Source organism: Dama dama, chromosome 16, assembly GCF_033118175.1.
Source record: "Dama dama isolate Ldn47 chromosome 16, ASM3311817v1, whole genome shotgun sequence".
NCBI classification, from domain to species: domain Eukaryota; kingdom Metazoa; phylum Chordata; class Mammalia; order Artiodactyla; family Cervidae; genus Dama; species Dama dama.
The window spans coordinates 21,435,801-21,506,996 of record NC_083696.1 but is presented as its reverse complement, the minus strand read 5'-3'; the positions used below and the strand labels follow the sequence as shown (position 1 = coordinate 21,506,996).

The following is a 71,196-nucleotide window of genomic DNA, read 5'->3' as shown; positions in this document are numbered from 1 at the left end:
TTAGAAATGATCTTCACAGCTGTGTGTCCATGAAGGATGTAATCTGTTTGAAAAAGTTTAGCATCAGAGGGTCCACCTCGGGCAGAAGGAACCACCTTATGGGTACGATAGTTCCCACTCCTTCACCAGGGAACAGCTACATCAGCTCCAAGCAGCTGTACTTCCCCACCCCCCACACAGCCCCATAAGACCCCACAAGACTCCCCCTCAGCCCCACAAGATCCCACAACCACCCCAAAAAGACCCCAAGTGACCGCACAACAACCCAGCAACACTCCACACCATGCTATCCCACATAATGCCCAAAATCCACCACCACCTCTTTAACACTTGACCCTCTCACTTCATTTCTTGTCCCTAAGTTTGAGAATACTGCACTTGCAGGGGATGGTGAGTGTCAAGCTCTGTGCAGGGAGGAGAGAGATGGACAGGAAGTGCAGGAGTGGGAAAACCCTGAGAATTTGCAGGGGAGCAGAGGGAGCTCTATACATGTGTGGACATGGATTTTTGGAGAAATACTTTAAAATGGGAGACACTCAAGTGTTATTACAGGAAAGTGTGCATCAAAGCAGAAATGAGGTGACCAATGGTTCAATGCCACAAAAGGACGCATCCAAAGCTCAAAGGATCTGGATCTCTGCTCTGGGTCAAGCCCTACCCTTGTATTAATTGGTCCCCATAACTGCTCTCATCCCCATTTCTTCAAGAGTGGAGGCCAAGCCCAAAAATCCCTTTAAAGGCACAGTCCTGGAATCCAAGGAAGTTTGGGCAGTAAACCGCTGCCCTTTTTCCTCCTCTGAAACAGGCTCTGAGGATGTTTATAACCAATACAGTGGCTAAGCCACATGTGCTATTGGGCACTTGAATGTGGCAAGTCCAAGCTGAGGTGTGCTATGACTATAAAACACACCCTGAATTGTGGGGTTGTTTTGTTTGCTTGTTTATTTATTTATTCTTTTTTTGCCCCATGGTGTGGCATGCAGGATCTTCATTTCCCAACCAGAGACTGAACCCATGCTTTCTGCAGTGGAAACTTGGAGTCTTAACTACCGGACTTCCAGGGAAGCCCCGGCACACTGCATTTTGGACACTTAGCGCAAAACACACGATGTGAAACAGCTCTGTCCAAGAAAAAAATACTCAATAGCCAATCTAAGAAATAAGTGGAAAATTTTATTCAAACCAATCTGAGGATTACAACCCAGGAAGACAGTCTCTCAGAAAGCACTGAGGACTGTTCCACCCATTAGAGCTTAAAGATCCATTAGAGGTCAAAGCACAGTTATATAAGCTTTTGAGACAAAGGGTTATACGTAAGGGAAACATATTGATAGTTTACATGATCTAACAAGGCAAGTAGTGAGTCATCGTGACTCCTTACAGAATTGAAAAAGGAATGTTATCTCCTAAGGAGTTACCTTGCTGGCAGTGACAGAAAATTGGTGGGGTTTTTAGTTAGTTAGTTATTTTGTTGGTGAGCAGGCATTCATGTGTCTTCTAGAGCTTCTAAGGAGGTCTAGTCTGTGTACAGTGCAGATGCACAAGGCATACGAAGGGGAGGGAAGAGTGACTCAAACAGCAGATAAAATTTTAGGTTCAATTTTTCTTGTCCTGCCTTAAAATAATTTTGTTTCATCAGCTCAGTGATTTTTATATGCATTGCACAGTCAAAACAACATTTTTGACATACTGGGCAAAATAAAATGTATTAGTAAAATCAATGTCACCCATTTCTTCTTACCTTTTTAATGTGGTTATTATAAAATTTAAAATCACCTATGTGGCTCACATTATATTAAGAGTCTGTGTCCTTAATTGCTATGCAGTCCCTCTGCACCTATGAGGTGCCAGATAATGGGCAAAATCCTAAAGATAATTTATGAACAAGACAAATAGTATTCCTCTGTGGCTTCAAGAAGCTTCCACTTTCCTCATGGGAGAAGGCCAAAGCTTCAGATTCCTTTAGAGCAGAGGCCCCCAACCCCTGGGATCTAATGCCTGAGGTGGAGCTGATGTGATAACAATAGAAATTAAGGGCACAATAAATGTAATGCACTTGAATCATCTGGAAACCATCCCCAACCCCCTTCCCCAACCCCCTTTCCCCACCCCCCCCACGCCACCCCCTTCACCCCCACACTTGTCTATGGAAAAACTGTCTTCCACAAAACCAGTTGTGCCAAAAAACACTGTAGACTACTGAGTTAGAGAATAACAGGGAAAAAAAATTTTTTTTTAATTTAAGGAAGTTTATCTTTACCTCCAAAGACATTTGACAAGTTGATCTATCCCAGATTATGTTTATTTATTATCAATTGAAGTGTATCAGACACTCATCACTCATAAATTAATGTTTTCCTATAAGAAATGGCAGACTTTGTAACATAGTTCTGAATACTTGTTGATTTTTGAGGTTAGTATTTCAAGAATCATGCCAAATTTTTTTTTTTTTTTTTTGAAGCATAACAGCAATAGATGGAAATAGAGAAAGAAAGAGAAAAAAAAAGATTGACTGTGAGAGGGAAATGAAGATTGAGGGTGATTAAAATGGAGTCAAAAAGAGTCTGTTCATGAATGTCTTCACGATTCAGACCCTCAGGACCACACTTGTCTAAAATGAATTCCATGGGACTCCCCTGGTGGTCCATTGGCTAAGATTCCAAGTTTTCAATGCAGGGGACCTGAGTTTGATCCTTGGTCAGGGAACTAGATCCCACATGCCACAACTAAGAGTTCACGTGCTTCAACTAAAGACCCTGAATGCCACAACTAAGACCCAGCCCAGCCAAATAAATATCTTTAAAATAATAATAACTAAAAACTATAAAGTGAACTCCATCAACTTTTATTTTGTCTCTCTCCCCCTCTCCCCCACCCCCCTGATCTCCCTGTCCTTTTAATCCCTGTGACATTAGTGTTAGTTGCTTCATCATGTCTGACTCTTTGTGACCCCATAGACTGTAGCCCATCAGGCTTCTCTGTCCATGGGATTCTCCAGGCAAGAATACTGGAGTGGGTGGCCATTTCCTTCTTCAGGGGATCTTCCCAACCCAGGGATCCAGCGGAAGCTCCTACACTGCAGGCGGATTCTTTACCCTCTGAGCCACCAGGGAAGGTCAGATAGATTTTGTTGTGAATCTGGCTCCTCCCTTCCCTAGCTCCCTGAAATGGAAAGACTTAGAAAAATTCTCTAAACTTCCTTTTTCTTATGTGAACAACAGAAGTAACTAAATTTGCTGCCTCACTGGGTTTTCATATAAAGTGCCTCTCAGTAGGTTCTGGCATGTGTTACATGCTTATTAAACATTAGCTATTTTATTTTCTTCAAAAATATAAGGACCAATGAATTAATGCTCTTATTTGATGCCTGAAATTTCCCTGATTCAGAGCTCACAGGGAAGAAAGAGCAGCCTGAGCAAAGGATTATGAATGATATCCTGAGGCACTCCAGGGGCTTTTAGCCATGTTGGTTCTAGGCTAAGCAAAGGATTCAGGTGTTCCTTAATTTAACTCATTGAAAATGACTACAGGGCACTTAGCTGTGCTAGGGCTAATTAAGGGAAAAGACAGCACAGGATGGAGCTGATTTGTAGCACAAAGAACCACAAAGAAATCTGAGATTAAAAGATTTAGTAGAAAAAAAAAAAAAAGATTTAGTAGATTTGGGCGAAGGTGCTGCTATGCCTTCCAGTGGGGCTGGCGGGACCGCTGCAGGCTCTGCGAACGAAGAAGCTACCGAAATTCCAGACGAAGTGGCTTTGGGGCATCCACCACTTCAGCACCAATAAGAATGACTTCCAGAGCAACTTGATCTTCCATTTGGGACTTTGCTGCCGGAATTTGGCTGGCCAAGAATTTGAGTTACATTGACCAAATAGCATCTCAGCCTGGGGTGTAACCATAAAGACACATGGAACCCCTGTTCTGTACTCCAAAACCAGAGCCTTCAATCTGTGACCATCACAAGACTTGCCCTGATGGCAGCTGACATTTTACTCAGATGGGTACTTTTCCTTCCCTGCCTGATTTACTTTTCTTGGTTGAGTCCACTCAGGACACCCTTTGCAGGTCAGCAGGCAGGCTCAGCTAAAGTGTTGTTCTCTGTTCTGTAAAGTTCTATACAGCAAGGATTTGATCCCTGGGTTGGGAAGATCTCCTGGAGGAGGGCACAGCAACCCACTCCAGTATTCTTGCCTGGAGAATCCCATGGACAGAGGAGCCTGGCAGGCTATAGTCCATAGTGTTGCAAAGAGTTGGACACAGCTGAAGCAACTTAGCACACATACATAGTTCCTAAGTTTTGTCAGGGGATGATCTTTGTTCTTGTCCTGAGGAATAATTTAATTAACAAAGACTGTACACAAAGACCCCCCCCCCCCAAAAAAAAAAAGATTTAGAAGATTTGGAGTCAAATTCATGCTCCAGTACTTATTATATGCAACATTCTGGGTCCCTAAATACCTTATGATTTAACTTCTCTGAATCTAGGTATCTTCACATATAATTCTCACGACACCGCTGGTGAAACCCACTATGCTTGTAATGACTTAATAATGATGAACATTTATTGAGGACTTAATGACTTATTACACTCTCATTAAACCATTGGAGCAACCCTCTTCAGTGGGTACTAGCAATATCTCATTGGAAGAGAAAAACACTCAGCAATTGTTGCAGTCTTCAGCTGATGAGGAGCACTTTGAGAAATCCACTGCAACCACTTTGGTTTTATCCCCTGCGCTAGGCCTCTACATGTTAATATTCCAAGAGCAACTGCAGCTTCCCTAAGTTGGAGCCTTGGTCCATGGCCCTCTCTCTAGAAGTGCACACCATGGGCACTCATAGAGCTTTATTGACTTATTGCTTGATGATGCTAAGAGTGGTGGGAAGGACTTCCCTATTGGTCCAATGTTAAGAATCTGCCTGCCAATGCAGGGGACACAGGTTTGATCCCTGGTTTGGGAAGATTCCACGTGCCTTGGGGCAGCTGAGCCCATGTGCCACAACGGCTGAAGCCTAAGAGCTCTAGAGCCCATGCTCCACAAGAAGAGAAGCCCCTGCTCATTGAAAGCCTGTACACAGCAACAAAGACCCAGTACAGCCAAAAATAAATAAATTAAAAAGTGGTAGAGAGCCACTGATTCGCTTTAGTACTTGAGAAAATACTGAATTTTCTGAGATAGGCAGCTATGGAGGGGAACTGGAAGATTCCCAGTAGTATCTTAAAGTATTAGCTGCTATGTGTTTCATCCTCAAAAGGCCGTGTATGAGAGCAGCCACCTCGTTCAGCTGAGGGAACTCAGCAGGCTCTGGAGTAGACATTTCTCCTCTTCACAAAGAGGAATTTATAGAGTGCACTCGAGTCATCTGGCTCAGTTTCTCAGTCTTGTCTGACTCTGCGACCCCATGGACTGCAGCCCACCAGCCTCCTCTGTCCATGGGATTTCCCAGGCAAGAATACTAAAGTGGGTTGCCATTTCCTCTTCCAGGGGATTTTCATGACCTAGGGATCGAACATGCAATTCCTGCATTGTCAGGCAGATTCTTTACCACTGAGTCATCTTGAGACCTTGTTAAAAATACAGAGTCTGATTCAGTAGGTCTAGGGTGCTGCTGGGCATCTACGTCGCAGCAAGCTCCCAGGGGTAGACAGTGCTGTTGGCTTGCAAACCACATTTTGAGTAACCAGTCAAGAGTTTATACTGTTTCTCATGTGTTTCCCCAACCCTATCCAAGCCAAGGGGCTCAAAAATTGTCTCAGAAAGTGAGTACACAGAATAGCCTAAGCTCCCAACGAAGCTCCCTATGATGAAAAGAGACTTTCCATTTCCTGAGAAAGAGATCCCTGTTAAATTCTGAAAGCCAAAGAAAAAGAGACTCCAGAAAGCAGCAGGAGAGGAGTCGCTCACTACTTACAAGAGATCTTCATGTGCGTTCACGCTGTCGATTCAGTCATGCCCAACTCTTTGCAACCCTATAGACTGTAGCCCGCCAGACTCCTCTGTCCATGGGACTAAGTGCTAATTTCTCCCTAGAAACCAGGGCGGCCAGAAGGTGGTGGGGTGACACTGAAAGTGCTGAAAATAAAAACTGTCGACCAAGAATTCTACATCTGGCATAACTATACTTCACAAATGAAGGAGGAATTAGATCTGCCCCACAAAAAATTCTAAAAGGAGTTCTTTGGGCTGAAATTAAAGGACTCTTGAGAGTAACTGGAATCGACATGGCACCAGTAAAGATAACTACATAAGTAATGACAACATAAATATATATGCTCTGTGTAATTCTATTTTTCCCATTTGATTTAAAAGACAAGTGCATAAAGCAATAATTATAAATCTGTATTGATGGTCACACTGTGTATAAAGATTGATTTGTATAATAGTAACAACATAAAGGAGAGGGGAAGGAACACAGATATATAGGAACAAAGTTTTTCCATGTGACTGAAATTTAGTGTTAATTAAAATTATTGATTGTTGGGAATTCCCTGGCAGTCCAATGGTTAGGACTCCACACTTTCATTGCTGAGGGCACAGGTTCAATCCCTGGTTGGGGAACTAAGATCCTGCAAGTCACATGCAAGGCAAAACAAAAACAAAATGTTAGATTGTTTTAAGTTAAGATGCTAATTTTACCACCCAGAGAAACATTAAGAAAAAAAAATGTTTCTAAACATCATAAACAAAATGACAAGAGAATTGAAACAGAACACACTAGAAAACAGCTACTTAATACAAAAGAAGCTGATAATAGAGGAATAGAGAAATGAAAAAGACATGGAAAATAAATATGAATTGGTAGATGTAAATCCTACTTCAGAAGTCATTACAACAAATGCTAATGAATTAGACATTCCAATCAAAAGAGAGAGATTAACAGAATGGATTTTCCCAAAAATCCATGATTTCCCATGATCCAGTTATAAGCTGTATACAAGGGACTCTCTTTAGAAAGTTAAAAGATGAGAAAAGATACAGAATGCAAATAGTAACCAAAAGAGTCGAGTGGTTACATTATACTGGTATGAGTCAACATAGACTTTAAGACAAAAACTGTTACTGGAAACAAAAGACACTTTGTAGAGGTATTTAAGGAAATAATTAGGACAATCCAATAAGAAAAATGATTATACACACATATTCACTTAACAATAGAGTCCTAAAATACAGTGAAACGAAACCAGACTTGACTGAAAGGAGAAAAACATAATTCAACAATAAAAGTTGAAGACATCACGTCCCACTTTCGATAATAGAACAACTAGGCAAAAGAAAAGCCAGGAAATAAAAGACTAGAACAACACTTAAACACAATTAAATCCAACAGACATCTGTAGAAAGCATGTGGTCTCTTCCTGCACCACAGACTGAACCCGTGTCCCGGGCACTGCAAGGCAGGTTCTTCACCACTGGACCACCAGGGAAGTCCCTGTGATTACTGTTTTAATGATTTTTTTAGAGAAAATTTTAAAATTTTAGAACAGTTTTAGATTTACAGAAAAATCGCAACAATAATACAGCTTGCACATACTTCACAACCCAGTTTCTTCTATTAACATTTTGTATTAGTTATGGCACATCTACAATAATTAATAAATGAATGTTGACACATTATTATTGACTGAAGTCCATACTTTATTCAGATTTCCTTAGTTTCTACCAAATATGTTTTTTCTGTCCTAGTATTCTAAGATATCAAGTTCTATTTCGTTGTCATGTCTCTTTAGGCTCCTCCTGGTAATCGGCTTCCCTTGTGGCTCAGCTGGTAAAGAATCAGCCTGCAATACAGGAGACCTGGGTTCGATCCCTGGGTTGGGAGCTCCTTCAGCTCCCACTCCAGTATTCTGCCCTGAGAGAATTCCATTGGCTGTACAGTTCATGGGGTCACAAAGAATTGGACACAACTGAGTGATTTTCACTTCGCTATGGCAGTTTCTCAGACTTTCCTTGTTCTTGATGACCTTGCCAGTTTTGAGGAGTGTTGTTCACCTATTTTGTAGGATGGTCCACGTTCGGGATTTGCGTGACATTTCCTCATGATTTGATAGAGATTATGGGATTTGGGAAGGAAGACAACAGAGGTAAAGTGCCATTCTCTCCACATACCAGTAGTACCTATGATCAGCATGGCTTATCACTAGTAATGACCTTATCTCCTGACTGAGGTGGAGTCTTGTCAGATTTCTTCCCTGTAGAGTATTTTTCATTTGATTTCACTTGATTTTCACTTCAGATAAGATGGATGAATGGCATCACCAATGCAATGAACATGAACTTGGGCAAACTTCGGGAGACAGTGAGGGACAAGGAGGCCTGGCATGCTGCAATCCATGGGGTCACAAAGAACTGAACACAACTGGGCCACTGAACAACAACAATATAGTCTTTTTATTAACTTTTCATAGTGTCCTCTTTGACAGTATGACACGACATACAGCCAGCAGTTAAAAAGTGGGGAGCTATTCATGTACTGGAAAGACAACAACTTACAGAAATGAAAATATGTAACAGAGAGAGGGAGAGGGGAAGGGAGAGAAAACTCCAAATATATTACAGGGACTCAGCCACATAATATATCACTAGAGTTTAATTCCCTTTAATAGTAGGGTCAGAAAAGAGACTTACAAATTGATTGATAGCCTAGATCCTGCAAAACCTGCTGTTCTGAGGGGAAGAGGCATCTGTAAATTTGAATAAAACTCATGGAAAGAATTAATGCAAAATTTTCTGAAGCCACAGGAAAACATCAAAAGAAGCATTCAGTTCAGTTGCTCAGCTGTGTCCGACTCTTTGCGACCCCATGAACTGCAGCATGCCAGGCCTCCCTGGCCATCACCAGCTCTCGGAATTCACCCAAACCCATGTCCATTGAGTCGGCGATGCCATCCAACCATCTCATCCTCTGTCGTCCCCTTCTCCTCCTGCCCTCAATCTTTCCCAGCATCAGGGTCTTTTCAAACGAGTCAGTTCTTCACATGAGGTGGCCAAAGTATTGGAGCTTCAGCTTCAACATCAGTCCTACCAATGAACACCCAGGATTGATCTCCTTTAGGATGGACTGGTTGGATCTCCTTGCAGTCCAGGGGACTCTCAAGAGTCTTCTCCAATACCACAGTTCAAAAGCATCAATTCAGTTTTCTTTATCGTCCAACTCTCATATCCATACATGACCACTGGAAAAACCATAGCTTTGACCAAACAGACATTTGTTAACAAAGGAATGTCTCTCCTTTTAATATGCTGTCTAGGCTGGTCATAACTTTCCTTCCAAGGAGTGTCTTTTAATTTCATGGCTGCAATCACCATCTGCAGTGATTTTGGAGCCCAGAAAAATAAAGTCAGCCACTGTTTCCACTGTTTCCCCATCTATTCGCCATGAAGTGATGGGACCAGATGCCATGATCTTAGTTTTCTGAATGTTGAGCTTTAAGCCAACTTTTTCACTCTCCTCTTTCACTTTCATCAAGAGGCTCTTTAGTTTAGTTCTTCTTCACTCTCTGCCATAAGGGTGGTGTTATCTGCATATCTGAGGTTATTGATATTTCTCCTGGCAATCTTGATCCCAGCTTGTGCTTCATCCAGCCCAGCGTTTCTCATGATGTACTCTGCATATAAGTTAAATAAGCAGGGTGACAGTATACAGCCTTGACTTACTCCTCTTATTTGGAACCAGTCTGTGGTTCCATGTCCAGTTCTAACTGTTGCTTCTTGACCTGCATACAGGTTTCTCAAGAGGCAGGTCAGGTGGTCTGGTACTCCCATCTCTTTCAGAATTTTCCACAGTTTATTGTGATCCACACAGTCAAAGGCTTTGGCATAGTCAATAAAGCAGAAATAGATGTTTTTCTGGAATTAATAACCCTAATATTAGGGTGACTAATATTGTGACTGTGTGGATGACAACAAACTGTGGGAAATTCTTAAAGAGATAGGAATACCAGACCACCTTAACTGCCTCCTGAGAAATCTGTATGCAGGTCAAGAACAGTTAGTACTGGACATGGAACAACAGACTGGTTCCAAATAGGAAAAGGAGTATGTCAAGGCTGTATATTGTCACCCTACTTATTTAACTTCTATGCAGAGTACATCATGAGAAATGCTGGGCTGGATGAAGCACAAGCTGGGATCAAGATTGTCAGGAGAAATACCAATAACCTCAGATATGCAGATAACACCACCCTTATGGCAGAAAGTGAAGAAGAACTAAAAAGCTTCTTGATGAAAGTGAAAGAAGAGAGTGGAAAGGCTGGCTTAAAATTCAGCATTCAAAAAACTAAGATCAGGGCATCTGGTCCTATCACTTCATGGCAAATAGATGGAGAAACAATGGAAACAGTGAGAAACTTTCTTTTCTTGTGCTCCAAAATCACTGCAGATGGTGACTGCAGCCATGAAATTAAAAGACGCTTGCTCCTTGGGAGAAAAGTTATGACCAACCTAGACACCATATTAAAAATCAGAGACATTACTTTGCCAACAAAGGTTCGTCTAGCCAAAGCTATGGTTTTCCAGTAGTCACGTATGGGTGTGAGAGTTAAACCACAAAGAAAGCTGAGTGCCGAAGAATTGATGCTTTTGAACTGTGGTGTTGGAGAAGACTCTTGAGAGTCCCTTGGACTGCAAGGAGATCCAACCAGTCAATTCTAAAGGAAATCAGTCCTGAATATTCACTGGAAGGACTGATGTTGACGTTGAAGCTCCAATACTTTGGCCACCCGATTCGAAGAACCGACTCATTGGAAAAGACCCTGATGCTGGGAAAGACTGAAGGCAGGAGGAGAAGGGGATGACAGAGGGTGAGATGGTTGGGTGGAATTACCGACTCAATGGACACGAGCTTGAGCAAGCTCCGGGAGTTGGTGACGGATGGGGAAGCCTGGTGTGCTGCAGGCCATGGGGTAGAAAAGAGCCGGACACAACTGAGCAACTGAACTGAACTGAACTGAACTGAAGGAAGGTATACCAAATTGTACAGAAATAAGGAATAGAGTGACTCTATTGATAGAGTGAATCTATTGATTATTTTATAATAGAATTTAAACATGAATGAATTTAAATTTCATGATAAAATTTTATAATTATTGCAATTGTTTATATATGTTGTTTAAGGTCATTGTAAATGTGTGGTTGCCATATAAGTTACTTGAGAGAATTTAACTGGAATCGTTACTGATGTTTACATGTTTAAGAAAATGAACTTTCATAGTCCAACTCTTTGCTACCCCATGGACTATAGCCCGCCAGGCTCCTCTGCCCATGGGATTCTCCAGGCAAGAATGCTGGAGTGGGTTGCTATTCCTTTTTCCAGGGGATCTTTCCAACCCAAGGATCAAACCCAGGTGTCCTGTATTGCAGGTAGAGTCTTAACCATCTGAGTCACCAGGGAAGCCCAAGGTATTTGAGAGAAATTAATCACAATCATTTCTGATGTTTACAAGGTTAAGAAAATGAACTTTCATAGTTTTATCTTTTAGATAATTTAATAAGTTGAAAATTAAATTACCAAAAAAAAAACACAAATAGTGGGGGGTTATGCTGCATCTCCTGAGAGCAGAGTACTTACATAAGTTATCTGGAATTCTTTTGAACAGGATATTTTCTATTACCCTTTATCTATTTATCATTTATTTATTAATAGTGATTCATGGATATTTATTTTATACTTTTGGTTATAACCCAATACTACATCCTTGTTTTCCTGGTCAAATTGTTTCAGCTTTGGAAATTGGAAGCTCTTTCTGTTGGCTCATGTGCACCTTATTTTTTCTTTTTTTTTTTTTAGCAGTTTCTTGTTTTCTGTTTTAAATATTATTTGTGAATACATTGAGAAACACTTCAAAGAACACTATACTTTTTTTGTTTTTAAATATCAAGCATAATTTCTTGAAAAAACCCCAGTGGGAGGATAATCTATTATCCTCACCAAAAAGTAACCCTTTTTCTTACACATTTATGTATTTATTTGTTTATTTTTGGCTGCTCTGGGTCTTCATTTCTGCGAGGGCTTTTCTCTAGCTTTGGCGAACTGGAGCTACTTTCTGTTGCAGTGCACAGGCTTCTCTCATTGTGAAGCATGGGCTCTAGGGCACTTGGGCTTCAGAAGTTGCAGCATGCAGGCTCAGAAGTTGTGGCTCACAGGCTTAATTGCTCCTCTTCACGTGGAATCTTCCTGGCTAGGGATCAAACCTAAGTCCCCTGCATTGGCCAGCGGACTCTTAGCCACTTCACCAACAAGTCAAGTCCAAATATTAGGCCTTTCTATTCCTCTTTTTTGCTCCTGACACTCCATGTTTCCTTCTGTTACCATTCCCCTTCTCCTTTCAAAAACTTCCTTTAGCAATTCTTTTATTAAGTTCACTACGAGCACATTCACTCAGTTTTCCTTCATTTGAGGATGGCTTCATTTCATTTTCATTCCTGAAGTATATTCTCACTGGATATAGAATTCTGTTAACATTTCCTTTCTCTTAGCACTTGAAAAATGTGCTATTTCCTTCTGGCCTCTATGGCTTCTAATGAGAAATCACAAAAATTAGAGACATTCTGCCCCAGGAGGCAGTGTATCATTTTTCTATGACTGCTGGCCGCATTCAAGAGTTGTTTTTTGGTTTTTTCTTCTAGTTTTCAGTAATTTGACTTATGATGTTTTGGGGCATGATGATATTTTGGGGCCTACTGTTTTTGGGATTGACTCAACTTCTTCAAACTGTAGGTTATACCTTTCCCAAATTTGTGAAGCTTTTAATCATTATCTATTCAAATATTTTTTTCAGCCCTGCCCTCTTCCACCTCTCCTAAATTTTAGATCTACTCTTAATGTCTTACCAGCCTTTCAGATTATATTTATTTAAAAATTCTTTTTTTTTATTTAAAAAGGCTTAATTGTGGAAAAGAACATATAAAATTTACCATTTAAACAACTTACCACCTGAACAATTTCTAACTGTACAGTTCAGTAGTGTGAAGCATATTTACAGTACTGTGAAACCAATATCCAGAAGTTTTCATATGGGAAAACAAACTCTATAACCAGCAAACAACAGAACCCCATTTCTTCCTCCACCCATGCCCCAGCAACCATCAGTCTACCTTCTGTTGATATGAATTTGATTTCTCTACATACTTCATATAAGTGGAATCATAAAGTATTTTTGTTTTTGTGACCAGCTTATTTCACTTAGCATAATGTCCTCAAGGTCCACTCACATCGTACCATGTGGCAGAATTTTCTTCCTTTTTAAGAATGAATAGTATTCTAGGACTTCCTTGGTGGTCCAGTGGTTAGGACTCTGTTTTTCCAAAGCTAGGGGCACGGGTTCCATCCTTGGTCAGGGAACTAAGATCCCACATACCACGCCGATCAGTTAAAAAAAAGAAGAGTACTCGGCCTTAGCGCCATCTTTTGAGAAACCTCTACGCCATGAGAGCGAAGTGGAGGAAGAAGCGAATGCGCAGGCTGAAGCGCAAAAGAAGAAAGATGAGGCAGAGGTCCAAGTAAACTTGTACACCCATGGAAGCCACAGAAGCAGAAACAAGGGAAGCCAGAGGCCAGGGACGCTGGTACAAATTGTGGACTGCATGCCTACTATCTAGAACTTCTCAATGGATCTGGAACATCTATGGCCATTCTGATCGCCTTGACCACCTTTGAGACCTACCTTGCTCGTATCAAAGCCGTCCCTTTTGATCCTTTGCCCTGGACCTGTGATAACTATGGACTAGATCTCTTCTCAGTTGTGGCTGAATGTAACGTGTACAATAAATCATCTCTTTTGCTGTCTTAGCTGAAGAAAAAAAAAAAAAGAAGAGTAGTATTCCATTGTATGTATATATTATATTTTGTTTATCCATTTATCTCTCTATGGACACTTGGGTTGCTTACTCCTCTTGCCTACTGTGAACAGTGCTACTATGAATATGGAAGTGCAAATATTTCTTTAAGGTCTTGCTATTAATTCTTTTGATATATATTCAGAAGTAGAATTGCTGGATCACATAGTAATCCTATTTTTAATTTTTGAGGAACTGCCATACTGTTGTCCATAGCAGCTGCACCATTTCACACTATTTTGTGTCTAGTTTCTCTGAGCATTGTGCTTGAGACTCATCCACGTTGTTGCCAATAATAAGGCTTTGTTTATTCTCATTACTATGTAGCACTCCATTAGGTGAAAAATCCTGCCATTATTTATTCTACTATAGACTTTGGGGTTGTTTCCAGGTTTGAGCTATTTAAAAGAGTGCTGTTATCAACATTCTTCTGTGTTTCTGGTGTTAAAGAAAATATGTGCGTGAGCGGTAAGTCACTTCAGTCATGTCTGACTCTGTCTGTGCCATCCTATGAACTGTAGCCTGCCAGGCTCCTCTGTCCATGAGACTCTCCAGGCAAGAATACTGGAATGAGTTGCCATGCCCTCCTCAAAAAAAAAAAAAAAAAAAAAAAAATATATATATATATATATATATATGTATACACATTTCTGCCAAGTTAAATTCCTAGGAGTGGAATGATATTCTGGTGACTATTATATTATGGTTTTGATCTAAAATTTCCTGATGAGTAGTGGAATTAGCACAGAACTTTTCAAATGTTTATGGGCCATTTGTGCATCTCCTCTTGTGAAGTGTCTATCCTATATTTTGCCCATTTTTCTGAAAGTTTGCTTCTTATGACTTTGCAAGGGTTCTTAATAAGTTCTGGATATGAATTCTTTGTCAGATACATGTGTTACAATATCGTCTCCTCTTTGTGGCTTTGTTCTTCACTCTCTAAATGTAGTTTCTTATGATAAACTGATGTTCTTACTATTGACAAAGTTCAACTTTTCATTTTTATTTGTCTTTTAACATTTTCTGTAACCTCATTTAGAAAATCCTTATCTAATCCAAAGTCATTAAAATATCATGTTTTCTTCTAAGAGCTTCATTGTTTATCTTTTATATTTAGGTCTGCAGTCCATCTGGAATCAATTTTTGTATACAATTTGAGATCTGTGTCAATAGACATTTCTTCCTCATATGACATTCCAAATGACCCAGTACCATTTTTTGAAGATCATCCTTTCCCATTTCACTGCTGTATTTACCCACACCATCTGCAATAGCAGTAAAGCATTCCATTCTAAGGCACTCTCATAACTTATTCACCATTCTTCCATGAGATATTTGACTTATTTTCTGGCCTCTGCCATCATCAAACAGGGTGACTATCACTGTACGGACATCAAGGCCTTCTTCTGAAATTATTAAAGCAGAATACAATTTCTTTTTTTTTTTTCAGAGTACAATTTCTGAGCCAGAAAAATATTTATTTTTTTGAAGAATTAATAAATTATACGGTTCACATTTCAAAAAATCCAAATAGGCCCAGTGAAAAGACAGCCTCCTATCTTGTCCCCAATCCTTCTGGTCCCTTCAGCAGGTAAGCACAATCATGAAATCTTGAGTATTTCCCAGACACCTTGTAATACATGAACAAGCATTATTTATAATCTTTTCTTTTCTTTTTACACAGCTAGTGGCACTCTATATACTTTGTTCTTCGTCTTGTCCTTTTGACTTAACAATACCTCTTAGAAATCTTCCCATTACTGTACATAGAAAAGCATCCTGGTTCATTTTTAAGGTAGCGTAATTGATGCGTGTACCACAATTTAGCCAGTCTCCTATCGATGGACATCTATGCTGTTTCTAAGTTTTTGCAATTCATCTGCGATTCAATGACTGACTTTTCATGTGTCATTTCACATGTGTGCAATGTATCTGTTGGCGGAGGTTCTAGAAGTGGGTCAAAGAGGATATGCAGCTGTGATGTGATTATCATTATTTTAGTTGTGATTGGATTATTTTACGGTTTACCTCATCGTGTATGAGATTAAACACTTCTTCAGAAGTTTTAAAAAGCTACTTGCTTTTGTCAACATCCTTTGACGGCATGCACTTCTTAAAAATCCCTCAGTCTGCAAATTCCTCCAGTGTTTCCTCATTAGAAGTCCTCAAACATTGTCTTTCTGTGTCAGAGTTTGCACTTTTTAAAAGCTGTCTTTAAATGCTGCCACTTGACGCTCCCTCCACAACGCAGACCGGAACCCGTCTCGCTTCAATCATCACTGGCTCTGGAGCTTAAAGGCGAAAAATGGCACCTATGTGTTTTCCTAGGTGGAAGCTGGCACCTCTCGGTAAGGGGGCGGAGGGATCCAGGCCTTCTTGGGGAGGAGCCCGCCCCTCCCTGTAACTTTTCGGCCACGCCCTCGGCGCCGCAGCCACGCCCCCGGGTGGACGGCCCCGCCCCTCCCCGCACGGTGCTCGCCTCCTCCCGGAAGAGCGGCTCCACCCTCCCGCCAGTTTAGCGCCTTCCCACAGCCCTCGGGCTGCGTGGCCCCGCCCCGTTGCGTAACCTGGCTCCACTGGTCACGTGGTACTCGGCAGAGCCGAGAGGGATCAGCGGTGACCATCGCTCCCGCCCGCACGGTCTGCGCACGGATGACTTCCGCTGAGTGAAGCGCAGTGAGGCGCGATGGCGAGGTCCTAGGGAAAGGCACTGCGAGGCCCGGACACCATCCCTAGTTGCCCTCGGCCTCCTGACCCGGGCGCTAGTTTCCGCGCCGTTGCTAGGCAGCCGCGTCTGGGGCGGGAGCCGGGGGCGGGCTAACGCGGAAGGGTCCGGTGCCAGGGAACGGGCTGTGACTGCGAAGGGTCAGGGTGCAGGGCAGAGGGCCATGGAGCAGTACTGCATCTTGGGGCGCATAGGGGAGGGTGCGCACGGCATCGTCTTCAAAGCCAAGCACGTGGAGGTGAGCATCCAGCCCTTCCTCCTTCGGTTGCATTGAGATCTCCCCGCCTTCCTGACCCATGCTTGGGCCATAGCTTCTGCCTCCCGGTAGTTCGTCCTGGCGTGCGCCCGCCTCTTTTGCCCGCGGAGATGAGGGCTTCCAAGTTGCGGCCAGGTACCAACCGTGCTTTCAGCGAGTTCCCCTAGGACCCTGGCGTGGATATCTCTTGAGCTGTTTGCCCAACTCTGCGCCGGTTGGCCCTCATTTCCCTCCAGCACGGGTTGGGAGGCGCGTTCCACCCCCACGAGGACCTCAACCCTAGGCGTCGCACCCGTTTTCCCAGCCGGGACGGGCTGACAGTGTCTGCGTTCTGTCCCAAACAGACTGGAGAGATCGTTGCCCTCAAGAAGGTGGCCCTGCGGCGGCTGGAGGATGGCATCCCCAACCAGGTCCTGCGGGAGATCAAGGCCCTGCAGGAGATCGAAGACAGTCAGTATGTGAGTGGGGCTGGTGTTCTGAGGGGCTGTCCCGCCCTCCCTGCTCACTCCCACTCTGAGGGCCTGCGGTCACTGTGTTGCCTTATTTGCATCCTCACCCCTCAACTCACTGCCTTTCTTGTCCACATTCATTCACCCAGTTATTTCATTCCTCACTCATTCCCTCTTGTTCACCCATTTATTTCTTGCCTACTTGTTTATTCATTGACTGACTTATCCTTTTTCTCAAAGCATATAGTGATTTCTAATAATAACGATTACTGCCACCTGTTGAGCTCCTGTTACGTTCTGCAGGCTGGGTTAACTGCTTTATGTACACGATCCTTCTGAGTTTTCTCCTCCATCCTGCAAGGCGGGTTTCAGGCTCTCTGTCTCTCAGGCCAGGGCCTGCTCATGGGCACTCAGCTGGCTCAGCCTGTCTGTGGAGGCTTTGGCCTGATTGCAGAATCAGAGTTTTAACATTAGGGTCTCCCATAGGCTCTGCCCTTTGCTGGGCATTGGGGACACAGAAAGCGGCCCCTAACCTGCTCTTGAGAACTGAAGTGTGGCAGGGGAGACAGACAAAGGCTACAGGGTCCACTTGGCGTGATTTGTATGTGACAGGCATGAGAGGGGCTGTGGGCACATGGGGAGAGATACCACACGCCCAAGCTCATTATGTGGTTTTCTCTCTTGTCCATGTCCTGAGTAGAGAATGTACTTAATTTCCTGGGGAGTGACAAGGCTAGGCCCACCCTCCCAAGAGTAGGCAATACTCTGACTTGCTTCTTATTCTCTAGAGATGTCCATGATATTTTGGTGAAAAAAGCATGTTTTAGAACTGCATGTGTCATCCTGGTTTTTTATAAGAATATTTCGTGTGTATATATATATATATATATATATATATATATATAGATACAGATATAGGCTTCCCCGGTGGCTAAGATGGTAAAGAATCTGCCTGCGATACCTGCGACCCAGGTTTGATCCCTGGGTTGGGAAGATCCGCTGGAGAAGGGCATGGCAACCCACTCCAGTATTCTTGCCTGGAGAATCCCATGGACAGAGGAGCCTGGTGGGCTACAGTCCATGGGTTCACAAAGAGTCAGACATGACTGAGCGACTAACACACACAACACACACTCACACATATGAATATGTGTCTGTGTATACCATGTCTCTTGTAAAGTCTGGTGGGATAGACTCCTACTGTTGACTATAGGTGGTAGGATTTTACTTTTGCTGGGGTTTTTTTGTTGTAATTTTGTGTATTATCTGAATCTATATGTTTGTCCCAATTTGTAAAATGACTGTCTGCTACCATCAAAATCAGAAAAACAGCGCTACGGCCATTCTTGTTTCTTGAGGACAGTAAAAGGGCTTGCAAACAGCTTGTGTGAACTGGTTGGAGGGCCCATGGGAAGTTGGTGATACAGTCCTATGTCCTGTGTAGCAGGCCTGAAGGGTCTATCTTTAAAACACTCCAGATATTCCCCTGGCCCAGGCCATCCTCACCTCTCATCAGAACAACTGCAACAGCTCCCCCTTCCCTCCTCCACCTTCCCTGCCGCTACTCCCACTCCACAGTCAAAAAAATGTAGATGAATCCACTCCCCAGCTTGAAAAGCTCCAGCGGCTTCTCTTTACTCTGAAAGAACTATCTCTATCTGCTCTGGCTCATATCAGCCTCATCATTCATTCAGAAAAATTTCTTACATGTCTCTCCGAAAAACAACACTGTCGAGACTCCAGGAGTATAGAACAGAGCAGCCTCCTTCCTATTCTTGCCTTGGGCCCTTGTGTTTGCTGTCCCCCTGCCCACAGCTCCTTCCCAGATCCCTGTATAACAGACCTCGCCCCATCTGTCCTCTTCTGTTTTCATCAGAATACCCTATAGGTTTGTTTGTTTCTCAGTCATTTGTCCCCCAAGCTCCTTAAAGCCCTTGAGAACCCACGGCCCTCCCTCCGGCTCATTGCTGTGTAGCCAGCCCTGTGACCTTGTGGGCCCTCAGTTTATATGGCATGTCTCCTGCTGTCCCAGTGCTGGGAGCTGTGATCAATTGTGTGTATGTGTGTTTCCAGATGATTTTCCAGTTTGTGGGCTGGGTGGGGGATCAGACACTGCCCTATGTTGGCCTTTCTTAGACCTCCTTTCCCCTGAGAGTTCGCTAGAGCTAAATCACTTCAGTCGTGTCTGACTCTTTGCGACCTCATGGACTGTCACCCACCAGGCTTCTTGTCCATGGAATTCTCCAGGCCAGAATATTGAAGTGGGCTGCCATGTCCTCCTCTAGGGGATCTTCCCAACTCAGGGATCAAACCCACATCTCTTTCATCTCTCGCATTGGCAGGCGAGTTCTTTACCACTAGGTGCCACCTGAATGTTTACCACGGGATTCCAGCAGGGACTTGCCTTCTTCTGGGAGAAGGGAGCAAGAGAGCACCCAGCTCCCTGATCCTGAGCTCAGGTCTCTTGTCACCTTCTCTGCCTGCCTGGTCCTCTGTTGGCGCAGGGGCTGAGGGTCCAAGAGAGTCTGAGCCATGTGAGTCTGGAGGCTGACGGGGTACCCCATTGCAGGTTGTGCAGCTGAAGGCTGTGTTCCCACATGGCGCCGGCTTCGTGCTGGCCTTCGAGTTCATGCTGTCCGATCTGGCTGAGGTGGTGCGCCACACCCAGAGGCCACTGGCCCAGGCGCAGGTCAAGAGCTACTTACAGATGCTGCTCAAGGGCGTCGCCTTCTGCCATGCCAACAACATTGTGCATCGGGTCAGTGCCACTGTGGGCTGGGGTGGGCCTGTGGATGGCTGGGCTGGGAGTAGGCCAGCCCTTGATAAAGGGCATGGTTTGGGAGGGTACAGAAGGGGCAGGGCCTAGGGACAAGTGATTGGGGTTGTGGCCCTGGAGGAGACCTGGTCCTGGGCTCACCCGGGTACCCAGCCTGCCAAGCCCTCCTGTCCGGAGGTCCACTGGGGGCTCTAGAGGGACTGATGCTTCTTTTGGTGCCCTCAGGACCTGAAACCAGCCAACCTGCTTATCAGTGCCTCAGGCCAGCTCAAGATAGCGGACTTTGGCCTGGCCCGGGTCTTTTCCTCAGACGGCAACCGCCTCTACACGCACCAGGTGGCTACCAGGTAGGGAGGACCAGATTCTGGGCGGGATATGGCAAAGGATAGGTTCCCAACCTTCCTACTGGGGAAGAGGTGATTTTGGACAGAGATGTTCTGTCCAAACAAGTGCTACTGGGGCTGGTGTGGGGGTCAGGGTGGCCTTCCAGGGCAGCTTTCTGACAGACCAGTGACCTACCTGTGACCCCCTGCCCTCCTCTTATAGGTGGTATCGAGCTCCTGAGCTCCTGTATGGTGCCCGCCAGTACGATCAGGGTGTCGACCTCTGGTGAGACTCCTGTGGGCTAGACAAGGGGGGATGTGGGTAGCTGAGTCACCCGGTCTCTAAGCCTTTTGGGGGTTTTCCCTCCTGTGAGCTCTAGGTTGCCTTGGGAATGTCTCCTCTGGTTAGAGTATCTCTGAGGAGTTTGGAATCAGTGATCCTCCCCATGACAGTTTTGGGCTGGGAGGGGTCAAGTGGGATTGGAGTGATTGTCCCTGTAGGAAGCTTCTGGTCTGAGGCTGGGAAGGCGGTCCGAGGCATGAGGCATCAGCCTGTATGCAGGGGGTAACGTCCCAGGATGTAATGTCCCTGAGTTATGCAAAGGCTTGGGTCCCTGGATATGAAGGCCCTGAACCTTTATTTGGAGTCGGATGCATGGCAACTCACTCTAGTATTCTTGCTTGGAGAATTCCATGAACATAGGAGCCTTGTGGGCTACAGGCCTTAGGATCACAGAGTCGGACATGACTGACTTACCTGGTAGCTCAGTTGGTAAAGAATCTACCTGCAATGCAGGAGACCCTGGTTTGATTCCTGGGTCAGGAAGATCCGCTGGAGAAGAGATAGGCTACCCATTCCAGAATTCTTGGGCTTCCCTGGTGACTTAGATGGTAAAGAATCCCCATGCAGTGTGGCAGACCTGGGTTCGATCCCTGGGTTGGGAAGATCCCCTGGAGAAGGAAAGGCTACCCACTCCAGTATTCTTGCCTGGAGAATTCCATGGACAGAGGAGCCTGGCAGGCTCCTGGCAGGCTACAATCCTTGGAGTCACAAAGAATCAGACACGACTGAGTGACTTTGACTTCACAAGAGTTTGAGGTCTGGGGGCTGTTTTGGAGGTCTGCCCCAGAATGGGAGGGGGTGTCTGTGTGTCCCAGAGTATGAGATTCTGAGAAGTTCCCTGAGCTATTGGTTTGATGTGTTTCAGAGTTGAAGCCTGAGACCTATTTAGAGAAGGGGCTGTGCTCTGTATTCTAGGCTGAAGCTTTGGACTGTGTGAAGCTGGAGATCTGTAGGCTACTTTATGGGTGTCTTTTCCGCAGGGGGAGGTGTGGGTGCTGGAGTGGGGAAACCTGTGTCCCTGGTGTGCGATCTCTGAGATTTTGGCTTCTGTACCTGCAGGGCCGTGGGCTGCATCCTGGGGGAGCTGTTGAACGGGTCCCCCCTTTTCCCAGGAGAGAATGACATCGAACAGCTTTGCTGTGTGCTTCGAATCTTGGGCACCCCCAGTCCTCAAGTCTGGCCGGTTTGCAGGGGCATTTGGTAGCCTTTGGAGGGGTGGGGTTGGGTGTTCTCTCTTCCCCCAGCAGCTCGTAACTCCCCCACCCTGCATCTTTTGTCTTCTGTCTCATGGCCCCACACCTCCTAGACACTCCCAGACCTTGGTCCTGGCCCAGCATGGGATCTCCTCCATCCCTGATCTGGTGGAGGGGGGAGGACCAGGGCCCAGCCCCTACTCCTTCCTGCTAATCCCCAGCACACACACAGCCCTTACCAAGCTGGGCATGGAGCAGGGCCTGAGATGTGCACATGTTCACTCACATCGTGCTGTGAGTGCATGATGTCATGAGTGATGCAGTGCGAGCAGGGGCAGGTGGATGGGGGATCTGTGAGTGAGTGGCAGCAGGTGGGTGACAGGAAGCAAGAACTGACTCCTGGGGGGGCTGGCGGGGTGGGCGCCAGCCCTGATGAGCCCCCTTCTCCTCCAGGAGATCACTGAGCTGCCCGACTACAACAAGATCTCCTTCAAGGAGCAGGCGCCCGTGCCCCTGGAGGAGGTGCTGCCCGATGCCTCTCCCCAGGCCTTGGACCTGCTAGGGCGGTTCCTCCTCTACCCACCACAACAGCGCATCTCTGCCTCCCAGGTAGGGAGACACCCATTGCCCTGACCCTCCTTGTTTGGGCCCCTGTGACCCAGCAGGTTGAGGTCCTCGAAACCTGTGATGGGCTGGGAACAGCACACCCGGAGACAGGGGAGAGACAGCGTGGAGAAGGTGTGCCTCTCCTGAGCAGACCCTGGAGAGGCAGCAGATGGCTAGGAGTGGGCATATTAAAAGGGCATGCCCACCTCGCTGAAGAGTGCATCTTGCTTCTTCATCCCTTTATTCCTTCAAGAAGAATTTACTGGCATCTAGCATGTGCCCAGCATCATCTTGGGTCCTGATCCCGAGTGAACAGACGTGACTTGTTCCTCTGCGCTCTCCACCCTGTGGGGGGGCAGGGCAGCCGGTCTGTGGGCATCAAGGGGAGGGATGTTGGGACTGACACTGGGGTCGTGCAAGTCTTCTGGAGAAAGGCAGGGGGGTCTATTATCCCAAGAGAAATGATGAACAGAGGCCTGGAGAGGAGGACCCAGAAGGGGTAGGCTGTGGCTGCAGGCGAGGGAGGCGGGGAGAACCATGGGCTGATGGCTTCTGGTGTCAGGCCTCTGTCATGTGTAGCTGTCCATCTGACCTCATGGCAGCCTCACCTCTCTGCCCTTGGAACAAGCAGTGTGTGTTTACATACACCCTCTGCGAGTTCCAATGTCAGCAAGGCCTTTAGGATGTACTGAAGCCAACCGAGGCTTCCCAGGTAGCACCAGTGATAAAGAATCTGCCTGCCAATGCAGGAGACATGAAAAAAAAGACGCGGGTTCGATCCCTGGGTCAGGAAGATCCTCTGGAGAAGAAAATAGTACCTCATTCCCATATTCTTGCCTGGGAAATCTTAAGGACAGAGGAGCCTGGTGGGCAAAGAGTTGGACACGACTGAAGTGACTTAGCACGCATGCACAAAGCCAACCGACCACTTCTCAGCCCCTTGCTGCTGCCTCCCGTCTAAGCGCCCCCTGCCTCCCCGCAAGTGCCCAATTGCCTCACAGAGTCTGCTTCTCCTCCTGCCCATTCAGTCTCTCCTCCACTCAGCAGAGAGAGGGGCCTTGTCCAGGCAGGCTCTCACATCTTCCCCTGCAGGGCTCTCTCCTCAGCAGAGAAGTCCAGGTCCTAGTGGCCCACAGGCATCACACACGTGGGGCCGTCACATCTGTGACCCTGCAGGTCCCTTCCCCTTGCTCACTCCCTGGGACCCCAGGCCTCCTTCAGGTCCTAAGGTCGGTGCACGTCTGTCCCAGAGCTTCACTCATTGAACTTTCAGATCTCTGCTCAACTGCATCAGATGATTGGTGCAGTGGGAAAGAGAAAGTCAGAGCATGGACAAGGAAAACCAGTGTGGCTGCAAGCCTGAAGAACAGGAGGGTAGGCCCCGATCTGATGCACTGTTCATCTTTATCTTGTTTATCGCCCCCTGTGCTGTGCTGTGCTTAGTCGTTCAGTCGTGTCCAACCCCTGACTTTATGGAAGACTTGAAGGCAGAGCTCTTTGTTCTGTTCACTGCTACATCTCCTGTCTTTGGAGCAGTGCTGAAACAGTGAACACTCAGAGCTGTTGGGATCATCTTGAATGGAGAATGCATGAATGAGAAAATTTCTTCCGGGCAGTATTCACATCCCCCACTGCCCCCCCAGAGGGAAGTGAGCTGAACCTGGAAGGCTGCAGTGACCGGTTTCCTTTTGCTGTCTCTTGCTCGCTCCCCTCAGGCCCTCCTGCATCACTACTTCTTCACAACTCCCCTGCCTGTCCACCCCTCGGAGCTGCCGATCCCCCAGCGTCCAGGGGGACCTGCCCCCAAGGCCCACCCAGGACCTCCCCACATCCATGACTTCCACGTGGACCGGCCTCTCGAGGAGTCACTGTTGAACCCGGAGCTGATTCGGCCTTTCATCCCAGAGGGCTGAGATGCAGGGCCAGGCCCGGTTGGCTTGTCCCCCGCGCCCCACTTCCCACCCCTCCCAAGGACAACCCAAGCCACTGATTCCTCTGCTCAAGCCTGATTTCAACCACAGTGGCCCTGGTCCCGGCCAGACAATGAGGCCATCCAGCCCCAGCAGAGGGCGCCCTCAACCTGTGCTGTCGGCCTCCCACCTGTGTGCTGCTGAGGGATCCATCAGAAGGGGGCAGAGTTCCACTACCATGCCTGCCATCATCAGGGATTCCACTGGTCAGGGATTGTCCCAGTAGAACCATCTAAGGGAGCACTGAGTTTAAGATGTCCTCATGGAAACCCAAGTGAGAAGGAAAGTTTGGTTTGATTTTGTTCTCAGACGTTAAACACTAGTTCAATTTTGAGATTTATTATAAAAACCCTGAGTAGTTCTATGTGATATACGCCCCTCTTCCATAGAAGAGAGAAGAAGTTCATATAGAGAGAAGTGGCCCAGGTGGCATCATCTCTTGGCCCTTGCTTCTCTCTGGTCCTTTGGAAAGTGGCCCCATTCATGGCTACTTTAGTCTTGGGGGCTTCCTAGGTTCTTCATGTAACAGAGCTCCCATTAGAGGTGAGGTGGCAGAAGTCAAGGCCCAGGGATGGCTCAAGTGGGGGACCCGGTAGTGACCCTCCACACCTTAAACTGGTTTACCAGCATCACCCTCAGGATAAGCGTAGACTGGGACCACATGAACCTCCTCTTCACTCAGAGATATCTTGCAAATAAGACAGACATTCCTGAAATTCATTTGTTAACTCAGTAAATACCAAAACAATATGAACTTGCTCTTGTCTTTCTTATTTAATAATTTGGTAAGCCAATTCTAAAATACATATGTGGAAATGAAATGGTTAAGAGGAGGGAGAAGCAGGAGAAAAGGAGAAAAGCAATGAAAGGATTTACTGTATCAGACACATACCAAGACATATCATAGGGCTATAGTAAATAACACAGTGTGCTATTTGTTCATGGATAGATTAAAAACAAACAAGTGAGAGAAACTTACTAGCAGTCTTTTATTCAAAATATACATTTTGTGCTCATACATATAAACTTCTGCAAGCGCTGAGGTTACAGAGGTGACTAACTGCCACCATCACTGCTTTCTGGGCTCTTTGAGGGTAAAGCACAGTAAACTCAGTTGTTGCTTGCTTTAAAGTTGTTAACTTTAAAGGTGTTTTAAGGATCTGGCCTCTGCCTGTTTGTCCAGCCACATCTGAAGACTACGTTTCAGTCTAGCTCAATTTCTGGTATCTCTCACCTCCATATGAATGTGGGTCTGGACCCAAACCCTGATCACTGACACTCAGCCAGTTCTGCTCACAAAGACTCTATAAACCTTACCCCCACCCCCGACAGACTCTAGCCTTGACCTTGAGCCTTACATTTAACCTGACCCTATTACCCTGACCCTGGCATATACCCTCACTTCTCACCTTCATTCAGTTCTTTAGCAGCCCCTCCCCCCCCACCCCATCCCCAGCCACTGGCCTGGCTTTGATCTTAGCATTGACTCTGACCCTCATCCAAACTCTGACCTCATTTGACCTAGAACTTAACCTTGTCCTTGAACTTGGCTCTCATTTTCACCTTAACCATGACTGTCTAATTGATATTTACCTTACTTTGTTTCTCATGTTGACCCTGCTCCTAATGCTGACCATTAACATGTCCTTCACATTCATCCTGATCTTGACATCTCTGACAGTGATAGTTTCTCTCACACTGATCATGAACACTGTGATGAGACACTCAGCACCCTCAATCTGATTCTAACCCTCAACTTCATTCTGCCCCTAGACTGAATCCTTACCTAGACAAGGACCCTCATACTGACCCACCCTGCCCTTGAACTTGTATCTTGATGCTGAGCTACACTGTATGTGTGTTAGTCGCTCAGTCATGTCCATCTCTTTGCGACTCCATGGACTCTAGCTGCCAGACTCCTCTCATGGTGGAATTCTCCAGGCAAGAATACTGGAGTGGGTTACCATGCTCTTCTCCAGGGACCTTTCTGACCCAGGGATTGAACTTGGGTCTCCTGCATTGCATGCAGATACTTTACTGTCTGAGCCACTGTACTCAAGCTGAAACTGAAACTGGTCTGCACCCCAAACCTGATCATGACTCTGGTTCTGACACTCATCTTGACATGGACTCACTTGGCTGACTACTACTGACACCCTAATCCCATCATGACCTTGAACTTGACCTAGACCTTAACTCTGAAATTGAACTTTATGGTGACATAGCTCTTCATGATTATGGTGACTCTGATCCTCAACCTGATCATCACCTCCATCTTGACCTATCCTCATGTTGAAACTTAAGCCTAATTTTGACCATAAGCCAAACTCTGACCCTCTGTGGTAGGCAGACTAATGTTCCCCTAAAAATGCCCACGTCCTAAGCTATGAATATGCTATCTTACACACAGAAGAGATTTTGCAAATGTAATTAAAGGAATGAGATATACAGAGTGTCCTGGATTATGCAGATTGGGCCAATGTAATGCGGGTAGGGGAGGGAGAGTTGGAGGACAACTTAATTCCTGCCAGCAGGAACAGAAATGGAACCCCACCTTGACTTTTAATTGACCTTGACTTTCATAATGTCGTGCTCACCCTGATACTGACATTATCCTCACATTGATCTTGACCCTGAATCTGACACTGATTCTAATTCTGAACATCAACCTCACCCTCAACTTGACCCTGAATCCTACTCAGAACTGCACATGCATGTCAACCTGAACCCAACTTTAACTTTCATCCCCAAAATACCATCTTTCTTATCCTGACATTCATCCTCTCACTGACCCTCTGCAGTGGAGGCACAACTTGATCGTGATCTTGACTCTCACACTTACCTCAAACTTGAACTGGATTTTTCTTTTTTTTTTTAAACTGGATCTTGAACCTAACCCTGGATCTAAAATTTCCCTCACACTGATCTTGTCCTTGAAACTGATTCCAATGACATGACCCTGACCTTTCTCTTATCTTAACACTTAATCTGACATAGAATTTTACCTCGAACTGGACACTCACCCCAATTTCTGATCTTCATCAATCTGTCCCTGATCTTACCCTCATCCTGTGACCCTAACTGCTCTGACACTGAGCTAGATCATGATCCTCATCCTTACACTAATTCTGATCTTTGACATGGTCATGACCAAGTCCAGAGTGAGGTCCGGGGTCAGGGCCAAGGCAGGGGTCATGACAAAGGAGACACTAGGTGAGGGCCAGTGCCAGGGTAAGAGGGAGGCTGGGGGGTCTCTGTGAAGGTGATTGTGAAGGCGAGAGTCATGGCTAGGGCAAAATTCGGAGTGAAAGAATGTTAGGGTGTGTCAGGGTCAAGTGCAGGTAAGAATAGGGGTGGGGTAGATGTCAGATGCTAATGAGGTCAAGGGCGATGATTAGGGTGAAGCTAAGAAAAGGGTCAAGGTCTGGGTAAGAGCCAGCACCAGGGCAAGGGCTCAGGAGGTACTTGGTGCAGGGGCACTGCAAGTTCCAGTGTAAGGGTCAGTGCAAGGGCGAAGGTCAGAACGAGGATAAATGTCAGTATAAGGTCAACTCGCGGTGAGCGAGGTTCTGGGCTACTGTTAGGACAAGAGCAAGTGCCAAGGGGCAGCTCAAAAGCCTGTTGAAGACTAACAGAAGCGGAGCCGGCGTGCCTTGACCGCAAGCAGCAACAGCGCCACGGCTGGGCAAGAATTATGCCAGCCGGGCGGAAGCCGGCGGGCCGGGAGGGGCGCGGCCTGCGGAAAGAGGTTCGGCTTGAGGGGCGGGGCTTACCCTAAGGGGGCGGGGCTCGGCCTGCGGGGGCGGAAGCGCAGCGAAGGCGTGACCAGACCGCGGCGTCCTGGGCGGCGGGCGCCATGGAACCGCAGTTGGGTCTGCATGAACTGCTGCACGTCTTTTCCTTCTTGGAGGCCCGCGACCTGCTCTGCGCCGCCCAAGTGGACAAGGTAGTGCGTCCTGTCCCAGGTGGGAGGCAGGGCTGGGTTCATGGTCCCTGGCGTGTCCACGGTTGGTCCGTTCCCTCTAGGCCTCAGTTTCCCAAATCTGGGAGGGGGCGTGCGGCGGCCCCGAATCCGCCGGGAATCAGCAGAGGACGCTTGTGGCCCCCGGGGTGGTGACCTCCTCAGCGTTTGAAGGGTTCAGTCAGAAAACCTCTTACTCCTTCGTCCTTCCATCTGTCTATAGTGTGTCCAGAGCTCCTGCCGGGTTGACCTGCACTGGGTACCTGTGACAGAGTTCACCCCTAAGATGGACTTAGAGATCCCGCCTCTTCTGGAATGTTCTGGAAGTTCCCTTCTGGGGCCTGCCCGGAAATCCTTGCTCTGCCTGTGAGTGGCATCTCCTCCTGCAGGCTCGGGCTACCCCTCCTCAGCCAGTCGAACTCCGTACTGGCTGTGTTCCATGAGTGCCTGGTGAATGCGGTAGTCTGGTCTGCGCTTCTGCGCATGTTACGGGTGTTCTGAGCGCTTTCTCCTCTGTGCGCTCCCTCAGGACAGCTGTAACCAAATCATCGTACAGTGTTGTGTATTTGTTAAATATCTGCTCCTCACCCCCCTCCCTCGCTAGACTCATTCCTAAGAGTGGGGAATTTGTTTCTTGCATCACTGTGTTTAAAATCACTGTATTGTGTGTATACACTCAGTATATGGCTTGATATTTAATTGTTTCTCAGTCGCCAAGTCGTGTCTCTGCGACCCCATGGACTGCAGCACGCCAGGCCTCTCTGTTGCTTACCATCTCCTAGAGTTTGCCTAAATTCACGTCCGTTGAATCCGTGATGCCATCCAACCATCTCAAGCCCCTTGATATTTAGGGTCCTCAGTAAATGTTTGTCGAGTGAAAGAATTTTTTCATTTTTAAAAATACATTATTATATCACTTTACAAAAGGTAAACAGACAGACCTTCACCTGCGTTGTGTAATTATAATTTAAATGTGTAGAGTAAAATACTGGGTTGTTATCCCCAGTTGTACCAGTAAGGTATTAGGGCTTTCCAGGTGGCGCTAGTGGTAAAGAACCCGCCTAACAGTGCAGGTAACTGTACTTGGTCAGGAAGGAAGGTTTCATCCCTAGGTCTGGAAGAGCCCCTGGAGGAGGAAATGGCGACCCACTCCGGTATTCTTGCGGGGAGAATCCCATGGAGGAAGGAGCCTAGTGGGCTATGGTCCACGGGGTAACAAAGAGTCAGACGCAACTGAAGTGACTAAGCATGCACTGCACACCAGTAAGGAAAATGAGTATCAGGTAGTGAGCGCATTGGCTGAGGTCACCCAGGTAGTCCTCCAACAGATTTAGAAAGGGAGGTGCCTTTTACCCTTTGATAGCAGCAGATTCTCTAGGTTCTGGTTCCCCTGTTAGGTAAAGTGAGATCAGTAAACCCTGCCTCACAGTGTCATCATGAAGGTCAGGTTCTAACAGAGAGATTCTCAGAGGACTTGAAAGTGAAAGTATTAGTCACTCAGTTGTGTCTACTCTTTTGCGACCCCATGGACTGTAGCCCGCCAGACTCCTCTGTCCATGGCATTCTCCAGGCAAGAATACTGGAGTGGATAGCCATTCCCTTCTCCAGGGAATCTTCCTGACCCAGGGATCAAAATCAAACCCAGGTCTCCTGCATTGCAGGTAGATTGTTTACCGTCTGAGCCACTAGGGAAGCCCAAAGTTGGGTAGCATCTATTTGTAGGTTTTATTACATATTATAATTATTAAGGATTATAAGTATTAGGGAAATAAGATCTTGCTTGGGTTTTGAACTGGGAACTGTGTAAAAGGAGAATGGATAATCTTGCCAGGTTTGATCTTTGCAAAATATCAACTTTACATTCCTCCCAGCCAAAAAGACTTCCCTTTTTTTTTTTTTTAAATTTGGCTGTACTGGTTCTCACTTGTCACACACAGAATCTTCAGTTTTCATTGCAGCATGCAGGATCTAATTCCCTGATCAGGGATCAAACCCAGGCCCCTGCATCGGCAGTCCAGTGTCTTAGCGCCTGGACTACCAGGGAAGTCTCCAAAAAGACTTCTTAAGGGCTGAAATATTTTGAACTTGGATGAGTGAGGGCTGCAGAAGGAGGAGCCTGGGCTCAGACAGGATGGTTGTTACTTCTCCCAGGGCCTGTGAGCCACACATCTGGATGGGAGCCTCAGTAGGTCTGGGCCACAGAAAGCTCCTGAGTGGTTTCCATGAGGATGGGTGGGCTGCTGAATCCAGGGTGGCCCAGCTAGAGAGGCCAAGAGGTTCCAGGATGCAGGTGTGGCCTGAGGGAGAGGGAGGAATGGCACTCTGATCCTGTCCCAGGGCCACCTGAGCCTCTTCCAGACATTTCTGCAGAGAGCAGTTTGTGGGAATAGGGCCTATGTACCCTCCCCAGATAGGAGTTCCATTCCGCCACCTTGACATCTCTGGGACATCTCTTTAGTCAGGGCCTTGATTTACTCCATTTCAGCAGCCTTCTTACAGGCCCTGCTGCTCTGCCTTCTTCAGTTCTTCCTTCTCATAGCATCTAGTGACCTTTCTGAAACACACTTTGGCTTGTCACTCTGCCGTTCACAATTCTCAAGTGACTTCTCACTGTTTTTGCCCTTCCAAAGTTGGTCTAAGTCTGTCTCCAGCTCCTTTCTCTTGTGTTCTGATTCAGGCAACCTGCTCATCATCTTTTTCACACTTGTAAATCTTTGCCGAGGTGGATGTCTCTCCCTGAAATTGCTTCAGGCATTTTCTTAGAGGACAGCCACTCATCCTTCAGGGCTTGATCCATCATTTCTTCTGAACCTTTTGGCCCCAGTTGAGTTGGTCATTCTTTCCTTCCTCATTCATTGTTTGGTGGGTTTTATTAGATTGTCTGAATATGTCACCTCAGGTGAGTATTCTTGAATGCCAGCACTGGATCTCATTCAGCACTCTGTTGCCTTCACAGGGCCTGGCAGGCTGGGCACTGATTGCTTCTGACTGAACAGATGACTGTCTTCTCTCCTCTCGTTTTCTAGGTCTGGAATGAGGCTTCAAGGACCAAGGAACTGTGGAGGTGAGTGAAGGAAAAACCAGGGCTGTCAGGAGAGAGTATGCCTTGAAGGGGAGAGGGGTGGCCCTTTTTAGCACTCACTGAGTTTCTATTGAGACAGGAACAGACAATCCACAGCCCCTACCAGCAGGAAATTCCTCCCTACTTGGAGGAATAAGACTTTTCTTTAATAGTATATTGAAATAAAAGAGACTTTGTTAATCAAGTGGAGGTTGATCTTGTGGGCGGGGGTACCAAACTCAGGGGCAGAAGTGTATAGCAGATTGAATGCAGCTGGCTGATAGACAAACTGATGGACAGATAGCCGTTTTGATTTTATCTTTGCTCTAACGGCATTGTTCAAGTGGGTATATCTTTCCTTGTCTCCTTTGCTTTTTGCTTCTCTTCTTTTCATAGCTATTTGTAAGGCCTCCTCAGACAGCCCTTTTGTTTTTTTTGCATTTCTTTTTTGGGGGATGGTCTTGCTCCCTGTCTCCTGTACAATGTCACGAGCCTCCGTCCATAGTTCATCAGGCACTCTGTCTATCAGATCTAGTCCCACAAATCTATTTCTCACTTCCACTCTATAGTCGTAAGGGATTTGATTTAGGTCATACCTGAATGGTCTAGTGGTTTTCCCCACTTTCTTCAATTTAAGTCTGAATTTGGCAATAAGGAGTTCATGATCTGAGCCACAGCCAGCTCCCGGTCTTGTCTTTGCTGACTGTATAGAACTTCTCCATCTTTGGCTGCAAAGAATATAATCACTATGATTTCGGTGTTGACCATCTGGTGATGTCCATAGGTAGAGAGTCTTCTCTTGTTTTGTTGGAAGAGGGTGTTTGCTATGACCTGTGTGTTCTCTTGGCAAAACTCTATTAGCCTTTGCCCTGCTTCATTCTGTACTCCAAGGCCAGAATTGTGTGTGGATCACAATAAACTGTGGAAAATTCTGAAAGATATGGGAATACCAGACCACCTGACCTGCCTCTTGAGAAACCTGTATGCGGGTCACGAAGCAATAGTTAGAACTGGACATGGAACAACAGACTGGTTCCAAATGGGGAAAGGAATACGTCAAGGCTGTATATTGTCACCCTGCTTATTTAACTTCTATGCAGACTACATCAAGAGAAACGCTGGGCTGGAAGAAGCACAAGCTGGAATCAAGATTGCGGGAAGAAATATCAATAACCTCACATATGCAGGTGACACCACTCTTATGGCAGAAAGTGAAGAGGAACTAAAGAGCCTCTTGATGAAAGTGAAAGAGGAGAGTGAAAAAGTTGGTTTAAAGCTCAACATTCAGAAAACTAAGATCATGGCATCCAGTCCCATCACTTCATGGCAAATAAATGGGGAAACAGTGGCTGACTTTATTTTTTGGGGCTCCAAAATCACTGCAGATGGTGATTGCAGCCATGAAATTAAGCTTTAATTAAGTAAATTTACTTAATTGCAGCTTACTCCTTGGAACGAAAATTATGACCAACCTAGACAGCATATTAAAAAGCAGAGACATTACTTTGCCAACAAAGGTCCGTCTAGTCAAGGCTATGGTTTTTCCAGTAGTCATGTATGGATGTAAGAGTTGGACTATAATGAAAGCTGAGTGCCGAGAAATTAATGCCTTTGAGCTGTGGTGTTGGAGAGGACTCTTGGGAGTCCCTTGGACTGCAAGGCGATCCAACCAGTCCATCCTAGAGAAAATTAGTCCTGAATATTCATTGAAAGGACTGATGCTGAAACTGAAACTCCAGTACTTTGGCCATCTGATGCGAAGAATTGACTCATTTGAAAAGATCCTGATGCTGGGAATGATTGAAGGTGGGAGGAGAAGGGGACGACAGAGGATGAGATGGTTGGATGGCATCACCGACTCAATGGACATGAATTTGGGTAAACTCCAGGAGTTGGTGATGGATAGGGAGGCCTGGTGTGCTGCAGCCCATGGGGTCGCAAAGAGTCAGACAGGACTGAGCGACTGAACTGAACTGAACTTGTAGTACAGTGCTCACAATTGAAATGGGTAGAATGCCAACCCTAAACCCTAGATTTTGTTTTCATTTTTACTGATAAGCTGGGGTAGGAATTTCCCTTTGAGTAACACAAGTAAGTATATTTCTTGCAGCAATTCAAAGAATCTCTGCAGCAGCTTATCACCTAACCCCCACATATGTGTTGTGTGTCACCATATTGTATGCACCTCCAGGTTCCTGAAGCAGATTGTTCAGCTGTCTGCAAGCCAAGCCACAGATGGGTTTTCAGTTGATTATTATTTTACAGTATCTGGTGTTAACTCTTTTTAGCATAAAGTCATTGCTTAAGATTGTACCTATGTTCATATAAAAACACTGGGTTTCTGTTTCTGGGACTGCACATTCCAGGAGCATTGTCACATGCACATAGCATTTCTGATGCTGTGCCTACATGGCTACCAGACCCAAAAGTTCCTCAGGCCCATTGAAATTCTTATGGACACAGTAAATGAATGTGATTAACTGATCATGTGTTTTAATAGGTACTCTAATTCTAATTTAAAATACTTAATGTTCTTTAAAAATACTTCATGACCTGTTTTTCCCCTTTGACCTTTTAATGAAATTGTGCCATTTCTTTAATACACTAAGCATTAGTTTTTTGGTTAAAAGTAAAACTGCAAACATTTCCTTTTGTTTAAGGTACATAATTTCTGTTGTGTACATTAGATTGTTTTGCTATCAGTTGCTGTCTGAAAGGTTTTGATGCCAAGGGTTTTGATTTTTTCACTTGATACATCTTTGTATTTCAGAGATGTATATACTTTACTCATATGCACACTTCAACCATGTTGACAGTCTGCCCTTTTTTGGTCAGATCATTTGGTTTTATTTCTTCTGAATATTCATCATGGTTCCTACTTATGGTTTGATGTATAATGGCCTTAAAGATGTAGAAACAGGCTTCACTTCCACAAAGAAACATGCTTTCTCCCTTTTTTTCTTAAAACTACATTGTCTTCTTGGTCTAGTTTTTCTTTTCAAATTGTTTAAGTTGACATATGTGTACAAGAAATTCCCCTTTCTGCTTATTTCACCTAAATGAAAATCAACAACATGAGAGTGATGATGTGAGGCAGCTGATATTCAGCTTCTTAGTCCAGGAAATGAAACGAATGGTGAAGGCCGTGGTGCAGCTGATTCTTTTTTTTTTTTTGACTATGCCATTCAGCTTGCGGGATCCTCATTCCCCAACCAGAGACTGAACTAAGGTCCTCAGCAGTGAAAGTGCAGAGTCCTAACCACTGAACTGCCAGGGAACTTCCTGAAAGCCCATTCTTGTTTGAAGGGGACAGTTCTCTGTGGCCCCAGACAAGTTTTATCAGGTGGTAATTTGATTTCAATATAGCTAAATCTTCTTTTACCTGATTTGTGTGTAAAATTTGATGTTTAAGTGTGTGCAACCACTTCATGTAGGCTAGTCCTATGCAAAGGGATTCCCTAGTGGCTCAGATGGTAAAGAGTCTGCCTGCAGTGCAGAAGACCTGGGTTCAATCCCTGGGTTGGGAAGATCCCTTGGAGAAGGAAATGGCAACCCACTCCAGTACTCTTGCCTGGAAAATCTCATATACAGAGGAGCCTGGCAGTCCATGGGGTTACAGAGAATTGGACATGACTGAGCGGCTTCACTTTTGCTTTCAGTCCTAAGCAGACCAGACAGGGTAATCTGGATGCCCATTCTGCCCACGGGCTGTGAGTATGCTACTTCCGGTAGAATAAGCAGAGTTCCAGTGAGTACAGGGAAGCCTGCATCCCACCTCAGCACTGGACCGCGCAAAGGAAACTGAGGCCTGTGTAGGCAAAGTGAGTTGTCCAGGCTAATGTTAATAGGTGCTGAAACTAGGCCTACTGATGTCAAAACACCTTCTAATGACTCCTTTTCTGCCTGGAACTGGGGCCTGTGTTTCAGGCAGCTGTGTCTGAGACGCTGGTCCTCCTGTAAAGCCTCCCAGATGACCCTGGGCACACAGACATGGAAACAGTACTATCTCCGCCGATCTGAGCTCGAGTTCCGAATGGCATCTGGGCGGCCAGAGGACTTTACCTGCAGAGCCCTTGCTGGGCACAAAGGTATGGGGTGACAAAGTGGTAACTCTGTACATTCCCACTGCTTCCCTGGTCACGTCTCCAGGGATTTAGTCTTTCAGCCAGTTAGTTGGAAAGTGCCACTTTATGAGGATATGCCCTTGCTGGGCTCTATCCTTGTTCTATGTAATTTGATCCTCACAGAGATCATGACATCTGTTTCAGAGTAGAAAGAAACTAACATAAGGAAGTTGTTCCCAGTTACATGACCAGTGGGATGGCAGGCAGTCGTGGGCATGATACCCAGGTTGTAAGTCTGAAGCCCTAATTCTGTGTGTCCACCACCGTGCCCTGAATCACACTGCTTCTCAGAGAGAGAGAGGGGGGACCGTCCCACCTCCCAAGCTGAATGTTCGTATCCTGAGCACCCACATGTGTGCTCAAGGCAAGTCTGTGTTCTCTTTCAGGAGAGATAGATAATCTGGCCTATGTCTCAACCAACGAGTACCGGTTTGATGGTCGGGAGAAATCCGTGGTGTGCACCATCTCCTCAGATGGCACCGTGCGTGCCTGGGATCTGCATGAGGTGAGCTGCCTGGGAGGGGCCAGGATGAGTGCTGTGGATTCTGCTGTGTCCTCAGCCTTGCGGCCCTTTGCCTTTATTCTCTTTAACCATCACAGTCACCTTGTGAGGTGTGGGAGACCCATTGTGCAGTGAAGAGTGAGCTGCAGGAGGCTCAGTCACCGTGCCAGGTCACTCTTCAAGCTTGAGTCTGATCGATCGCAAATGCCCTTGACTGTCTGCTGCCCTGCCTCAGGGAGATGGGCATTTTTATAGTGCCTGATGGAGGCTGTTCATGCAAGGGGATGGCAGCTGGCTTGCCCAGTTTTGTGATGTCCACATTGGAGCTGATGCTGGCCTCTGGGTGGTTATGCTCAGATAATGCAACTTTTACTCACCCATTTGCAAACTAAGTGTTAAAAACTTCAATAACTTCTTAGTAATTTCAGACTTGGTTGGCACTGATAGTTAAAAAGTTTTCCTATACATTTTCTCATTTGATTCCCATGGTAGCCATTACTATTGACAGTATTCATTGTTATTATCATCCTAATTTTATACAGGTTTAGACTGAGACAGAGAGGAAAGGCATCTGAGTTGAACCACATGGTCACTTGCAGATCCAGGGCTTCTGCCTGGGCCCATGGATCTTTTCCTGGAAAGGTAGATAACTTGATGTTTTCAAACACGCTAGACAAGGAGAGGTCCCTCTAGGGCCTTGGATTATTAAGTAGACAGACTCGGTGAGGTCGTTGCTCATCTTGTGCTATTGTTCGGGTTTGCTGGATGTGGCAGTTTCCTTCCACGTGAACTTGGTGCAGAGCGAGCAGAGGGAAAGCTCCTGAGTAGGGCACCAGAAGGCCCTCCCTAACTTCCCGCACATGGCCCTGTGAACAGGGCACTGTGGTCAGGGACCTCTTGACTTCTCCGTCCGTGTGGAAGCTGCATTCTTGAGTCCCCGTGCCTGCCTTGGGGGTTGCTCCTCTGCCCAGACTTCATGGTAGACACCATGAGCGAGAATGGTGTGAACCATGTTAGGCGTTGGGGGTGCTTGGCTGCCAGTGAATGCGTGAGTCCGAAAGCCCTACTTGGGCTCCAGCCCAGGATTCCGACAGATGCCAGATGACACACCAGGCCGTCTGAGGGACTCTAGAAACTGGGATAGGAACTCGGAAAGGGAGGGAGGTTGGGGGCACAGGATGGGAGCAGTGAGAGGGCAAAGGGGCAGAGCAATTTTGGAGTGAGTTTTGGATAGTTATAACTTGCTTTGATTTTCAATCATAAAACACTATCAAGGCTTTTGTATAAAAGGAACAATGGGACTAAAAGATAATTCGTGAGAAGTAAAAAAAAAAATTGCCGTTCCTTCCACTTTCCTAAGGTTATATTTCCAGAGGTAACCACTTTTTTATTCATTTCTGGTCTTATTAAATTTTATATTTTATTAATAGATTCTGTTTCTTGGTCTGTATACTTTAGAGAGTATCTGTTGACTGCTTTAAAAATTACATTTTTAGTTACTAGGAACCCTTTCATATTCTCTGGTTATTATTATTATTTTTCTTTGTTTAAAGGATACAGTTATTTGCATTGTATGTCTTTCCTCCATAGTCAGTTTTTCAATTGTTTATCATGGATTTTTCTCTTCCATGTGCTTTGTTTTCCTCATATATATGCCATGATGTTTGACATAATTCTAAGGGAAAGTCTCTGGTGACCATGGGTGCATGTAGCTGGTATCTGTGTCATTGCAGTTGTGTTGTTCTGAAAGAGACCTGCCTCAGGCTGTGGACATGAGACCTTGCAGGCTTAGTAGCTTAGGGATCTTGGGCAGGAATGAGACCCAAAGGCTGGGAGGTTCCATAGTTGCCAAAACAAAAAGATCTTGACTTAAATAGAAAGGACTTTGGTGCAGGGGTCAGGAGACTTTTCAATAAGACCTTTTCTTTCTCTAGTCAGCAGACCAGAGAGCAAATATTTCAAGCATTGTAAACCATGTGATTCTGCAACAACTTAACTCTGTGGCTGTAATGCAAAAGCAGCTATAGATAACAGGTAAACAAAAGGGAGTGGTTGTGTTACACTATAACTATGGACACTCAAATGTGAGTTTCATGTTGTTTTCAAGTGTCATGAAATGCTTTGCTTTTTTCCTTTAACTAAAATTCGAAAATGGGCAGTAGGCTGGGTTTGGGTGCAGGCCGTGGTTGAACTCTGCTGTGGTCTGTTTATTACAGGGCTAGACCACTCTGCATCCATTCTCTTTGCTTCCCGATCTTAATCCCTCTTGTGAGCACATCGCCAATCTTACTTTATTTTTAAAAATTCAGTCATTCGGCTGAAGTCATGCAATATGTAGCCTGTTTCCGTGCTCTGTTCCCCTGGTCACTGCTTTCGATTCTGATATGAGAAGGGGAGTTTCACTGCTACTTTGCCTACTTCCATGCCCCTGGCCACTGGGGGTAATGTGCAGTCTCCGAGACCTACTTGACATGAGCCAGTCACTGGTGCAGAGTTTCTACTAGTGATGGTCTTGTTAGCTGTTCCAGCAACAGAAATCATCTGTTGATATGTTGACGTGAGGGGAAAGAAAGAAAAGAAAGGAAGAATACTGGGATATCATGACTGGGAAAAGATTGTGCTAGCAAGGTAACACCTGATTCAAAAAGGACCATAATAACTACAAATCGGAAGGAAAAAAACCTTGTCGCAGCTCTGGAAAACTGAAACAACGGCTAGAGGATTGGTTCTCTGATGCCCTTTGTTAATGTGCCGTGGGCCTGCTCTTTACCTCACTCTTCCAGCTTTCGGAATCCTGAGAGAGACCATGGAGCTGGGAGTCAGCCCAGCTCAGACCAGTTGTTCTCCTCTGTGCTGATGGCCATGACGGGGCATGGACCTTAGCCAGGCCTGGCCCGTGGTAGCACCACTGGGCACCCCGATGGGAAGGGTGTGTTTTGAGCAGGGCACCTGCAGTTATCCAACAGAAACTGTTTGCATCCATGAGCCTAAATTAGCTTATCTGTAAACTTGGGCTCCCTGGGGACCAAGTGAGATGCTCTGTGTGGAAGTTCTCTGTATGCAGCCCTCTGGAACTCATGTCCTGAGTAACAGCTCCAGTCCAGGGCAGGGTGGAGGGTAGTGTTGGTCCTGCCTCCCTGCCCGGCCTTCCTCAGTTAAGCCATAGTTGACCCCTGGAAGTGCTTCAGACATCCCAGTGTGCACCCCAGGCCCCTCCTCCAGTCCTCCTGGCCATGGCTCTAGCCCCAGGCAGTCTCTGCATCCATGCTCAGCCACTGCTCTCCTCTAGGACAATTGTCTCCTTTGTGGTAGAACGTTACTTTTTTTTTTTTTTTTAATGAATTTTATTTATTATTTATTTAAGTTTTTGGCTATGCTGGGTCTTCATTGCTGCATGATCTTCTCTTGTTGCCAAGCAGGCTCTAAGGGTGCGCAGGCTTCCGTAGTTGTGGCACGAGAGCTTAATTTCCCTACGGCATGTGGAGTCTTTCTGGACCAGGGATCAAACCCATCTCCTCTGCATTGGCAGGCAGATTCTTAACCAGTGGGCCACCAGGGAAGTCCAGGGGAACATTACTTTTGTGTAGTATCCCATATCGTGCTGTACATCCTGTGAGGATGGGGATCACACCCCTCATCCTACATGTCCCCAGTGTGCCCTGGGTGATGGTTGAATGAATGAAACTAGTAAGTGTTTAGGAGATAAATGAGCCCTGTGTGAGTTGTTACATTCATTTTGTTCTTACACAGGGCATGGAGCTCTGGTCGAGCCCTGTACAGTCTACTCCTCTGGTGCATCTGGTGACCTACCCTCGGCTGCAGCTGGTTGTCACTGTGGATGAACGGGGGCTGATCAAAGCATGGGAAGCAGAGAATGGGTGTGAGCAAGCCGCCTTCTTGCTGCCCATGTATTCATCTACATTGGAGGCCTGTGACATTCCAGAGGGCCCCCTCTTGCTGGTGAGTAACCCGACTCCTAGGAGCCTCTCCTGTTTGCCAGCACCTGTGGACCTGGCACCAGACCACGTGTCAGGGGCACCTCAAGCCAGGCCCTCCATGGGGCAGACCAGGTGACCTCGCTATTCTGCTTGGTGCCCCCGCTCCTCCTTGCCTGCCGCGTGGAGGGCAGACTCCACATCCCCCTTCAGTTCTGACATGCCACAGCCTGCTCCCTGGACCTGTCTCTGCAACCTTTCACCCTCTCACAGTGAGGTCCAGCCCCATGGGCTGCTGGTGCTTTCCTGTCCGCATGCCCCTGCTTTCCTGTCTCCTGGTCCTGCTCATAGTCTTTCTTCCGCTTCTGGTTACTTCTCACTACTGCATTCTCACCCTTCTTTCCCCCTTTCAAGTCTCAGCAAGGGTCCAACCCAAAGGAAAACTGAAGCATGTTCAATAGAATGCAAGCATTTGTCTGAGATGATGAAGGCCTTCTGTTGCAGGGACGTTTGGTTTGGAGGTGATTCTTGGGTATCGCGAGGGAGCATTTGACCAGAGAGAAATGGTGAAAGTGGGTGTAAGTTGGCAGGTCAAGGATGTGGCTCTCACCTGGCAGCAGTATCCTCCTCCTGGAGGGAAGGAGGTCTTTGAGAGTGTGGACAAGCTGGCCTCCCAAATACAAAGATGAGCAGACCCCCAAGAACAGTTTCATATGTAAACAGGACTAATTCTATAAAGGAACTAAGCTCATGAACCAAAACAGTAAAATTTGATGAAACATATTTTATATAAATAACTCTGTAGTTGTTTAAAGAAGACTTTGGAATAAGTGTAATTAATACCTCCAGAGCAATTTGAGAATATATTGTATAGAGGAAGAGGAAGCTAGTGTAGTTGCTCTCTGGGGAATGATAGACCACATGATTCACACTTCCTTATTGGTGAAGGACAGTTAGGAAAGTTAGAATATATATCAAGTCAGAGAGCTAAAAATAGCAAATAGTTTCTAGGCCAAGATTCAGATGGCAGAAAGCACAGTGCTGAGCCTAACGCTGGGGCTGCTTTTGTTCTGGAGATGTTTACTCCAAGGCCAAGGAGCTGAGTAGGGAGATAGCCAAGTAGATAAAGGTTGGCGTGCAGGGCCATCAAGGATTGGAGCCCTGTGAATCCTCTTACATTGGGTGTGTTATCGAATGTTGGAACCTGAGAGTTGTGGGGGAGGGTCTGAAAATAAACAGTCCCTGCAATGACTGCAGCTGCCCAGTTACTACTGGTGGTAGTAAATGAAAATCCTTTCTAGAGAAAGATAAGACTCCCCATCCCTCTCTTTTCAAATACAGTGTTTAGCACTCCCTTAGAGATAAGTAGCCACAAGATAACATGACCTACCCAAGGCAATCTACAGATTCAGTGCAGTCCTTACCAAACTACCAGTGGTGTATATTCTTGGGCTTCCCTTGTGGCTCAGCTGGTAAAGAATCCACCTGCAATGCAGGAGACCTGGGTTCTATCCCTGGGTTGGGAAGATCCCCTGGAGAAGGGAAAGGCTACCCACTCCAGCATTCTGGCCTAGAGAATTCCGTGGATTGGATAGTCCATGGGGTCGCAAAGAGTGGAACACTGAGCAACTTTCACTTTCAGAGATAAGATAATATGACCTACCCAAGGCAATCTACAGATTTGGTGCAATCCTTACCAGACTACCAGGTTTTCACAAAACTAGAGCAAAAAATTTTTAATTTATATAGAAACACAGAAGACCCTGGAATAGCCAAAGTAATCTTGGAAAAGAAAAAGGGAGCTGGAGGAATCAGATTCCCTGACTTTAGACTATACTGCAAAGCAACAGTAATCAAAATAGTATGGGACTTGCACAGAAACAGGAATATAGATTAATGGAACAAAATAGAAAGCCCAGAGATAAACCCATGCACCAGTAGTCAATTAATCTATGACAAAGGAGGCAAGAATATACAGTGGAAAAAAGACAGTCTCTTCAGTAAAGTGGTGTTGGGAAAACTAGACTGCTACATATAAAATAATGAAATTAGAACACTCCCTAATACCATACACAAAAATAAACTGAAAATGAGTCAAAGACCTAAATATAAGGCTAGACCCTATAAAATTCCTAAGAGGAAAGCATAGGCAGAATACTCTGACATAAATCGCAGCAAGATCCTTTTGGATTCACCTTCTAGAGTAATGAAAATAAAAACAACAATAAACAAATGGGACGTAATTAAAAGCTTCTGGGCACAACAAAGGAAAAATTAAAATTATCAACAAAATGAACAGACAGCCCACAGAATGGGAGAATAATCCCCAAAGTATGCAGACAGCTCATGGAGCTTGCTCTCTGTCTCTGTCTCTCATATATATATATAAACAATATATATATATATAAAACAATCAAAAAATGAACAGAAGACCTAAATAGACATTTCTCCAAAGAAGACATTCTAAAGACCAAAAAGCACATGATAAGGTACTCAGCATCACTAATTATCAGAGAAATATAAATCAAAGTACAGTGAGATACCACCTCAAACCAGTCAAAATAGCCATCATGAAAAAGTCTACAAACAATAAATGCTGGAGAGGATGTGGAGGAAAAGAAACCCTCCTACACTATTGGCGGGAATGTAAATTGGCACAACCACTATGGAGAACAATATGGAGGTTCCTTAAAAAACTTAAAAATACAACTTAAAATATGATCCAGCAATTCCACTCTTGGGCATACACCTGGAGAAAACCATTATCCAAAAGAATACATGTATTCTAATGTTTCACTGCAGCACTATTTACAATAGCCAAGACGTGGAAGCCATGGGTGGTGATATGAGTGTTTACTTTGTAATAATTTACTGAGCTCTTATGTTTACGTTTTGTGCCATTTTCTGTGCATTATATACATCAATTAAGAAGTTAAGCATATAGAAGAATTAGTGAGCTGGAAGATAAAACTAATTCTGTAGAATGCAATGGAGATATCAGGAGTGGTAAATGTGAAAGAGAGGCTGAGAGAGACCAGTGCTTCTCAGACTTGAATGGGATGTTATTTGCCTGTGGACCTCGTTTAAATGGAGATTCTGATTCAGTGGGTCCTTGGGAATACCTGAGATTCTGAGTTTTTTAGGAACTTCTTGAGGATATTGATGCCGCAAGATCCTTTTGGATTCAGGTCACAGACCACACTTTGAGTAGCAAGGCCACAAAGGACCCAAGAAAACTTTTAGTATTTGTTTATTTATATCTTAGGAGTAGATGAGTCAGGGTGAAACTGTTTATAGTGTCATTTCATGGGGTTCCAAAGAGCCCTGATCTTTTATGTCTCCTCGCAGAAAGAATCCAGCAAAAGGTAAAGTGATAGATAAGTGATTTATTAGAACAGGGTGCTTGTGAGGCTTACAAGCAAATGGGCGAGAGTGCTGTGTCCTGAGAACTTAGTGGGCTACAGTTTTATAATCAAAGGAAAAGTAAGGAGGAGGAGGTCTTCTTTGCCTTTCTTGAATAGATGTCACGCTTCCATCATCAGTTCCTCCTCCAGGTTGAGCAGGGGAGTTTTCCTGTCCCTACATGGTCCAGCTAGGTCCACAAGTTACTGTTTTCATGTGTGCTGAGAGCATGTCCTAGGGATCATCAGCTGACTGAGCTCCCTGGGCAGGATGTGGTCTCATGCCACCATTGGTTTGCAGTTTGGGGGGCATGTGTCATGCTTCTGTCGCTAAGCAAGCCAACTTGGTTTTGAGGTTAACCAAATTTGCTTTCTTGAGTGATCATTAACTCCCAGGGGTCTCCCCAATTTTTTAAACTTACAATCCCCTAGTGGGAATTAACTATTTTATGACCTACTTTGTCCCTTTACTCTTTCCCTGTCAAGTTGGGGGGTGGGGGTGGGGGCATAAGAAACGTTTGACAAGATGGTAGATATTTTTCCAAAATAGACTAGGGACATTAATCCGTGAAGGTCAAGAAGGTCCTGCAAACCCTGAGCAAGGTAAATAAAAATAAATCTGCACATAGACCCATCAGAGTGAACTGAGATAACTGAAGACTAAGACAGATCTATTTAATAGCAGTGAGGGGAAATAAAACTACCTTAAATGTAATAGTAATGAGACTGCTTCAGGCAGTGGGAGAATGATCACAGGTGAATTTTCAGAAGAAGCAGGAAAGATTGTTGAGCAAGAGCCATGGTAAATCTTAGGAAATCTAAATGAATATCACCTGTATAAAGCAGCAGCAACAATGCCTTGTGGATTTTATATGTAGAAATAAAATGAATGACTTCACCATTTAGGTTAGGAGAAGGTTATGAGGAATTAGATCTACTAAGCTCCTTGAAGTGTCCAAGATTAAATGTACCAGTTAGTCATATACTTTATAAGGCAGTTTGCAAACAGTTATCTCTCACCTAACTCCCAAAATAGTATACAGCAGGTAGCTTCTAAATCATAAGAGGAAGATCAATGTGTCTTGTGGTTTCCCTCTAGGGGCAGGATCAACCCCCACCCAAAGTTTGGCTTGGTTATTGTCAACTGAAAAAAAAAATAAAAGCGCAACCTAGAAGTTGAGAGTTTTGTTTTATTCAGCAGACTTTCTGAGGTTTTCGCATCTCCGATGACCTTAAGAAAACGGTTCCAAAGAGGCAAGGGTGGGGACCCAGGATATATAGGATTTTTTTGCAACAAATGACCAGGTGTTTGGATCAAAAGATTACTATTACTATTAATTAAAGAAAACCAGATATGATATCTCAAGGAATTTAACACTCTTCTATGTATGGGCAAATGCAAGAGTCTAGGCTTACTGAATTGTTCCTTTGATATGCACCTTGCTTTGATGTGGGCTTCCCTTGTGGCTCAGCTGGTAAAGAATCCGCCTGCAATGTGGGAGACCTGAGTTTGATCCCTGGGTTGGGAAGATTCCCTGGAGAAGGGAAAGGCTACCCACTCTAGTATTCTAGCCTGGAGAATTCCATGGACTTTATAGTCCATGGGGTCGCAAGAGTCGGACACGACTGAGGACTTTCACTTTCATTTTATGAACCTTCACTGTCTGGGGTCAGTATCCTGTGTTTTCACATCCTGAGTCCCCTCAGGGCTCACCATTGGGGGTGGCAGTAATGTGATGGCTTGATGGCTGCAACATCCTTGTTTACAGATATGGCAGGCAGCATTTTTAGTTTTCATTATCAAAACTCATGATGCCACATGTGCTCTGAGGGGATGTGAAAAGATTCATTGGTTTCATTTTCAGACTTCCCTGGGCAAGCAGGGCGGGCTTCTAGGAGTCAGCTCTGGAAATGGCTTGAGGGAGTAGGGAGGAGTGACTGGCTCTGGTCTTCCTTCAGAGGAAGCAGAACCCTGCTGGCATCTTGATTTGGGGCCTCTGCCCTCCAGAACTGTGAGAGAATACATTTTTGTTTTTATAAGCCACCCTGTCTTATTACTATAGCCAAAGGAAACTAATACAAGACTCCTCTAAAACAGAACACTTAAGGAAGGGTTGGAATTAAAATGATGGGAAAATGATAGGCATTAGAGATGTTAACCAGAAGCAAGCTGATACAGCTAGTAATGTTAGATGAGAAGACTAGAAGATGAAAGTCTTTCCTGGATCTTAGGGTCATTTCATATCAGAATAATAATTAGGTAAGCCTCCCAGGAAGATAAGGCTTAATTTTTTTTTGGGGGGTGGCCTCATTTTTTTGGTGTGACTTTTGGGATCTTAGTTCCCTAACCAGGGATCAAACCTGTACCTCCTCATTAGGAGTGCAGAATCTTAACTACTAGACCACCAGGAAAATCCCAGGGCTAATTTTGAATGCATTTTAGAATATAGTCTAAAATATATATTGAAAAATAATGTGTAGAATTTCAAGGAGAAATGGTCAAAGCTACATGCATCATGAGACATTTCTGTTACCTGGTTAAAGAGAGATGCTCTGGGCGGGCCCACTAGTTCCGTGGGCGCTTTAAAGACAGAGCATTTTCTCTGGCCGGTCACAGAAGAGGAAGTCAGAGGCACAGGGTGAGGGCATGCAGGCCTCCCGTGCTGGCTGCCAGGTTGTTGGTGGGCCTGGAACGGGGATGGTCTCTGCGGCCAGCCAGTGGACAGGGAAACCTCAGTCCTGCAGCCACAGTGACCTGAGTGGGCTCTCAAATGAGAACCCAGCACCCTAACACCTTGACTCAGCTTTGTGTGACTTTTTATACATTCCACGGGTTATTTGGAAGTTGTTATTAGATCAGTGGCTCATTTCAAGTTAAATTACATTTGTGTGCAAGGTCAGTATCAGGGTTCATTTTTACTTAGAAATGGTCATCCAAAACTTACAGGAAAGACCATACTTTCTTCATCGAATTACATTATCACCTTTGTTTTGTCAAAATATCCACTGACCAAATGTGTCTGGGTGTTCTATGTCAAACTTGTGGTCAGGCTCCACTGATCTTGTATGTCCGTCCTAGTGTCAGTCACACGGGGTCTCATTTCCCACAGATTTTAGTTAAGTCACGATCTCCCACATTTCCTTTTTTTGAAAATATATCTATTTCCATAAAATTTTTCCAGTGAGCTCGTCAATTTCTATAACGCTGTTTCCTGGGTTTTTGGTTACTTTGAATCTGTAGATTGATTTGGGGACAACTGACCCCTTAGTATTCAGTCTTCTAAGCCATGAATACGGCATATATGTCCCTATATATATAGGCCTTCATTTATTTTTTTCAACAAAGTTTTGTGGTTTTATGTGAACAGGACTTGCACATAGTCTGTTAGAAGCATTTTTATACTGTTTAAATATTATTTTAAAATATTCATTTATTTTAACTGCTTCAGGCCTTGGTTGCCGCACTCGGGGTTGGTCGTCATTGCGGCGCACAGGCTCTTTGTCGTAGCACAGGGACTGCTCTCTGTTAGCACTTGTGGCACACGGGCTCCAGAGTCTGCCAGCTCGTTAGTTGTGAGGCTCGGACTTAGCTGCCCCGAGGCATGTGGGATCTTATGGCTTCCCTGGTGATGCGGTGGTTAAGAATCCACCTCCCAATGCAGGAGACTTGGGTTCAATCCTAGGTTCAGGAAGATCCTCTGGAGCAGGAAATGGGACACTCGAGTATTACTGCCTGGGAAATTCTATGACAGTGGAAACTGGCAGGCTATAGTCTTATCACTTCCCAAAGAGTTGGATGTTACTGAGCACGCGTGTGTGGGATCTGAAGATCTTCCCCAACCAGGGATCGAACTCACATCCCCTGCATGGGGAGGCAGAGTTTTAACGACTGGACCATGAGGCAAGTCCCTTAATGTTATTTTAGAATTTACTTTTCCAATTTTTTTCATTGCTAGTATACAGTATATGTAGAACATAAATTATTGTATGATCGTGCTACCCAAGATGGCTCTTGCTGTCTCTACATCCTTCGCTCGACCAGTCCCTCCTTCACCTACACCCTACTCACATGACCAACCCTCCCCCCAATACATACTTGCCCCTACCTCTAGTTAGTGATTATTCTAATCTTTAGATCAGAGCATCTTCTCCATGATAGCTTATCAAACGGGTGGTAAGGGACGGGCTCCTCTGCTGGTTTCCCTGGTAACCAACAAGCCAACCTGATGTCAGTTATCTCTGTATATGGCCCCCCTCCTATACATGGACATCACCAGATGGTCAGTACTGATTAATTGATTGATCAATCTGATCAAATCAGATTGATTATATTCTTTGCAGCCAAAGATGGAGAAACTCTATGTAGTCAGTAAAAACAAGACCGGGAGCTGACTGGCTCAGATTGTGAACGTGTAATTGCAAAATTCAGACTTAAATTGAAGAAAGTAGGGAAAACCACTAGGCCATAAAGGTATGCTCTAAATCAATTCCATAACTCTAACCATAAATTGGACCACAGACAGGAGGGGTTGCAGGAGTTTCGAGGGACAGAAACAGGCTTGAATGAAGCGTGAGCCTCCAGAGCAGAGAGCACACAGGCTGATGATAAAGCCCTTCCTGGGAAAGCAGTCTTGAGCCGGGAGAGAAGAAGAAAGGGGAAGGAAGGAGCAAGAAGTGATGCAAGAGGGCTGAAAGCAGGGAAATGAGTAAACTGTATTATTAAGTCTGAATAAAGACAATCCTGGGCTTCCCTGGTGGCTCAGACAGTAAAAAATCTGCCTTCAGTGTGGGAGATGTGAGTTCGATCCCTGGGTCGGGACGATCCCCTGGAGTAGGAAATAGCAATTCACTCTAGTATTCTTGCCTGGAGAACCCCATGGAGAGAGGAGTCTGGAGGGCTACAGTCCATGAGGTCCCAAAGAGTCTGACATGACTGAGTGACTAACACACTTTAAATCAAATGCCTTATGGTTATACAATGGGAAGTGACAAATAAATTCAAGGGATTAGAGCTGATAGAGTGCCTGAAGAACTATGGACAGAGGTTTGTAACATTGTACAAGGAAGCAGCGATCAACACTATCCCCAAGAAAAAGAAATGCAAAAAGGCACAATGGTTGTCCGAGGAGGCCTTACAAATAGCTGAGAAAAGAACAAAAGCAAAAAGCAAAGGAGAAAAGGGAAGATGTACCCATCTGAATGCAGAGTTTCAAACAATAGCAAGGAGTGATAAGAAAGCCTTCCTATGTGAACATTGCAAAGAAACAGAGGAAAACAATAAAATGGGACAGACTAGAGATCTCTTCAAGAAAATTAAGAGATATCAAGGGACTATTTCATGCAAAGATGGGCACAGTAAAGGACAGAAATGGTATGAGCCTTACAGAAGCTAAAGATACCAAGAAGAGGTGGCAAGAATACACAGAAGAACTATATAAAAAACATCTTAATGACCCAGATAACCATGATGGTGTGGTCACTTACCTAGATCTAGGCATCCTGGAGTGTGAAGTCAAGTGAGCCTTAGGAAGCATCACTGTGAACAAAGCTAGTGGACGTGATGGAATTCCAGCTAAGCTATTTAAAATCCTAAAAGATGATAATGTTAAAGAACTGCATTCAGTATGCCAGCAAATATGGAAAACACAGCAGTGACCACAGGACTGGAAAAGATCAGTTTTCATTCCAGTCCCAAAGAAGGGCAATGTCAATGTTCAAACTACCCCACAATTGCACTCGTCTCACATGCTAGCAAAGTAATGCTCAAAATTCTCCAACTCAGATTTCAGCAGTACATGAACCGAGAACTTCCAGATGGTCAAGCTGGATTTAGAAAAGGCAGAGGAACCAGAGATCAAATTGCCAACATCCGCTGGATCATCGAGAAAGCAAGAGAGTTCCAGAAAAACATCTACTTCTGCTTTATTGACTATGTCAAAGTCTTTGTGTGGATCACAACAAACTGTGGAAAATTCTTCCAGAGATGAGAATACCAAACCACCTGACCTGCCTCCTGAGAAATTTGTATGCAGGTCAAGAAGCAACAGTTAGAACTGGACATGGAACAACAGACTGGTTCCAAATGGGAAAAGGAGTACATCAAGGCTGTATATTGTCACCTTGCTTATTTAACTTATAGGCAGAGTATATCATGTGAAATGCCGGGCTAGATGAAGAAAAAGCTGGAATCAAGATTGCTGGGAGAAATATCAATAACCTCAGATATGCAGATGACACCACTGTTAATGGCAGAAAGTGAAGAGGAACTAAAGATAAAGAGCCTGTTGATGAAGGTGAAAGAGGAGAGTGGAAAAGCTGGCTTAAAACTCAACATTCAAAAAAATAAGATCATGGCATCCTGTCCCATAACTTCATGGCAAATAGATGGGGAAACAGTGAGAGACTTTAGTTTCTTGGGCTCCAAAATCACTGCAGATGGTGACTGAAGCCACGAAATTAAGAGACACTTGCTCCTTGGAAGAAAAGCTGTGATGAACCTTGACATCAGAGACATTACTTTGCCAACAATGATCGTGTAGTCAAAGGAATGGTTTTTTCCAGTAGTCATGTCATGTGAGAGTTGGACCATAAAAGCTGAACTCCAAAGATTGATGCTTTGGAACTGTGGTGTTGGAAAAGACTCTTGAGAGTCCCTTGGACTGCAAGGGGATCAAACCAGTCAGTCCTAAAGGACATTAATCTTGAATATTCATTAGAAGGACTGATGCTAAAGCTGAAGCTCCAATACTCTGGCCACCTGATGCAAAGAACTGACTCATTAGAAAAAACCCTGATGCTGGAAAAGATTGAAGGCAGGAGGAGAAGGGGACGACAGAGGACAAGATGGTTGGATTGCATCATTGATTCAGTGGACATGAGTTTGAGCAAACTCCAGGAGATGGTGAAGGACAGGGAAGCCTGGCATACTTGGGATTGCAAAGAGTTGGTCACAGTTGAGCGACTGAACAGCAGCAACTGCCCGCTCAATAGTGAAGACTGCTGCTGTGTCCTGCCTGCTCCCTGCTGCCGTGGTAGAATGTCACTTAAGGGCCTTGCTTCAGATATAAGCTCCCCCATCCATTAAACCATTGCTGACTCCAGACTCTTCTGTCTTGAGGCTGTGTAAGTGGGTAGGGTGCAGACCAAGAGTAATAGGAGAATGTGTGGTTTTGTATTTACAAAGAAATTGCCATGCATGCACTACGTAGCATACATAGAAATAATTTCTGTGTAAATACACATAGAAGTTCATTTGACTTTTGTATAGTTACCTGTATCTAACAGCCTTGCTAAATTTGCCTGTTAATTCTTTGGTAAAAAAGAAAAAATTTTTCTATTATTTTCTGCTTGCACTGTGCGGCTTGTGGGACCTTCCCCAACTAGGGATTAAACCTGTGCCCCTTGTACTAGCAGTGCAGAGTCTTAACCACTGGCTCACCAGGGAAGTTCAACCTATTAATTCTAACTGTTTTTGGTGGGAGTAGATTAGCAGAAAATTTTCAAAAGTAACGATTTCTTAAGACACACAAAGGACTAGCTGTGTAATAAAAAATGAACAAATTCGATTTCATCAAGTTTAGAACTTTTGCTCTTTAGAAGACGTTAAGAAAAACAAAAAAGCTTCAGACTGGAATAATGTATTTCCCATGTATAAACTGGAGAAGGAAGTGGCAACCCACTCCAGTATTCTTGCCTGAAAAATCCCATGGACTGAAGAGCCTGGTAGGCTACAGTTCATGGGGTCACAAAGAGTCGGACACGACTGAGCAACTTCACTTTCATATATAAACAAGACACAGGACTGTGTCCAGAATATATAAAGAATTGGTACCAATCAGGAAAAGGGACACAACACAGCTTTTAAATTATGCAGAGGATCTGAACACTCCTCAGTTCAGTTCAGTCGCTCAGTCCTGTCTAACTCTTTGCGACCCCATGGACTGCAGCACACCAGGCTTCCCTGTCCACCACAAACTCATGGAGCTTATTCAAACTCATGTCCATCAAGTCAGTGATGCCATCCAACCATCTCATCCTCTGTCGTCCCCTTCTCCTCCCGCCTTCAATCTTTTCCAGCATCAGGGTCTTTTTCAGTGAGTCAGTTCTTCACATCATGTGGCCATAGTATTGGAATTTCAGCTTCAGCATCAGTCCTTCCAATGAATATTCAGGACTTATTTCCTTTAGGATGGACTGGTTGGATCTCCTTGCTGTCCAGGGGACTCTCAAGAGTCTTCTCCAATACCACAGTTCAAAAGCATCAATTCTTCAGCATTGAGCTTTCTTTATAATCCAACTCTCACAACCATACATGACTACTGGGAAAACCATAGCTTTGACTAGACGGACCTTTGTTGGCAACGTAATGTCTCTGCTTTTTAGCATGCTGTCTAGACTGGTCATAGCTTTTCTTCTAAGGAGCAAGAGTCTTTTAATTTCATGGCTGCAGTCACCATCTGCAGTGATTTTTGAGCCCCCAAAATAAAGTCTCTCACTGTTGCCATTGTTCCCCATCTATCTGCCAGGAAGTGATGGAACTGGATGCCAAGATCTTAGTTTTCTGAATGTTGAATTTTAAGCCAGCTTTTTCACTCTCTTCTTTCACTTTCATCCAAAGGCTCTTTAGTTCTTTTTCACTTTCTGCCATAAGGGTGGTGTCATTTACATATCTGAAGTTATTGATATTTCTCCCAGCAGTCTTGATTCCAGCTTCTGCTCATCCAGCCCAGCATTTCACATGATGTACTCTGCATATAAGTTAAATAAACAGGGTGACAATATACAGCCTTGACATACTCCTTTTCCTATTTGGAACCAGTCTGTTGTTCCATGTCCAGTTTTAACTGTTACTTCTTGACCTGCATACAGATTTCTCAGGAGGCAGGTCAGGTGGTCTGGTTTTCCTATCTGTTTAAGAATTTTCCACAGTTTGTTGCGATCCACACAAAGACTTTGGCATAGTCAATAAAGCAGAAGTAGATGTTTTTCTGGAACTCTCTTGCTTTCTCGATGATCCAGCAGATGTTGGCAATTTGATCTCTGGTTCCTCTGCCTTTTCTAAATCCAGCTTGACCATCTGGAAGTTCTCGGTTCATGTACTGCTGAAATCTGGGTTGGAGAATTTTGAGCATTACTTTGCTACTGTGTGTGATGAGTGCAGTTGTGCAGTAGTTTGAGCATTCTCAAAAGAATATAATCAGATGGTCACTAGCACATGGAGAGACGTTCCACACCATCATGTCATCAGCAGAATGTAATTTTTTCTTTTATTTGGCTGCATGTGTTCAGTCATGTCCAACTCTTTGTGACCCCGTGGACAGTAGCCTGCCAGGCTCCTCTGTCCATGGGATTCTCAGGCAAGAATACTGGAGCAGGTTGCCACTTCCTATTCCAAGGGATCTTTCCAACCCAGGGATCAAACTCAAGTCTCTTGTGTCTCCTGCATTGGCAAATGGATTCTTTACCCCTGCACCACCTGGGAAGCCCTTACTTGGCTGCACCAAGTCATAGTTGTGGCACTTCAGATCTTTAGTTGCAGCATGTGGACTCCTAGTTGAGGCATGCGGGATCTAGTTCCCTGAACAGGGATCAAACCCAAGCCCTCTGCATTGGGAATGGGCATTCTTAGCCACTGGACCACCAAGGAAGCCCCGGTTTTCTGCACCTTAACACTTTCTTTCTCCTTTTTCCTTATTTAGGCGTGTCACCTGTTTTATCTGTTATCTTTACTCCCATGGCAGTCAGTGAGTTATTCTATTTTGATCCTTCTCACTTTTTAAAGATGTATTATTTCCAGCTTTTTGAGAAGATAAAATATTTAAACCCTGTTCTTCTCTTGTGTCTACCTTTTTTTTAATTAGCTCTTTGATTTATAGTTTAATGTATTTCATAACACCACCAGTTCTTTTGGTGACATTTGCGTTGTATCTTGTGATTTGATGAAGCGCATCCCCTGGTCAGGGCCCGAGGAAGGGCCCACGAATGCAGTTCTTGCATTAACATTGTGGTTCTGTAGTCTAGGGGCTTAAAGAGTGACCAGGCTGGACACTGCATCCCTGGCTCACGCTTTCCTTGAATTTTGTGAAAATATTATGCCACAGTGTTTCTGTTGCAAAGGCTACTGCCACCCTTACTTCTCTTGTTAGATACTGGAGTTTTAAAAATCAAAGGCCTAAAGGATATTTTGAAATATTTAAAGCCTAGTAGTTAGCTGTATTGTGATGTGTCTGTGGTGACCATCCCAGCTTAGCTTCCCCAGGATTTATTTGCAGAAAGTTTCATTGGACATGAATTTTGTTTGTTTTTTGACTGCGCCACGTGTTTGTTGCAGCACATGGACTCAGTAGGTTCGGTGCTCAGGCTTAGTTGCTCAGTGGCATGTGGGATCATGGTTCCCCGGTCAGGGTTCACACCCACGTCCCCTGCGGATTGGAAGGTGGGTTCTTTACCACTGGACCAGCAGGGAAGTCCTTGTACATGGATTTTTCAGTGTTAGTCTGTTAATTATTTGACTTTTCTTCTGTAGGAACTTCATTTCTGTGTTTCTTAGACCTTTGCTTATCTCCTTGGACACTTTCTGGTTCTTTGTGACTCTTGATCCCGTTTTTGTCCTGTCGCTTGCAGGCCACCTGTGCTGAAGGGGCAGTCTACACACTCACGGTGCCCTGGCTGCAGCTGCTCTCCAGAGTCAGCGTGTTTCCTGGCAACCCCACCAGTCTTCTCTGCTCACCCGACCGGCAGTGGGTGTTCGCGTCAACCCAGAACTCAGACTTGAGCCCCGAGGTCAGTGGCGGGCTGTGCCCCTTGCCTCAGGGGGGTGGTGGGTCCTGTGCCCTAGGCTTTTGGGGTGCATCTGGGGGTTGCAGCTTCTCATGTAGGACCAAACCGCACAGCCTGCATGGGTGATGATGAGTCATCTTTGACCTTTCACAGCCATGACTGCCTTCTCAGGGCCACCAGCTGAGCCGATGGCCATGGCGGCCTCGCCCAGGAGCCTCTGTTCTTTCCAGGCTCCTGTGTTGCCCACAGGCTGGAGGGGGTCAGCTACCTGACTGGAGATGACAGAGTTTGAAAAGGTTTGGGACGTCCTGGTGGAAATGCTCATGAGGTATTGGTGGCCTGAGAACAGGCTTCAACAAGAGTAAGGAAGACAGTGGGCCAGCATGGAGGAGATGCTAACAGCGTGGGGACTGTATCCATTACCTGGAGGCCCATACACAGCTTGCCTGTGAGAATGGCTGCCTCTGCCAGTGATTCATGGGCTCAGAGATGCTCAGGCTGAGTGCCAGGGTCTGAATTGGAAAATGTGTGTGTGTGTGTGTGTGTGTGTGCGCTGGTACGCCCATAAACTTTGTCGTTCAGTTGTGTCCAACTCTTTGTGACTGCCGGGCTCCTCTGTTAATGAAATTTCCCAGGCAAGAATACTGGAGTGGGTTGTCATTTCCTACCCCAGAGGATTTACCCAACCCAGGGATCAAACCTGCATCTTCTGTGTCTCCTACCTTTGCAGGTGGGTCACCACTGAGCCACCCAGAAAGCCTGAATTGGAAAATTAGACTGGAGTAAAAAGCAGGCAGCTGGAGAGGGTCTTGAGACATACCGGGGTCAGTGAGCAAGGAAGGACAGAGAAAGAGAAGCAGTGGCCAAGCTGGACGGAACTGGCAGTGATGGGACCTGGGAGTTGGGAGGCCGGGGGTCAGGTTGGGAAGCCAAAGGAGAGAGGCCATAGGATTGGTGGGCAGCCTCACATCAGTTCCAGGGACCAAGAAGGGGTTTGGAGCCAGACTGCAAGAAGATAGGAAAGGAGTATGGAGGAAGACATTGAAGGCAGAAGCAAGATGATGACAGGCGCTCAGGAAAAGAAAATTCATTTATTTGATTTCACCCATAATGGTGACCTCACTGGGACTGGTGTGCCAAGATCTTTCCAGCAGGGCCAGACATGGGGTGGGGTTAACCTCTTTTCCCTGGTAAGGGCGTTTGAGAAAGGCGGGTCCACATGAGGCACCCTGTGAGACCCAGTACAGTCACGGTGGATGTGGTCTAGTGGGGGCTTTCGGAGTGCTCCTGGCTGGAGAAGTCTCCCTCACCGGCGATGAGACGTGTGGCGCTGTTTCCCCAGGTGTTCTACACTCAGTCCTTGCTGCGCCGGTCGGAAGAAGAGACTCCTGCCTCCGCCACTCTCCCCATCTGGCTGACGTCCAGAGCCTGCTGGGCCCCCGACGAGGCAGCCAGGCTGATGGTGATGCACAGAAATGACAACGGCATGCAGTTGGTCATCACCACCTATGAGCTAGGGACCAGAAAGCCCAGGGATAGAGCGGACATTCTCGGTAAGGATCCCCATGTCACCACCACTTCCTTACAATGCTTCAAGCACAGATTCGTCAAGTTTCCTCTGGGGCACTTTTTCTTTCCTCTCAGTGAATCATAGTGACCCCACAAATGTTTTCTAGTTGTGATTTTGTGGGCTGGTGGAGTGGTGAACACTTGCTGTGTGTTGGGGCCCTCTGCATGGCCGTGGGATTCAGATGTTAACTGCTGTCCACTCTTCTCCCTTCTCTGCTTCCATTCATCCCCACCTCTCCTTTTACAACTGTGTCAGAGTCACCACTCTCAGCACTGAGAGCACACAGAGATGAATAAAAGCCACAACTGCCTCTTCCCTAAGGAGCTCCTAGTCCAGTAGGAAAATAAGACCCACATCTTTGTCCTTTCCTGTCTCCTCTGTTTTCCAAACCCCACATTACCCCAATAGGCCTTTTCTTTGTTCCTTAGCATTTTTTCCTTTGTATTATGTTCATTTGTTTTCCTGTCATCATTTGACCATAAATTTTACTCTGAGCTTCCTGGCAGCCGAGGAAAAAAAGGGAAACAGGATGTGTAATATAATCCCTTGTCTGATACGAGAAAACGCATGAACTCTTCAAAAGAGGTAATTTTATTTTCCTGGTGCTAACTAAACTCCATAAGGAAATGATCAAATTAATGTTTTTTAAACAAGGAATGCTGTACAGTATAAAAGAATCTTCAACAGTAGTTTTCAGCAGATGTCATAAATGTCATAGTTCTCAGGTGGTCATGTCTTGCATCGCCCTGTCTTAGATGGGGAAGGGTAGAGAGCAGGGTGGAAGCCTCACCCCTGGATAGTACCGTGGGCCGATAATGTCACTCCCATGTGCATATGGCCTTGAACCTCACAGTCCCCCTGTGAAGCAGCACAATCCACGTTTGAGAGCTGATGACCAGTAGACTAGGGGAGTAAATGCATGGGTCAGGATTGACTGCAGATGTGACACAAAACCGTTGCTCTTTTCATTATTCCACATCCTCGTAGGTGAGGCATGTCTATTCCAGACCCCCAGCTGCTACTAAGACGTGACAATCTCTGTGCCTTTATTTCAAAAAGCACAACAGATCGCGAGCTTCCTGCTGCCAGACACCATGATGCCTCCTCACCTCATGAAGAGCCACGGCTCCCAGGTGATCCTGCTGGTGTCCGGCTCAGAGCTGGTGCTCTTCACCATTCACGGCCTGCAGCTGGTGGCCTTTCAGGACCACCAGAGGCCCATCACGTCCATGTGGGTGGTGAGTGTGGCCCCTCGCCCGCCTGCTGCCAGCCTCGTGGCTCCATGCCTTGGAGCCCGCATCCCTGCCTCACTTGGTTTTTCATTTCAAGGACCAGACTCGAGTCATAACCTCTTCCTTCGACCTCTCCCTGCGAGTCTACATGTGGAACAAGGAGAATAAATTTCCCGTCCTCAAGAGCTGCTATCATTTGCTGGGTGGGTCTCACAGATGGGCCAGGTAATTGCTTCTGACTTTTTAAATGTTACCTACAAATTGGACTCTCCTGGTCCCTCAGCAGGAGGATACCATTGGCAAGAATGTGAATGGGACTTGGGGTCTTAGCCCAGCCTGCCTCTCCCTATATGGCGACCTGAGGCAAGTCACTGTTCACATTTAGCCTCTGTTTTTAAAAAAAGATGCTACACTATGCATCATTTGCATTATCTCTTTTAATATACAAAGCCACCACCTGCAGTTAGCATCACCCACATTTCCCAGATGAAATCAGCGATGTGGGTTTTGCCCAAAGGCCCACAGGGGTGCACAGTGAAGCCAGGGTCAGCCTGGATGCAGCCCTTAGCCTACCTCTGTAACCTGCACAACGCCAGGTCCGTTTACCAAACCTAGGTGGCTGTAGGAGCAAGACTGTAAAAGTTGGAGAGAATGTGATTTTTGTGCTGTGGTTTACAATTAGAATTGGGGATGCAGTGCTTAGTTGCTCAGTCATGTCTGACTCTTTGCAACCCCATGGACTGTAGCCCACCAGGCTCCTCTGTCCCTGGGGATTCTCCAGGCAAGAATACTGGAGTGGGTTACCATGCCCTCCTCCAGGGGATCTTTCAACCCAGGGATCAAACCCAGGTCTCCTGCATTGCAGGTGAATTCTTCACTGCCTGAGCCACCAGGGAAGCCCAAGAATACTGGAGTGGGTAGCCTTTCCCCAGGAGATCTTCCAGACCCAGGAGTGGAACCGGGGTCTCCTGCATTGCAGGTGGATTCTTCACCAGCTGACCTACCAGGGTAGCCCAGAATTTGGGGATGACATGTTTTTTCTTATCAGAGTAAGTCCTGCAAAGTAAGGACAGGGCTTCCAGACTGTCTGTTTCACTGGGTTTCTTATGGTAACACCTCCTACTTCATAACCATCAGTGACTTGTCATGAGTTATGGGATTAATTCAGCCTCCTGCGGCAAACATCTTACAGTATTAATTAAAAAAAAAAAAAATACAATGCCCCAAACTAAATATTTTTACAATTAAAGATTCCTATAACAAACCTGCTTCCCTAGTAGTTCAGATGGTAAAGCTTCTGCCTGCAGTTCAGGAGACCCAGGTTTGATCCCTGGGTCAGGAAGATCCCCTGGAGAAGGGAATGGCAACCCACTCCAGTATAACAAACCTACCTAGTTGCTGAGTTTGAGAGCCATAATATTCCATCTTCACACTGCAGGCCGTGAGGGACTGTATATTTCCTACTAAAGACCCTAATATGTTGCTGTCTACCCTCCCCTGTGCTCCGGAGAGGTGGCCTTGCTCTGTTCTGTCTGTACCTAGGCTGCAGGCCAGCCTTAGTGAAGCAAGCCCCTCAGGCCAGTGGAGGCCCTGATTACATGCCCCACATCCACTCATGACCCCTCAGTAATGATTTTTTCCCTCCAGTGGCAGGAGACATATGTGCGAACAAACACTTGTTGCCACTGGAAGGAGGCCACTGAAGAGCTTGCCAGTGATGTTGGTCTCCCAAGATGTGCGTTTTTTTCCTTCCCTTTTTTATATGTGCCTTTAAAGAATTCCCTATATCATTACTGAATGGTTAGAACATCTTTTCACTGAAATAACACTGTTATCAACTTAGCAAGTAGCACTTGTAGAAACTTCTTTTTTACACGTTTTTAAACACTGCTCTACCTTCATCACACAAAGCAGAACACATTCATTCACTGAAATATTAATTGTGCACAATTAGAAACTTCTTATTTTTTTAATTACTATTTATTTACTTACCTCTGTGCTGGGTCTTCATTGCTGCATGCAGGCTTTTTCCAGTTGCAGTGGCTTCTCTTGTTGCAGAGCTCAGGCTCTAGAGTATGGGCTTAGTAATTGTGGCGCACGGGCTTTGTTGCCCTGTGGCATGTTGGATCTTCCTGGACCAGGGATCAAACGTGTCCCCTATATTGTTGGCAGGCATATTCTTAGCCACTGAGCCACCAGGGAAGTTCCAGAAACTGCTGTTTTATATGTGTTTTTTAAACTGTGCTATTTTGAGGCTTCCCTGGTGGCTCAGATGGTAAAGAATTCACCTGCAGTACAGGAGACCCAGATTTGATCCCTGGATCAGGAAGAGTCCCTGGAGAAGGGAATGGCTATTCTTGCCTGGAGGATTCCATGGATAGAGGACCCTGGCGGGCTATAGTCCATGAGGTTGCAAGAGTCAAGACACGACTGAGTGACTAACACACCCATTTTATAGGATGGTAAACAGATCCATTCACTGAAATGACACTGTTCTCAATGAGCATAGCACACTTAGAAACATAAATGTGCTTTAATCAGAACCCTGGAATGTATTACAACCTTGAATTCTGCTCTTTCCCAATTCATAACAGATTCTTCAGAAATCCTTAGTTGATGCAAGTGGTAATTTCTCTTTAAGGGCTTCACTTGGCAATCATAAACCCAGCAACCTAGCTCTGTGTTGATCCCCACAAGATGGGCAGCTATGGACTGCATTTCATCTATCTTTTCATTACTTTTTAGGAGCTTTTCAGTTTCCTAAAATGTTATGATCTGTGAATACATACTCTGACTTTCTAAAGAAAACAGGTGTGTTAAACATAAATTTAATAGCAAACCTAGCAGCATACCCCTAGGAGAAATAAAACATGTCTACAGAGACTTGTACTTGAATGCTTTTAGCAGATTTATTCAGAACACCCTAAAAGTGCAAACAGTGCAGATGCCCATCAACTGGTAAATGGGTAAATCCACTGTGGTGCATCCATACAGGGGAGTTGTATTCAGCTGTAAGGAGGAATGGCATATGACACACATGTGGGTGAACTGCCAACATACTGTGCTGGTGAAAGAAGCCAAATGTGTAAGGTCACATACTGAATGGTTCCTTTAATGTGGTACATATAGAAAAGGCAAGTCTATAGGAACAGAAGGTCAATTACTGCTGCCCAGGGTTGGGGGTAAGATGGGATTTACTGCAGATGGCTACAACAGATCTTTTTGGGCCAATGGAAATGTATTTAAAACTGGGTTTTAGTGATAGTTAGAGAGTTCTGCACATTTACTAAAGATGAGGGAGGGGGTGTGGGAAGATGAAGAGAAAGTCTATAAAGAGAAAAAGAAAGAAGATAGGTGCTAGTTCAACCTTAATTGCTAACAAACCAAGGAGACTGCTGACTGACTGCTTGTATCAGGGAGCAGTTGTTGCCCTGCTCAGCCCCACGTAGACCAGCCAGTCCTGGAATTTTCCAACCCAATCCTGCAGTTTTCTGACACAGTCTGCAAACTGCCACATTCCACTCTTGTTATTAATCTTTTTTTGGTTGTTGTTTGTACTAGATGTGTTTTTTAAAATTAATTTCTTTTAATTGGAGGCTAATTACTTTACAATATTGTAGTGGTTTATTAATCTCTTAAGCTGAGTAAGTGTCATCATGGGATTTACTCTAAGCTGAAAGGTAGTTCATGAAAGCCAAAGCTAGTTTCAGAAGCAATCTATAGACAAAAAGTGGGCTTCTGTGGGAAACTCAGGCAGTTCTGTGTTTGTTTGTTGGTTTGTTAGTTCTTATTTTTGTTTGTTGGTTTGCTTCTCTGCACACTTGCTCCGTTTTTCTGTGGTGCAGCAGAGCAGCATTGTATGTTTGTGGAAACTGAAGGCCCCATTGGCTCCTGCGGTTACATCTCCTTCACTGAGACTGGTTAGGAATTGATAGTAATTCTAAATTTTGGAGAAATGACTCTGACCTGCCCAGATTGGATGAGGTACCCCCAGCTCCTGTATCAGGAGAAGTTTCCAGAGTAGCTGGAATCATTGTGATTCAGGCAGCTACCATCAGGAGGACCTCGAACTGATCACACTCAAGAATGTGAAGATTTTTGCTACTTGATACAAATGAACATAGGTCCTCAAGTCAAAGCCTCAAGTCAAAGCCCAGTATACTCACAGATGGGGTGGACTGGGTGGAGAGCGTACAAGATTGAGCTCCATCTTCGTGTAAAAGCTTTATGACTTAAACATTTGTCCTTTTCCAAAGTTAACATGTAGCATGTCCCTTCCTTCACAGTGGGTTTACTCATGTGGAGAGTGACGGTATGAGCATTGTAGGCGTGGAAGCCAGAAACATCGGAACTAGTATTCTGAGGTCATATTACTTCCAAGTGCAGTGTGGCTAAGATGACAGCATCAACTGAAGATTGTCACCACAGTTGGTGAGGTGCTTGTCTACATACAGAGACTAAAGTAATTATTGTATCAACATCGGAAAAAGAAGTAATGATTTTCAAATACCTACTGTGGGCCACACAAGTGTGTGAGGTGACTTTATGTTTCAATCCTCACCAGAAGCCAATGAAGTGTAGATATTACTGTCTGTATTTTTCAAAGAAGTTGAGATGTAACAGAAGAGTAGTTAACCCACTGTTAGCCCATTTTTCAGCTATCAAACAAACTGTCCAAGGTTATTTGGATAGTAAGTAGCCAAGAGCAGTGAATGCAGACCTTGGGTGCTAGAAAACCCAGGTTTAAAGTACTCAGATTGTAACATAATTGTTTTTTGTTTTCCAAATATGTAATTAATGAAGTAAATATTTTTTTCATCTTCCTAGTCTGTGTTACTTGCTTTGATGCTTTTAAGTCACTTCAGTCGTGTCTGACCCTGTGCAACCCCATAGACGGCAGCCCACCAGGCTCCCCCATCCCTGGGATTCTCCAGGCAAGAACACTGGAGTGGGTTGCCATTGCCTCCTCCAATGCATGAAAGTGAAAAGTGAAAGTGAAGTCACTCAGCCGTGTCTGACTCTTCGCGACCCCACGGACTGCAGCCTACCAGGCTCCTCCACCCATGGGAATTTCCAGGCAGGAGCACTGGAGTGGGGTGCCATTGCCTTCTCCGCACATTAGACGCACATTAATAAATAGCTCTGGCTGTCCTACGGACGAGTTCTGCGGCACAACATTGCATGGCTGCAGGGCACCGTTCTGTGCCTTGTGAAAAGGATGCCTCTGGAGTTGGTCCACATGGAAGCCCTGACTGGGTTAGCGGGTCTATCCTTAGAGTTCTTAATTGCAGGCAACAGGAACAGCAGGCTGGATCACTAAATTCATCAAAAAATGAGTTCATTAGAAAGAGGGTAGTGTAGAGGGGCAGTGTGCAGCCTTGAGAAGTAGGCCTGGCACCATGGGAAGCTGGCAGCAGGTGACAACCAGGGCTGGCTCCAGCAAGGCCTGGCTCCCCGGCTCTGCTGCTCACGTTCCTATTTCCCCTCCAGCTCCACCACACCGCTGCCACCATGCTCCCATCACTGTCACTGAACAGGCATCACTGCCATTATCTGAAAACTTCCCATCTGCCCCTAAGGAAGTGCGACTCTTTGAGACTCAGTGGAGTGTGCGTATGGGATTTACTGGCCTGGGTCACATGTCCACACCATCAAGTTCAGGATGGGAGAGTCTGGCCCATTCAGCTTTAATAGTAGGTACTCACAACCAAGATTCATACAGTGAAAAACTCCTCAAAAATAGAAAGGAAACATTAAAAAGCTCCCTACTACATTCTGCTGCTGTAGCTGCCCAGTACCCAATATACCCTAGTGCCTATATCTGCCTTTTAACAATAGTTTTTTGGCCTAACACAGCATCTATATACTATGTAGCCAAGACCACACATGTAGTCATTTCACCCAGAGGAGAAAATCTAAGGCTTTTCTCTCGTTTAATCTTAAGGTTTATTTTGGAGTTATTTTAAATTTACAGAACATTTGCAGAGATAGTACAGAGGGTTCCCATGTGCCCTTTACCCAGCTTCCCTAATGCATTACATCTTGCATAACTGGTACACTTAAAAACCCAAGGTCTTTGTTAGCTGTGGGAACCAGTTTCAAGTGAGAACTCTTAGGGGTGTGAATCTCTCTTAGTTCAATCACAATTTTGCTTGGTGTTCCAAAACTCATGGACTAAGTACTAATGCACTGTATATGCAGCAGTGGGGAAAGGGGAAGGAGATGAGAAATTAGCTGAAATAAATACACACACACACATCTGACACAGCAGGAAAGGAAACAGCTGTTCGGAGGTGAAGGGAAAACTTCAGATAAATTGAGATATAGGAAGGTTTTCTGAAGACACAGGGAAAGGCGTTACGGTGTCAGCAAGAGATTGGAGATCAGACAAGGGAACTCCTGAGTGTGTGGACCCACCTAAGAAACTTGGACATGTGATGGCTGGGAAAGCAGTTCTGGTCATTTCTTAGGGGAGGCCAGCTAATCAGGTCCAGGCACTCTGCCCTCAGCTGCCACATTAGGTATCATGTCTAGGAATGGCAGCCTTACCCAGGAACAAATGCAGTTCTAGGGGTCCCTGCTTTGGGTGTGTGTAGGAGGTTTGTAAGAGAGTCTATGGGGACATAGGGAGCTCTGGGGATTTCTGTGAGTCTTGACAAGGGTAGGTCCTAAGTCTGGCAGATGGGCTTTTGTCAGGAAAACATGGTCTGCTGGGGTGTGGTGCCATGGCCCCAGGAATAGGCACTTAGTCTGTCATGCTCTAAAGTCCTCTAAGTCCAAGTCCTGAAGGCTTGATTTACAAGGTGCAATGGGCAGTGTTCCAGTCAAGGAGCGTAAGGACCTAAGTGGTCCTCGAGTCCTGCAGAAGCATGCAGATCCTGTGAGACCTTCCGTTAACTCCTGGTGTAGGCATATGTATTCTGTATTAATTTTTTAAAAATGCCCCCAGTCATTGGCTACAGGTCAAGTCTTAACAGACTGCAAAATACTGACTGCTAACCGTGTATTCTTGGCTATAGTCACACTGTCAGTCATAAAGTTCTCTAGTCACTGGCTAACCATGTATTTTCGCTGTAGTCACACTATCGGTCATCGGTTCAGAGCACACACCATATCTTGTATTGGAAGATTGTATCCAAACCTCACTAAGTATTGTCTCCCCAGCCAGCACCTTAGCTGAGCCTTCAGTAGGCCATCCCCTATTGTATCAGGCCAGTTTCTTCTGGATGATGGATGCATGACAAGATCAACGCATTGCACAGTCATGAGGTCATCGTCACCCCTCTGGTGTAAAATAGGTCCTTCGTTCTGAGGCACTGTTGTGCAGGATGTCTGGATAAGCCATTCAGCAAGTTTGGGAGATGATGCTGACAGAACTATGGGCAGTTATGACAAAGTAGGCAAGAATACACAATGGGGAAGAGACAGTGTCTTCAATAATGGGTGTTAGGTAAACTGGACAGTCTCATGCCAAAGAAACAACTACTTTCCCACATCACTAAAAACCTCAAAATGGATTAAAGCTTAAGTCTAAGACTTAAAAACATAAAACCTCTAGAAAAGCGCAGTACCTTCTTTGACATTGGTCTCTGCAATATTTTAATATGTGTCATTAGGCAAGAGAAAAGCAAAAATAAACAGGACTACATCAAAGCAAAAAGCTTTTGTACTGCAAAGGAAACTTAGCAAAATGGAAAAACAGCATGCTGAATGGGAGAAGGTATTTATTTGCAAATAATACAACAGATAAGGGGTTAATATCCAAAATATACAAAGAACTCATAGAACTCGACATCAAAAGGACTAACAATCCCACCAAGGATCTGAATAGACATTTTTTCAAAGATACAGATACATACGACTAAGACACATGAAAAGATGCTCAACATAAAAAAGCTCCCATTACTAAACATCAGGGGAATGCAACTGAAAATCACAGTGAGATAACACCTCACACATGTCAGAATAGCTATTACAAAAAGATAAGAAATAACAAGTGTTGGTGAGGATACGGAGAAAACCCTTGTGCACTGTTGGTGGTACAAATTGGCTCAAGCATTATGGAAAACAGTATGGAGTTTCCTCAAAAGTAGAACTACCATAAGATCTAGCAATTCCACTTTGCATATTTTTTCCAAAGGGAAAAAAAAACACTGATTAGAAAAGATGTATGTACCCCTATGTTTATTGCCGTATTAACAATGGGCAACATATGGAAACTACCTGAATGTCCAGCAATAGATGAATGGATGAAGATATGGTATATTATACACAGTGGAATATTAGCCATAAAAAGAAAAATCTTCTGTGTGACAGCATGAAAGGTCCTAGAGGTGATTGCACTAAGTGAAATAAGTCAGAAAGAAAAATGAAGTGATTTTAACTTATATGTGGAATCTAAAAAAAAGCAAATGAAAAAAGGAAAACAATAGATACAGAGAAGAAATAGTGATTGCCGTAAGGGAGGGAGTGGTAGGTTGAATGCAATAGGTGGAGAGTAAGAGGTACAGACTTCCAGTTACAATATAAATGAGTCATGAGGATGAAATATACAACATGTGGAATATACTCAGTAAAACTGTAATATCTTTGTATGGTGACAGATAACTAGACTTACCATAGGAAACATTTTGTAGAAATATTGAATCACTATGTTGTGCCCCTGGAATGAACATAGTATTATAGGTCAATTATGCTTCAGTTAAATAAAAGAAAAAAAGATAGTTCTTTGAAAAGATCAATAGAATTGATAAGCCTCTAGCCAAGCTAACTGAAAGAAAATACAAATTAGTAAGATCCAAAATAAAAGAGGGACATTACTACAGATCCCGTGGATATTAGAAGGATAATCAGGAAATACTATGCACAACCACATGTCCACAAAATTTGGTAACCTAGATTAAATGGAGCAATTCCGTGAAAAATACATCTGCCAAAACTTACACAAGAAGAAAAAGACTGAATAGGCCTGTATCTAATAAATTGAATCAATAATTAAAAACCTTTCAGAACAGCAGCAGGCCCAGATAGGTTCACTGGTGAATTAAAACATTTAAGGAAGAATTTATGCCAATTCTCTACAATCTCTTCCAGAATATAAGATGCAGAAGGGAACCTCCTAACTCTATATGAGGCCAGCATTATTCTAAAACCAAAACCAGATTGTCTTTAAAACTATAGACCAGTCTCTCTCATGAATACAAATGCAAAAGTTCTCAACAAAATATTAGCAAATCAAAACCGAAATGTATGTAAAGAATTTATTCCAGGTGTGCAAGTTTGGTTTACCATCTGGAAATCCATTAATCTACCACATCAACAGGCTAACAAAGAAAAATCACATGACTATATCAATAGATAAAAAGTATTTGACAAAATCCAGCACTCGTTTTTTTATAAAATTAGGAAACTAGGAATAGAGGGGAACTCTCAACTTGATAACATCTACAGCTAACATCATATTTAATGGCAAGAAACTAGAAGCTTTTCCACTAAGAGCAGGAACAAGGCCGATGTCCTCTCACCATTCCTTTTCAACATCACACCAGAAGATCTAGGTCATGTGGTAACAAAAAAAAGGGAAATAAAAGTTATACAGGGTGGAAAAGAGAAAATAAAACATTCATTTATTACATGATTGTCTATATAGAATAAACAAAAAATTTCTGGAACTAATAAAGTTATTACAGCAAGTTTACAGGATACAAGGTTAATGTACAAAAGGTTATTAACACTTTTATTATACCAGCAATAAACATGTAGAATTTTAAATTTAGAATGTGTTACCATTTACATTAACACTCAAAAAATTTAGTTATATGTAAATCTAAGAAAATACATATAAGATCTATATGGGGAAAACTACAAAACTCTGATGAAAGAAATTTAAAAAGAAATACAGGTAGAGATATGTTCATGGATGGGACAATTCAATTTTGTCAAGATGTTCATTGTTCACAACGATTTATAGGTTCAATGCAATTCCTATTAAAATGCCAGCGTGTTATTTTGTGGATGTCAGCTAGGTGATACTAAAGTATATCTGAAGTGGCAAAAGACCCAGAATCGCCAGCACTGACATTGGGGGACTGACACTGCCTGATTTCACAACTTAAAATAAAGCTCCAGTAACCAAGTGTGGTATTGGATGGAAAAACAGTCATAGATAATTGGAACAGAATAAAGAATCTTGAAAGAGACTCACATAAATATCACTGTATTTCTGTGAAAATATCACTGATCTTGATGAAATACAAAGGCAGTAAAATGGAGGAAAGATGTGTGCTAAGTCACTTCAGTCGTGTCCGACTTTACGACCCCATGGACATATGTACAATTTAAAAATATAAGCAACTTAAAGTATACATGAAGGTATAACAAATAGCTGACTGTGGATCAGATCATGAACTCCTTATTGCCAAATTCAGACTTAAATTGAAGATAGTGGGGAAAACCACTAGACCATTCAGGTATGACCTAAATCAAATCCCTTATGACTATACAGTGGAAGTGAGAAATAGATTTAACGGATTAGATCTGGTAGACAGAGTGCCTGATGAACTATGGACAGAGGAGGTTCACGACATTGTACAGGAGACAGGAATCAAGACCATCCCCAAGAAAAAGAAATGCAAAAAAGCAAAATGGCTGTCTGAGGAGGCCTTACAAATAACTGTGAAAAGAAGAGAAGCAAAAAGCAAAAGAGAAAAGGAAAGATATACCCATTTGAATGCAGAGTACCAAAGAATAGCAAGGAGAGATAAGAAAGCCTTCCTCAGTGATCAGTGCAAAGAGAGAGAGGAAAACAACAGAATGGGAAAGACTAGAGAATCCCTTCAAGAAAATTTAGAGATACCAAGGGAACATTTTATGCAAAGATGAGCACAATAAAGGATAGAAATGGTATGGACCTGGAGGGGGGATCGGTATGGGGAATACATGTAAATCCATGGCTGATTCATGTCAGTGTATGACAAAACCCACTACAATATTGTAAAGTAATTAGCCTCCAACTAATAAAAATAAATGAAAAAAAAAAAAAAAAGAAATGGTATGAACCTAACAGAAGCAGAAGATATTAAGAAGAGCTGGCAAGAATACATAGAAGAACTGTACAAAAAAGATCTTCATGACCCAGATAATCATGATGGTGTGATCACTCACCTAGAGCCAGACATCCGGGAATGTGAAGTCAAGTGAGCCTTAGAAAGCATCACTACGAACAAAGCTAGTGGAGGTGATGGAATTCCAGTTGAGCTACTTAAAATCCTGAAAGATGATGCTGTGAAAGTGCTGCACTCCATAGGTCAGTAAATTTGGAAAACTCAGCAGTGGCCACAGGACTGGAGAAGGTCCGTTTTCACTCCAATCCCAAAGAAAAGCAATGCAAACAATGTTCAAACTCCTGCACAGTTGCACTCACCTCACATGCTAGCAAAGTAATGCTCAAAATTCTCCAATGGAGGCTTCAACAGTATGTGAACCGTGAACTTCCAGATGTTCAGCTGGATTTAGAAAAGGCAGAGGAACCAGAGATCAAACTGCCAACATCCATTGGATCATAGAAAAAGCAACAGAATTCCAGAAAAACATCTACTTCTGCCTTATTGATTACACCAAAGCCTTTGACTATCTAGATCACAACAAACTGTGGAAAATTCATACTCAGATGGGAATACCAGACCACCTGACTTGCCTCCTGAGAAACCTGTATGCAGGTCAAGAAGCAACAGTTAGAACTGGACATGGAACAACAGACTGGTTCCAAATTGGTAAAGGAATATGTCAGGGCTGTATATTGTCACCCTGCTTATTTAACTTATATGCAGAGAACATCATGAGAAACGCTGGGCTGGAGGAAGCACATGTTGGAATCAAGATTGCCGGGAGAAATATCAATAACCTCAGATACGCAGATGATACCACCCTTATGGCAGAAAGTGAAGAAGAACTAAAGAGACTCTTGATGAAAGTGAAAGAGGAGAGTGAAAAAGTTGGCTTAAAGCTCAACATTCAGAAAACTAAGATCATGGCATCTGGTCCCATCACTTCATGGCAAACAGATGGGGAAACAGTGTTTTTATTTTTGGGGGCTCCAAAAACACTGCAGATGGTGATTGCAGCCATGAAATTAAAAGACGCTTACTCCTTGGAAGGAAAGTTATGACCAACCTAGATAGCATATTAAAAAGCAGAGACATTACTTTCTCAACAAAGGTCTGTCTAGTCAAAGCTATGGTTTTCCAGTATGGACGTGAGAGCTAGACTATAAAGAAGGCTGAGTGCCAAAGAATTGATGATTTTGAACTGTGGTGTTGGAGAAGACTCTTGAGAGTCCCTTGGACTGCAAGGAGATCCAACCAGTCCATCCTAAGGGAGATCAGTCCCGGGTGTTCATTGGAAGGACTGATGTTGAAGCTGAAACTCCAATACTTTGGTCACCTGATGCGAAGAGCTGACTCATTGGAAAAGACCCTGATGCTGGGAATGATTGAGTACAGGAGAAGAAGGGGATGACAGAGGATGAAATGGTTGGATGGCATCACCGACTCAATGGACATGGGTTTGGGTAGACTCCAGCAGTTGGTGGTAGACAGGGAGGCCTGGCGTGCTGCGGTTCATGGGGTCACAAAGAGTTGGAGACAACTGAGCAACTAAACTGAACTGAACTTGCCTAGTATTAAACAGTAAAATCTTCAGAATCGGTGTCTATTTCACTGTAGAGCCTAAAGAAGAAGACATGCAACTTAATCCCAAGGGCTTTCAAGAAGTGAGGTGCATTTGCTCTGCCATCACCCAGCAAATATATCATGAGAATATATCATATTTGAATAGCATGTATCTTTAAACATAGGATTGGTAGATAAGTCATGGTTAAATAGGATAATATATCCAAGCCCCTGAAGTCACCTTGATATGTTTTCTGATTGCTGGATCCTTTTTCTGTCCCACAAGCACATTTCAAAGTAGAACTATGGAGTTTTAGTTTCAAAGAATTTAAAGTTGAAAAGGACCTTAGAGATGATTTAGTCCAGTTTTCACATTATAGCCTTGCAAAAACCAAGGTCTCAGAATGGAAACAGACTTGTTTGGAGAACTAGGATGTTAGTAGAAGAGCTAAGAAGAGAATCTGAGTAATAATTTAAACAAATTTAATTATTATATAGTCATAAAATAATATTTAAAACAAAATTAACTACAATGCCAACTATTACCACTTGGGGGTGTCTGCAATATCCCCTGTACATATATTGTCTTATTTAATCTCTATATAGATTGTCTTGTTAAAGCAGTGTTTTGATATGTGTTATTATCTCTATCTTGGGTAAAAGAAGAGTTTCTAAATCCAGGATTACACAGGTAATGCATGGCCAGACCTAGATTTGATCAAGTTCCCTTAAAGAATCATTATTTTGCCAACAAAGATCCGTATAATCAAAGTTATGGTTTTTCCAGTAGTTATGTATGGATGTGAGAGTTGGATCATAAAGAAGGCTTAGTGCTGAAGAATTGATGCTTTTGAACTGTGGTGTTGGAGGAGACTCTTGAGAGTCCCTTGGACTGCAAGTAGATCAAACCAGTCAATCCTAAAGGAAATCAGTCCTGAATATTCACTGGAAAGATTGATGCTGAAGCTGAAGTTCCAATACTTTGGGCACCTGATGCAAAGAGCAGACCCTGATGCTGGGAAAGATTGAAGGCAGGAGGAGAGGCAGGTAACAGAGAATGAGATGGTTGGATGGCATCACCAACTGAATGGACATAAGTTTGAGCCAGCTCTGGGAAACGGTGAAGGACAGAAAACCTGATGTGCTGCAGTCCCCGGGGTCACAAAGAGCCGAACGTGACTGAGTGACTGAACAACAATGAACAACTAAAGAATCAAGATTCTAAGTTTCTCCTACTATATCATTATTTTCAAACTAACTTTTAAAAAAATTATTTTATTATTCATATTTTATTTATTTTTATTTTCTGACCCTGCCACATGGTATGTGGGATCTTAGTTCCCTGACCAGGGATCAAACCTGCATCCCCTGCATTGGAAGCATGCAGTCTTAACCACCAGACCATCAGGGAAGTTTCTCAAACTAACTTTTATTCATGCTATTAAAACTATAGAAAAACAATTGAAAATTACATCAATGAGAAG

The 71,196-nt window shown here is 44.6% G+C and overlaps 2 protein-coding genes across 8 annotated transcripts; both read left to right on the top strand.

The window, feature by feature from the left end:
- The first annotated feature begins 16,437 nt into the window (after positions 1-16,437).
- On the top strand, positions 16,438-25,233 carry CDK20 (cyclin dependent kinase 20). Of its 2 annotated transcripts, none has more exons than XM_061163544.1 (8): positions 16,438-16,801; positions 17,164-17,277; positions 19,838-20,026; positions 20,270-20,391; positions 20,591-20,653; positions 21,770-21,884; positions 22,357-22,512; positions 24,225-25,233. In XM_061163544.1, exons 1-8 carry the CDS (start codon positions 16,727-16,729, stop codon positions 24,420-24,422), a joined length of 1,032 nt encoding a protein of 343 aa, XP_061019527.1. In that variant the 5' UTR covers positions 16,438-16,726; the 3' UTR covers positions 24,423-25,233. The 2 variants fall into 2 exon arrangements, with proteins under 2 accessions (XP_061019527.1, XP_061019526.1); XM_061163543.1 differs by having other exon boundaries at positions 21,770-21,893.
- Positions 25,234-28,290: 3,057 nt separating this feature from the next.
- Positions 28,291-61,870, top strand: FBXW12 (F-box and WD repeat domain containing 12). Of its 6 annotated transcripts, XR_009696363.1 has the most exons (12): positions 28,291-28,425; positions 31,467-31,504; positions 32,602-32,688; positions 35,464-35,589; positions 36,012-36,130; positions 39,878-40,087; positions 54,087-54,245; positions 55,585-55,795; positions 56,872-57,050; positions 57,142-57,269; positions 57,910-58,093; positions 61,331-61,870. XR_009696363.1 is itself a non-coding variant. In XM_061163538.1 (11 exons), the coding sequence occupies exons 1-11, from the start codon at positions 28,358-28,360 to the stop codon at positions 61,437-61,439; spliced, it is 1,434 nt and encodes a 477-aa protein (XP_061019521.1). In that variant the 5' UTR covers positions 28,291-28,357; the 3' UTR covers positions 61,440-61,870. The 6 variants fall into 6 exon arrangements, 5 of the variants coding, with proteins under 5 accessions (XP_061019521.1, XP_061019523.1, XP_061019522.1 ...); XM_061163538.1 differs by lacking the exon at positions 57,910-58,093; XM_061163540.1 differs by lacking the exons at positions 32,602-32,688; positions 57,910-58,093.
- The last annotated feature ends 9,326 nt before the right edge of the window (positions 61,871-71,196 follow it).

What these genes read in the sequence shown, in the direction of transcription:
- CDK20 (XM_061163543.1), top strand. Translation starts at nt 16,727, where the DNA reads ATGGAGCAGTACTGCATCTTGGGGCGCATAGGGGAGGGTGCGCACGGC. An exon ending in TCAAAGCCAAGCACGTGGAG is followed by an intron (nt 16,802 to 17,163) that starts GTGAGCATCCAG and finishes TGTCCCAAACAG; the next exon opens with ACTGGAGAGATCGTTGCCCT. An exon ending in ACGCACCAGGTGGCTACCAG is followed by an intron (nt 20,392 to 20,590) that starts GTAGGGAGGACC and finishes CTCCTCTTATAG; the next exon opens with GTGGTATCGAGCTCCTGAGC.
- FBXW12 (XM_061163538.1), top strand. Translation starts at nt 28,358, where the DNA reads ATGAACTGCTGCACGTCTTTTCCTTCTTGGAGGCCCGCGACCTGCTCT. An exon ending in GTGCCTGGGATCTGCATGAG is followed by an intron (nt 36,131 to 39,877) that starts GTGAGCTGCCTG and finishes GTTCTTACACAG; the next exon opens with GGCATGGAGCTCTGGTCGAG. An exon ending in CAGAGGGCCCCCTCTTGCTG is followed by an intron (nt 40,088 to 54,086) that starts GTGAGTAACCCG and finishes TGTCGCTTGCAG; the next exon opens with GCCACCTGTGCTGAAGGGGC.